At 39.4% G+C, this 71154-nt stretch overlaps 5 protein-coding genes across 5 annotated transcripts; 3 read left to right on the forward strand and 2 right to left on the reverse strand.

Annotated features, from left to right (window-relative positions):
* The first annotated feature begins 3160 nt into the window (after positions 1-3160).
* Positions 3161-33225, forward strand: doc2g (double C2-like domains, gamma). The gene is made up of 11 exons (XM_068702204.1): positions 3161-3343; positions 5452-5857; positions 6368-6447; positions 7025-7099; positions 10468-10577; positions 16536-16662; positions 16877-16933; positions 17636-17760; positions 26145-26226; positions 26506-26602; positions 29444-33225. The coding sequence occupies exons 2-11, from the start codon at positions 5470-5472 to the stop codon at positions 29581-29583; spliced, it is 1281 nt and encodes a 426-aa protein (XP_068558305.1). The 5' UTR covers positions 3161-3343; positions 5452-5469; the 3' UTR covers positions 29584-33225.
* A 76-nt stretch (positions 33226-33301) lies between these two features.
* Positions 33302-38064, reverse strand: serping1 (serpin peptidase inhibitor, clade G (C1 inhibitor), member 1). The gene is made up of 11 exons (XM_068702203.1): positions 37948-38064; positions 37559-37606; positions 37286-37394; positions 37024-37191; positions 36576-36878; positions 36241-36456; positions 35374-35517; positions 35043-35246; positions 34828-34967; positions 33987-34209; positions 33302-33722 (listed from the first exon to the last, which is right to left on the reverse strand). The coding sequence occupies exons 2-11, from the start codon at positions 37604-37606 to the stop codon at positions 33475-33477; spliced, it is 1803 nt and encodes a 600-aa protein (XP_068558304.1). The 5' UTR covers positions 37948-38064; the 3' UTR covers positions 33302-33474.
* Positions 38065-41949: 3885 nt separating this feature from the next.
* tmem134 (transmembrane protein 134) lies at positions 41950-45044 on the forward strand. Its single transcript, XM_068702261.1, has 8 exons — positions 41950-42135; positions 42529-42794; positions 42892-42959; positions 43080-43166; positions 43257-43333; positions 43838-43882; positions 44501-44554; positions 44674-45044. Exons 2-8 carry the CDS (start codon positions 42573-42575, stop codon positions 44754-44756), a joined length of 636 nt encoding a protein of 211 aa, XP_068558362.1. The 5' UTR covers positions 41950-42135; positions 42529-42572; the 3' UTR covers positions 44757-45044.
* Positions 45045-45987: 943 nt separating this feature from the next.
* On the forward strand, positions 45988-49985 carry aip (aryl hydrocarbon receptor interacting protein). Its single transcript, XM_068702258.1, has 7 exons — positions 45988-46124; positions 46704-46886; positions 46966-47154; positions 47695-47871; positions 47986-48127; positions 48715-48944; positions 49074-49985. Exons 1-7 carry the CDS (start codon positions 46026-46028, stop codon positions 49077-49079), a joined length of 1026 nt encoding a protein of 341 aa, XP_068558359.1. The 5' UTR covers positions 45988-46025; the 3' UTR covers positions 49080-49985.
* A 976-nt stretch (positions 49986-50961) lies between these two features.
* Positions 50962-55487, reverse strand: cdk2ap2 (cyclin dependent kinase 2 associated protein 2). The gene is made up of 5 exons (XM_068702259.1): positions 55416-55487; positions 54039-54194; positions 53830-53921; positions 52644-52764; positions 50962-51640 (listed from the first exon to the last, which is right to left on the reverse strand). Exons 2-5 carry the CDS (start codon positions 54091-54093, stop codon positions 51573-51575), a joined length of 336 nt encoding a protein of 111 aa, XP_068558360.1. The 5' UTR covers positions 54094-54194; positions 55416-55487; the 3' UTR covers positions 50962-51572.
* Between the last annotated feature and the right edge of the window lie 15667 nt (positions 55488-71154).

A 71154-nucleotide genomic window follows, 5' to 3' on the forward strand; every position in this document is an offset into this window, starting at 1 on the left:
GCGGTTGTACACTTAATGGAAAACCTGCACTGCTTTGTGCTGTAGTAATAGGAGGAGATTATCTCGCCATGCAGAAGGACTGTATGAATGCTCCTCCAAAAAATCGGCCGTACCCTCTCCCTCCTTCCCACAAATCTCCCTCATTCTGGATATTTATTATTTATATTATAGTCATGAGCGATGTGAATGCTTTAATCATACTGAGGCGGAGGCTGAAGGATGTATGGCAGCTGGATGTATTTTCAGTTTGATCATGCGTTTTCTTTTAGACTCCGTTATTTGTCACTTAGGTAGGTTTTGTTATTTTGTTTTGCAAACATTGCAGTATTATTATTAATACTTTTCGAATTCACTTGCTTCCATCTGTACTTCTTCATCATCAGATTCCACTCTTCTATGAATCTCACATCTTTTTCTTTCTTTGGATGCTGCGGACTATTATTTACTTTTGTCAGCTCATGGGCAATGCCACTGTGTTAAATATCCATCTGACAGGCTGCCTAATGTTTACCCCTGAGAAAGATCAATACTGCAGCGCCATTGTCCAGACTTCATCCTTCAAGCACAATTGATTGTTTTTCATCCTCAGAACCATCCTGGACACGTTAAACCAGACAAATCCATGTGGTTTGGTGTCGCTGTGATCAGAAAGCAGTGTCAATTAAAGTCTTGTGCCTTGAATATACTTATTACCTGAGTCACCACATTATCAATCTGTGGTTATAATGTTGTCACCTTTCCATTCAGACAAAAAAAATCATGTGCAAAAGGATAATCAATACTTTCATATTGGGTTCTTCCTTTCCTATGTGCTCTGCTTAATTTTCTGTTATATTTTACTTTACCTACAGTCCCTGCTCCGTAACTAATTAAAGGGGTCAGTCAACCCAAATTATCAAGAAAATGTACAGATAAAGGCTCCTGTATATATTTCAAATGGAATTATTTCATAAGTAGTGGACTGTGTGTTATTGTGTCTCTTACTGAGTAGACTCATTGCTTTAGCAAGACAAATTAAAACCAACAAAAACACATTCTGCATGGCTACTGATACAGGGCCGTAGCCAGGAGTTTAGAAATTAATTAAAAAATATGTTGAGGTAGCTGTTCAGTTCTGTTTGTTTAAGTTTTATTTAAATGGTTCTTTGAAGAAAACTAGAAATGAAACACCACTGACAACATCAAGTAACTAAACTATAATTAAAATATCTCTTTCTCTCTATTGTACCAAATTGCAACAAAAAGGCCCTCACCACACTGCCTGATTTATTTTGATTTGCATCAGCCTCAAAAATACTCCCCAAGGTTGCCAAACCCTATATGAGTTCCCAGACAGACATGACCTCAATGTTGGCTATGACCCTGGCAAGATACCTCTGAGGGGAGATTTTTTTTAATTTATTAAACCAACCCTGCACAAGTACATCAGAAAACTGTATTTGTGTATAAATCACTCGTGACGTAAACAGGCAGAGAGTGCAGTAAGAGCCCTCTCGGTGTAGAGCACAGTGTGTCTCTTGGGTGCCCAGGCACATGGAGAGCGTCTGAGAGTTTTGGTGGTCAGCAGGTCGGCTGTGAGTGGTCTGCAGCTGTCTGATAACTGCTGCTGTGGGTGGAGTAAGACCTCACCTATGCACAGTTGCACATGTGTGCTTTTTCCTTTTCACCTAAAGGGACAAGCTGCTCCGTAGAAACCAACACCATGAAGACAACGAGAGGACTTTTGTCATCGTCTGACGAGAGCACTTCTGCATTCATTTCAAAACAATTTAAGCGTGTAACCCATGTCTAAAGCGCCTATTTATAGGTAGATAGATGGTTTAGCATTGGTAGACTGAGCTTCCATTTATCTCATTTCAGCTCATTTCGTCCTCATGTTCTTTCTGCAAATGAATGCAGTGTAATGGTCTCTTAACACCATATTGATGAGGCGATAGTAATGAGATGCCCAGTAAATCAAAGTGTTTACAAATGGACGAGCACATGCATTCACATGTATTCTCCCCACTTCTTCCTCCAGCTGACCATTAATTTGATTGACCAGACTTGATGTTGTTCATCTGTAACTTATCAGCCATGGAAAATCACATAGCTATCAATTAGTGTGCTGATGGTCTCCCAAACAGAAATATGTAAATGAAATTATAAATCGTCACATTTTTATATTCTCTGGCATTCACTGTAAACAAAGTAGGGAATGGGGTTTTAGATCACACCTCACTTTCATTTGTATGTTTATGTCTAATCCTTTGAACATTTCTTTCAACTTTTATCTGTACCTCTAGTACTTTATACTGAATGATTTGGAAATTTCTCCCCTTAATGCTTGTTTTATTTTAGCTTTATTTCCTCATTGTTTTAGATCCCACACACCCCATTTTCCATTCTTTTCTTCTGACGTAATTAAACCCCAATTTGTAGAAAAGTATTTAAGTGGTAACCTTTCCCTTTGTCACTAACATATAGTATATAAGCTATTATGAACATTTATCCTTTGTTTGTCAAAAAGTCATTCACAACTAAAGAAATCTACAGTATGTATATCCTTCATAGTGGCTTTAATGTTTGGGATCAGGTTAATTAAACTCCTTGATATAAACAAACTATTATTAATGTTAGAAAACGCACATAACAGATATCCAAATGGACTTATTCATCCATTGCATCCAGATGCTTGTGTCCCTTGCACAAGTCCACTGTTATTGATGTATTGTTGCCTTTTGATTAATGTTATTACTGTGGCAGGTGTCGACCTCGAAGGCTGCTCCAGTTGGACGCATACAGACAAAGCGCACAGACACACACATATGCCTGTCTGATTTTGGCAGTAGTCATAGCCAACACAAAGTAATCTGGCAGTGCGATTGTGTGGCTGGAGTCAGCGCCGCCAACGCGTTGAATTTAATTTCCTTTCTTTGTTCTTCAGCTGGTGGATCCTTTTGTGCGCATTCAATGTTTTCACACCCATACATACATACATACATACATACATATAAATTATAAATGGGTGGCAACACACACTCATGCCGCTGTTTCCTGGGTTTCCTTAAATCCCCCCGCTGCTGAGAAAGTGAGTGACAGCACTATATGCACAGTCTGCAAAGGACTGACAAGGATTTTAACCAGATACGTCACAACTACTGGAGAAGAGAAAGAGGGAGGGACAGAGTAGAGGAGAGGAGGAGAGCAAACGAACAGAGACGGGGAGAGAATGAGAGAGAGAGAGAGGGTACAGAGGGATATATTGACTCAAAGCTGGTCTGCATGCTCCTCAGTGTATGAGAGACAGAGGACGTGAGAGCAGGCAAGATGGAGTGCTGGCACAGATGAAGACTGTCCCTGGGTACGTATTTATGCATGTGTGAATGTGAGTGTGTGTGTGAGCGCACATGTGCTTGCATGTGCGTGGCTCTGTATGTAAGACGAGTGAGAGCGATTGAGTTTGTAGCAACATGCTGCAAGTGATCGTTTGAACGTGGGTACCCAACCAGTGAATTTTAGTGTTGTTACATAAGAGCAAGTATGAGGGGCTGAACGAGTGTAGGTACTGAAGATGAGAACAGGCAGTTTGGGGTCTTTATGTGTGCATGTTTGGTCTTAACACACGTACATTTCAGGGAGAGTCGACTTAAGTACTGTGACTTACCATACTGAGGATGGAGGGATGTGCTCTTGGAATTGCAAGTTAACAACTGAGTCAAGTCTTCTGTTCCTGTTTGAAGCTTTTGTCAATTGAGCCACCATCCATGTCCAGTGTGTTAAGTTTATAGCAATGTACGTCAGCGGCTGTCAGAAGGAGAGACTCAATGCGTTTTATGATGTACTAGAGGTGTGTCATAGCAATTCTGATGTTAAACAAAAATCTCAGTATTTTCAGCCACACTGAAGAGGAATGTCCTCAGTATCCGTTTCGTTCATGCTTTTTGCATGGCTTCTACCTACCTATGACTGAGACAATTTCAATGTATAGGCATATTCTAATCTATTAGCAGCATGCATACTGTATATGACAACATACAGGAGGATATACATGATCATTTAAACATAATGAAAAAGGGAAATCCCACTGGTTCAACAGCATTTGTCAGCTACGACAGAGAGGGCTGGACGTTAACTACAGCTAAAACAATGAATTCATTAGCTGAACGGCAGAAAGTTATTCTTTAATTTTTGATGAACGATAAATACTTAGTAATTTTTTTAGCAAAATGACTATCATTCTAAGCATTTTTGTGTTCTGACATTTGATAATAGAATAGTAATCTGTAGTTGTAGCCCTCGAGTCAACTCCGAGTTTTCAAGGCAACACAAGATTAATTAATTTCCATTCACACAACAGATGCATCAGTCAAAAACTAAAAGAGCAACATTATTTCCTTTACGGGGAATAATTGACCTGAAAATTACAACAATGTGCTAAACACAGACCTAAGGGGACAGAGGACGCAAGTTGACACTACAACAGCAGCAAAATTATGGACATGCAATGTATAGATGGGGTTACAAGTGACATGCATCCTAAAATTATCTGACAGCGGTCGTGTCATGTAGTGAAGGTGTATTTTAGGTAAAGACCATATACATTTTTGTTAACTAATGTTTTTTTGTCTTCACCAGTGTACTGTGGGACAGCACAGGTAAACAAAGGGGACAGGTTGAGGTTCCACTCTGTGATTGCTGAAACAATAAAGATATGGTGGCACTGTGGGAGTGCAGAAGAGAAAACATGTCTTCAGTCTCTCTAAATCACTGTGAGGAGAGTTCTGGCAACAGTTTTTTCACTTCATTTGGTAACAAATATGTTAAGCACTGAGAAAGTCTTCAAATAGTATTATGTAAATATTGCTCAGGGGACTTGCAGATGAGAGAGAGAGAGAGAGAGAGAGAGAGAGAGAGAGAGAGAGAGAGAGAGAGAGAGAGAGAGAGAGAGAGAGAGAGAGGAGTGAAAGAGAGAGATAAGGGAAGGATTAGAGTGAAGTGCAGATATACAAGTGACATCACTTGTTCATACTTTACAGCACTACATTTGAATAATAATTCAGAGCACAGACTTGGTGTGCTGACACAATGTGTGAGTCACACTTGAAGTGCCAAAGGTTCTGGCAGATTCTATTTTGGCTGTTGAGAAATCAGATTTTGCATCAATGGATGGAAATAGAAACATCAGTTCTTCCTCAGGTGTTTTAGATGTACTGGGGTTTTTTTTGTGTGTGAACATATTGTCAATGTTGACTTGCTTTAGATATAAATGACCCCTGGTGCTGCTGTTCAGACTCACAGAAAGTGGAGAGTTGGACACTCAGAGGAGGTGGATGATATGACAGTTATTTAGCTTTTCTCTTTTAGTTCTGAGCCTCTGGTCCCTTCCCTCTGCTATCATCCCAGCTGTTATTCTTTTTGTCTTCTTCACCTTTATTCGTTTCTTTCTCCTTTTTCGTTGTCATCCCACAGTCCTGTTCGACAGTCCACATGAGCCTCTCCAAACCCCCACCGCCCCCCTCCGCCTCCCACCTGGCCATCCCCCCATCCTCCACCACCACCCCTTCCTCATCAGCCACCTCCCCCTCGGCGACGCCCCACTCCACCGGTCCGCCCCCTCCCTCACCGGTCAAGATCTCTATGCAGGAGCACTTTGCCATCAACGTGTGCCCAGGCCCCATCCTCCCCATCCCACAGATCTCAGACTTCTTCCCGCGTTTCCACGACTACCCCTGCACGCCACCGCCTCCGAGGGAGAAGAAGATCCTAAAAGAGGAGACTTTCAATGGGGAGACGGGTGGAGGATACAAGGATGGGGAGAGAAGGGGGGACAACGATGGAGACAGGGAGGAGGCGATCGACTCTGATGATGAAGACAGTGAGTTCTGATGAGGGTGAACAAAGCTTAGTGGTGTGAAAGTTGTCTTCAATATTGTGTGTGTATGTTTATTCATGTGAAACTTGCAAGACACTGCAGAAGAAAAACAAACGCCTCCAATTCTTCAACTTTAGAGAGGAGAGTCATTTTTTTTACTCAAACTGAGTTCATGTATTTTGCTCTGAAGCACAACATATGCTTTCAGAGTAATTGTGGAGTCAAGCATTTTTCCAAGAGTGTTTGTCACTCTCACTTTATGTGACACAGCTTCTCCAATGATTTATTAGAAATTGTAGCAATAGTTAGACTCAGCCTGCAAAGTTTCTGCTCATTCCCAAACAGTAATCAAACAAGACAGATCAATTCATATTAGGCAGCATCATGTTTTTTAGAGGCCATCTGCTACAAATATGACTCAGAGCTTTTCAGTATGTGTGTGTGTTTGTGTGTGAGACTGAGCGTTTCTGTCCGTTTACTGGCAGTAATTGCCGTGGTTTGTGTTGTTTTCAGCCTACCTGGGAACGTTGGAGTTCACCCTGCTCTTTGATCAGGAGAACAACTGTCTCCATTGTACTGTTCACAAGGCAAAGGTACACACAATTTTAATATCTTCTCCATATAAACAGACTTCTGTGTGGTTGCATAATCCTTCTTGAAGTCCCAATGAAAACAATTCTCCTGTAAGGCATTTACACAAGACGTCAGACTGCTTTCTCTCAACCTTTTTAAAGTAGCCTGTTTGCCACACACCCTCTGCAGCTTGTCAATTCAAGACTAAATCATCTCATGGCTCTGTGAAATGTTGGATAATGTTGCTCTGTTGCTGTAGCAGACACATTTTGGTTTGGCCATCGTGCAAGGACACACACCTTGTATTACATACTGTGTACTGACACATGACGTTAATTATGTAAATCTCACTGAACGGTTCCCTTGAGGACAACCTAAAGGAGTCAAGGATGGTAGAAAATAGTGGCATGGAAAGACACGCCCAGGAGCGCTATTGAGATGTAACTACAGTAGAAGACGTCTGTCATATCCTCCATCTTTTTCTGACCCTGTCAGTTTTGCGAAGTGTTTGAGGGCATGATGACGTTTACCTTTGACAGTACATAATGTGCGTGTGTGCGTGTGTGTGTGTCTGTGTGTGTCTGCTTGTGTCCACAGGGACTGAAAGCCATGGACTCCAATGGACTGGCTGATCCATACGTCAAGCTTCATCTTCTCCCTGGGGCTAGCAAGGTCACTGCTCCAACCTTACCTCAGTGGCAATTAACGTAACATGCTACCGCACTGGGCTGACCCAGACACTGACACTGAGGAAAGTCTCACATCACACAGAAGCTGCTGACAAAAAAAAAAAAAATTATTGAAAAGGCTAAAAATAGGAAACATTTCATGCATTATTCATCTGAAGAAAACAAAAAACAATTATTTACTTTTTAAAAAATTGCCCTTGTTGATTCAGACGCCATGAAAAGGTCAAAATGCTCTTGCAGAAAACATAATATGGCAGTGGGCTAATTTAATGTGTCGTTTCAAGCCATTGAGCGGGGAGCATTTCGGTCGGTTGCCGCTTAATGTGGCTCGTCCAATGCTCAGCTTTATCGAGCACAAACACGTTCTGGTCTGCTGCACCGCTCTTGTCTTGTTTTCAGCTCAAGAAGCAGGGAAGATAAGGCTTGCCACAACAGGAACCCCCAGCTACGGCAGAATGCAACCTGTTGTCGGCCATTTTGGCTCAAGGTTGACACGAAATGAGGTAATGATAAGTGCGGGGAGGACGCTGAGCCAAGATAGGTTGAATAAGGCAACTGTCTGAGGTCTAAGGTGCTAACAATAACAACGTCTGGGGGATTTTTGTCCTCCAGCCTTCCTCTGTCTGTTTTCTCTCCCATTGTTATCGCTCTCTTTTCCCCACTTTCCACCCCTATCTCTGTCTCTATCTCACTATCTGACCTTGAAATACCAACAGTGTGTGGAGAGATGGGAGACAACTGAGAGTGAGAAAAGGGGGAGAGAGAGAGAGGGAGGGAGAGAGAGGGAGGGAGTGGATGGAGAGAGGGAGGGAGGGAGAGACAGATGAGGGGAGGACAGCAGCAGGTGGTTGTCATGGAAACAGGGAGGATTGTTACACGGCTCACGTCAACAGGCAAGTGTTGATGGGGGGGGGGTGATAGAGGTGTGTGTGTGTGTGTGGGGGGGGGGGGGGGGGGCGCAGAGAGAGCGTCAATGAGTAGGTAAGTACCAATGAACAGCCGTTTGTTAAATACCCACCAGGCGGGGGCCACACCACTTGAGAAGTGGAAGCGTGCACACGTAGCGTAAGTGAGTATAGCAGACGCGCACCAACACACTTCATGTCCACATTCAGAATCGGCAAGCAAATGTTGCAGTGAGTAACCCGGAACACAAAAGGTTTCGGTTTCTGCGAAAGAACTGAGTTGTCAAAACACAGAGAGCAGAGGCACACGTTTCCTCTGCCCCACTCATTTTGCTTCTCTCTCAGTCTCTCGTCCTCCAGCACATGATCTTTAACCGGTATAGAGTCCTGCATGCTGTCTTTGTGATGTGGAACATGCACTGCAACACATGCGGCGCATGACCTTGCGTATATGCAGACACTGGCTAAGGCTTTAGCCACAGTCACACAGAGACTCTGCCTTCATCTGCTTTCCTTCTATGCCACTCCATGCCTCATTGTCACTCACAAACATGTATGGACACAGTAATTGCCGGAGCCTCTGTGTTGGTCCTTGGTATTTTCATTGTCCCATTCCTAGTTGTGGTGCATGGAAGATTCCCTCAAAAGCCAGACCCTTACATCCACAGCTCTGGGAAGTAGGGATCGAGAGAGAGAGACGGAATGTGAAATAAATAAAAAGATCCACAGACAGATGGAGAGAAAGCAGGAAGATGATGGACAGATGGAGAGCTAGAGATAAAACATTTAGAAACAGATGCAAAAGCACCAGTGTAGAGGGAAAATGGAGGCAGGGAGTGAGAGAGGGCAGGGAGAGGGAACTGATGTTTTAAGGGTTTAACTGTGTAGATGAAGCATGTAAAAAGATGTGTTCAGAAAACCAGTGCAATTCAGTCAAACAGGAGTGGTGATTATTTGTGAAATAGGATATTTGTTTTGTTGAGCTGTGCTGGCCCACATACAGCTGTGCAACACCGCTGTTAGTCATGACTCTGCCTGTGAACGTCTCCTCCTGCACATTAATGAATCAAACAAATGACATGAATCGAAAACACTTGTTCCCTTCATGCAGCGAGCTCTGGGGGGCTGACTCTTTTAGATAAGCCAAAAGTTTCCAGCAGAAAATTGAGAAGAAAAAAGGGACAGTGAAGAGAGTCTGATTGTGACTGGCAGAAAGGAAAAGAGAGCGAGTGAGATGAGGTGTTTCTCTGAGAGGCTTCAGACATAAGCTGGACATTCAGTAAGTACATATATACTGAAGCTATGCATAAACACCAGTAGTGGACGATCCTTTACTTGAATAAAAATAGCAATACCATAATGTAAAATCACAAGGAAAGATCCTGCCTACTTTAGTAAAAGTATTAAAGTATTATTAACCAAAACAATCCAATGTTAAGTTACTTGTAACTGATGCATTACAATGTACTGTTTGCAGCATTTCAGTGTAACCGGTGCAGATATTTGTTACCACTTTATATACTATTTTAAAAGATAAGGCTGTCGATGCTCCATTTGTTTCTTGTTATCAAATTACATGAAAAGACCAAAATCAACAATGGGGAAGTCCTTGTCTCGATACTTTCAGACTCCTCCAACCCCGAGCAAAATTGATCCTACTGAAGATGCAAATCTTTTTTTTTTCTTTTTTTTTTTAAATGGGTCACGAATACATACTTTCAAAGGAATAACTCCCCAAAAGCTAGGCACTTTAATTTTGATCGAGCGTTAACTCAAGCAGGAAAATAGTAAATAGTGCATTTGTTGGGGACTATTTTCAGTGGCAGATTAATACACATTGTGACAAGACATTGTGGCTTATTGGTATGTTTAAAAGGGACACTCCACAGATTTTACAAATGAAGGTTGGTTTAGTCATCACAGCAGTCGTGTAATTTCTTCTATGGCTCCAAAGGGAGCTCTCTAAAATCTTCAAAATAACCCCAATGATTAGCGGCTAGTGGGCATTTCCTCTCTTGGAAAGCTCAAATATGTCATGCTGAATGTGTTGCGCAATTGAATTGGCTGCTGTGTTGCATTTGAGACACAGTGCTTGTTTCGGAGGTTTGGCTGTCCTATCATGTTGGGGAGGAGACAGACAGACAGACAGGTGAGGCGAGGGAAGCCTTACGTCCTCTTACTCTCTACAAAGTAGGCAGCAGATGTCTGCGATTTCCTGAGGGACGGAAATGAATGATGGTTCCCCACTCTTTCTCTGTCTCCTTTCTTGATCTTTTAGTGTCACTCGTTCCCCTTCCTTTTTCATGATCTTTTATTCTCTTTCTTTCATTCTGATCCGACGAGTTTGCTTCTTCACCCTTGAAACTTTCTTCATTCCTCTTTTCTTCTTTTGAGCTTTCCCCTTCCATGAGTTTCTTTTCATATTTCTTCTTCTTTGTCTCCTCAGGCAAACAAGCTACGCACAAAAACCCTGAAGAATACGCTTAACCCAGTGTGGAACGAAACGCTGGTGTACCATGGCATCACAGCAGCCGACATGACCACCAAAACGCTCAGGTAGGTGCTCCTCTCCAAATTTTACTTTGGCCAGTAATTAGCATTATTCCGCAGACCAGTTTGAATGACCAGTTTATTATGCGGAGGAGGAAGATCCATGCTTCCAATCCTCCAGTGAACTGCCAGCAGCCGTCTTTGTTTCCCAGTGGGCTTTTCCAGGTAATTCATTATTTCAGCCAGGCGACGCCAGCCAACTGTTCCACTTGCTGTTGCTGCGGTAACTGCTCAGGTGTTGGCTGTGCGGTGAGTCTCCGCCCCCTCCTTCCTACAGTGATCTCACTATGGAGTGATTGAGGTCAAGGGTAGCCATCTTGGCCCAAAAAGTCTGACGCACTCCTGTCATCCTGCATGTGTAAGTTAATTCAGAGACGGAGTTCTGCTTGTGTTTTGTTTGTGAATGTGTGTGCTGCGTCCAATCAGTGTCAGTTTGCTCAGCAGATTCATAATAGGGTTGGATTGTATTGTTTATCCTGAGGAAACAGAAGCATGGATGCACACACACACACTTGTACATGAATCCCGTCTGCAGCGCACACACAAATGCAGGCAGTCAGGTGTGTGTTTGTCCTCGTGTGTATGTCATGGGCAATCACTGGCAGAAAAGAACATGCATGGCCCCTCCTTTGTATAAAGAGAAAACACACATACGCAAACAAAACGCGTCCTTGAGCTTTTACAAACACACACACACACATTCAGAAATAACATTTACTCTCCCTCCACAGAGACACACACACACACACACATATGCATACACACAAACGGAGGTTACACCCGTCAAACTAGAGGAAACCCACCTGACCGCTGCTCAAGGACATCACACACAGACACAAACCAGCATGGGGGCTCTGGGAAGCCAAAACAAGGAAGAAGGGGAGGTGTGTGACCATTGTCAAGCAAGAGATGGAGAGAAAGAGAGAGAGCGAGAGAGAGAGAGAGAGAGAGAGAAAGAGAGAGAGAGAGAGAGAGAGAGAGAGCGAGAGAGACTGCCAAGATCAACAAAGGGAGCAGGGGGAAAAGTATGAATGATGTCAAGTGACAGATAAACCGGTGTGGAAGAGGAAACTAGGGAAGCCAAGATTGAGGAAGATGACAGAATAGAGGGATGAAGAGAATCCATGGGTTAACTGACAGAGAGACACAGAGACTGACTAACAGACCGTGTAGTGAGATGGATAAAGAGATGAATGAGGAAATGAATTTAGCTAAAAAAAAGGGCGAGTGATGGGGAGGAGTTTACTCAAAGGGGAGCCAAAAAAAACGAAGGAATGAGGACAGTGAGAAATACACGAGAAAGCAAACGAGCAGGAGTGAATGAAACGCTGTCTGACAGCGAGGAACGGGGGGAAAGCAAGCAGACAGAGAGAGAGAGAGAGAGAGAGAGAGAGAGAGAGAGAGAGAGAATCTGCTCAAACTCTCTGTGGATGTGTTCAGGTGCCAGCACGATTCCTCAGCCAATAGACAGACTTTATTCTCATTACTCCACAGAAAGCAGGGAACAGTTAGAGAACGGAGAAACGGAGAGGGATCCCCGGAGAGATGTTTACTCATAGGACTGCCTCTGCTCTGCCGGTCCAAGCAGGGCGCAGAGGAGGGGAAGATGTACTCTTTGATACACATGGTCTGTGAACTGCTGAGTGGGCGGACTCTGACCAGTCTCAGGCAGGCTCTCTATAGACCTGCCTGAGTCTAAAGTTTATAGTTACACTGGGCCATACTGTAGTCAGAGCAAACCCATTTGATTCCAGACGACTGCGTTTTCAAGAGAGAACAATGATTATTTCCAAGCAGCACTTTTATTCAAGTATTGTAAATTTAAATTTTATGGATTTCACTCCTAGTTGATTTGGTGAAATCCTCATTTTTCAGCAGCAAATCACTTTCTATGTGAAGTAGTGGCAGTAGGAAAATGAACAGTAAACAGCGAGGCTGTTATTGATTAGATGAAATTGTGCTGGATTATATTCATGTATCGTTTCCTGAGAATCCCTCGTGTTTAGGTAGGCGGTTTAAATCTAGTGCGAGAATGGCGGACTCCGCCACTAATAAACTTTACTACTAAACTATTATATAGAGCAGTAATGACTGTGTGTGTAAATACATTTATTGTCTATTGCAGAAAACTGCCGACCATATATAGACAGTGATAAAGCTTCATGAAAAGTAAGAATGCACTGATACCTTTATCGGATGCAGCCGATATTAACTCAAATATCTGGATCGGGTAATGTCCGACACTGGGGCCAATCTATTCAATTCTATGTTTATACACTATTACAAACTGGAATATCAATTCCTGTTTAAGTGTTGATCAATTTGTTGCTGCATTAAAAAGGTTTACACTTTTACACAATTTTGAACTTTTTTTTTACACATTTCACTATCATTATCATATCATTACAGATTTACATATTTGCATCATTGCTAGTATATGATTTATTATTTTAATAGTTCATAAAAATTCAGGAGAGCAATGTTTAAGTCAAGCCTGATGTTGCCTTACACATGATCCCAGTCTCTTCGACACAGTGAGGCATACAGATTATTAATTAAGCACTGGTATCGGATTGGTACTCAGCATCGGCAGATACCAAAAGCCAGAAAAACAGATCCATGCATTCTTGATGAAAAGTTTCTTTGGTGTCCATTCTGCTGCACTGCTCTTCCACTGGAGTATAAATAAATGTGAAAACATGAATGCCTTCTGTAAAGTGGAAGGAGAGGACTGTTTCATGCATTTATTTTTTTTATTTTGTCATTCATTCACTCATTTGCAGCCACAATGATTATATAAAACCATTATGCGGAAGCAAAATGCACTTAAATAGAAAGGGATGACTGGTTATGAAATGGCTTGGAGAGAAAAACAATCTCTCAAAGTTGCATTCTTTTTTTATATTCTGAATTCAAATATTCCTCAGTGGGCAGACTTAATCTCTAAGGGCCACTGGAGGTCCAGTCTGTTATTAAGAATGAATCAGCTGAGTAAACTAATAACTAATGTCCTCAATCCAGACTTCACGGTTGGCCTCATACCAGCTAATCCTTCAAATGGTGCAGCATGGCTGCCTGAGGTGCTTAAGTGTTGAGTGAAAAATCAACCAAACTGGAGTTATTTAGTCTGTTACTGAGTCATAAAAATTGTAATTGTCTTATTTGAAAGAAAAGTTTTACTGATCTCCAGTAGAAAAATCTGTTTTTTTCAGTGCTGATTTCTAGAAAAAAGCAGAAACATTAGAAACTGCACTGAGAACAAGTAGATTTATCAGTTTCCTTGTGAAGTCTGAACAGCTTCAGTTGCTCTGGAGATTGTTTTACTGCAGTGAGGCCGACATGATTTTGAGATTAGGTCCACACTTCTCTATCTACTGGCCGCAATATGCCTCTGCCTTTAGGCAAATTTCAAGTCATTTAGGACGCAGTGACAGTGGTAATGTGGTGCCTCAATCCCTCCCCCCATTGAAATGGCTCAACGCTTTTCGGTGCCTTTTTAAAAGATGCACAGAAAAATGTAGGTGAATTGTACATTTATGACTTTGGGGAGAATCTCGTCTTTAAGACTCCTTGTGGCTTTTATCACTAAAATGATTTTCAGGCTGTTAACCGAGGAGAGATGGAGCATGTAGAGGTGTTGTGACGAGGTGTGTGTGTGTGTGTGTGTGTGTGTGTGTGTGTGTGTGTGTGTGTGTGTGTGCGTGCGCGCGCGCGCGCGTGGGCGTGTGGGCGTGCGTGTGCGCATGTCTGTGTGTGTGTGTGTTAAAGGACTACCAACATGATGTCAGTGCCAGGTCTAGTCTCTCTCTCAATTTCTTCCCTCTATCTCTCTGTCCCTCTGTCAGGCTTCTTAATAGACTTTCACTGTCCTCGGCTGTGGGGAGATAGGGACAAATATAGGTCTTGATTTGGTATTGGATGGGGGGGGTCGAGGCTGAGATTGTCTGCTGGATGCCTCAGGTGAGATATATGTATGTCTGGTACTATGGAGGGGGAAAAAAACTTTGATTAGGTGTTAGATGTCAGTACGAGTAATATTTTTGGTTGGTGTTTCTATTTGAATTGCTAGTGGCAATGTTGGTCTGTCGGTCATTTCTCCAAATTTCCGAACTGAAATATCTAAACAGCTATTGGATGAATTGCAGTGATATTTTACACAGACATGTATCTTCCCCAGATGATGAATCCTACCGACTTTGGTGATCCTCTCACTTTTTCTCTAGCGCCACCACTAGGTCCACATTTTTGGTTTTGAGTAAAATGTTTCAACAGCTATTTGTTGCATTAATGCATGCCATGATATTTTGTACAGGTATTCAATAATAATCATCTAGTACATGTTGTCGTTGCATTTAGCCCAAAGTACTGGTGTGCCTTCGTGCAGCCTCACCAAACTGGTAGCACAATGGTAGGAGAAGGATCCTTTGATTCTTTAAAAACATTGTCTGATATTGAAGTTAGATTTACTTCTCTTAGAATATAACAAGCATTGCTGAGATTTTCCACAAAAATCATTTGGCATATAAAATACTGTATCATTCAAATTTGCTTAATATGTATATGTTTATATGCCTAATTAAATAAGTAGTTAAATACCAATTAGCTCCATATTTTGTGGCAATGATCCTTTTTATAAAAAATTAAAAATACCACAGCAAAGGTTGTCCTTGTTGTCATCAAAGTCAGTTTTTTGTTGACACTTCCTGCTTGTTTGAGACCATTAAAGAGACACTTTCACAAGTACAGAAACCAAGCAGGAGTGCCAAAACACCCTGATTATCTAACGTAACTCATGAGGCGGATTTTGTCAGAGACTCCACACTAAATTTGGCACCACAGGTTGAACAGACTCCACGAGCATCTGTTTGGTTTTTAGAGGAATTCTATAGATGGAAAACAGTGGGAGAGGGTGTTAGGAAACGGGTGGAGCATTTGAACGTAAGAAGCCAAAGGTTTGGGTGGTACTGGTGTCATATTTCCCCACAACCTTCATCTCATCACAGACACCCTGCATGTATGACAGAGCAAAGGCACATAAATCATCTGACAGCCGTGGTCATGAGTCAGAGTTACTCTGAAGCTTCTGCTAGAGATACTCATTCGTTATGACTAAAAGGCTGGAACCAGCATGTCAAACGTCCAAATGTCAAAGAGACAGGAAGAGAACAGGAAGAGGGGGAAGGTGTGTGCGGGGATCCAGAGAGAAAGGTTGAGAATAGAGAGTAGAAATCAAAAGCAGTGACAGTCCATCTGGGAATATTCGAGCACAGAGGGAATATTGTAGCAGGTGATGGGCGGTGAAGACTGTACTGTAGCTGATGGAATATTCACCCTCCATCAAACATCACCATGAGTTTAAATAAGTGTGCTCTGCAGAGGAAATCATTTTACAGAACTGTAGCAATACAGACAAACGGATTCAGTTGTCTCTTTTTCAATCTAGAAAGCAACCGTAGAGAGGGCTGTTGACTCTTACTCTTGTTTTGTTTTTTTAGTTTCACAATACATTTTCCAACTCAGTTAAAAAGAAGAGTAACCTTGAATAATAAATGTAAAACATAATGTATGCAGATCAATTCATAGAAGTCCTTTTAATTAGTTTTACAGAATCAATGTATTTTTAACTGATTACCTGCTTGAAACAAGCTTTCATCTTACACGTTTCAATTACAACAAATTAGTGTGTGATGAAGTAACAGCCAAGAAGCAAATTATTAAAAAACTTTTGAAACCCTCTTTTATCTTCAGCAATTTCTCATAATTCACAAGCTGCTCACGTGAAGCCACCGGGAACCCTGTTTGCTGCAGATGTAGGATTGTTTAGATGCACTTTGGATAAATTTGGCGCAGTCTACGAGTAATGAGCAGAACAAAACAGCGGCGCGGTTCATCTGTAACTTTTCACTGACTCACGTGATTCTCTTCTCTGTATCTCTGCATCTGTATGCGTGTCTATGTGCGAAGGCTGTGTGTGTGTGACATGGATAGACTCGGACGAAATGAATTCATTGGAGAGGTGAGAGTGGCTCTAAAGAAACTGAAAGAGGGCGAGAACAAGCGCTACAATATGGGCCTGGAGAGAATTGCACAGGTAGGTTCATTATGTGTGCATGTGTGTGTGACCAAGCACATAAACCAAATGGATTTCTGTGGACATATATATCAAAATGTGTCTTATCTCAATTGTTCATGTTTGCCTGGGGACTATCAGTCGTCAATTTCAAATACAGCATTATAATGTGTAATAGATATCCACCTGGAGGCTATGTGGGCTATAACCATTATGTATCTTTTTCTCATTTTAGAATAAAGAAGCTAACAATCAAACGGTGGAGCAGGGAGCGGTCGTGGCAGAGGAGGAGGTAAAACTATCATCATGATCTTATTATAACCACTATCAACCAAAACATGGCTCACTATAAGTTCCTATCACTCTCCTAAATCTGATACATTTGATCTTTTCAGCAATTGTAATGTATTCTCTTTTCACCATCTCTAAAGGAAAAGAATTTTAGAAAAAAAGTTTAATTAGGCGTTTTTTAATTGGTATATATTTCTGAGGCATGAACTCTAATAGACTATTGTGAAGGGAAACTACTCACAGGACTCCATATAGGAACATGTTGTAAATTACACCAAGGCTGCCTGTCCGGCATATTCCTCCTCTGGTAGTTGTTATCTAATTTCTCTTCAGGATTCTAGAGACAGAGGCTAATAGCTTTTGGTCTCTGATTAGACTCAGATTAAAAGGAGAAAAGAGCAGTGTCATTTTGCTGAGCTCAGATGAAGCCTTTAATTACATGCTTTAATTTAAATACACCAGTTGCCCGTAAATGAAAAAACACACTATATCCTAGGTAGTAAAAAATATTGCAGCAAATCACAATTATTTAGATTCTGTTTTCATTGTATTTATGTTTTATTTGTGTTGCTTTGAGTGAAAAGTGTTTTGAGAAGCTTTACTGACCCTGCTGCAGGATTCCCCACTGTGTATTCACTGAAGAGGGAAACGTCAGGTTGAAAACAGGTGCTATGTCTGACACTGTTGTTTGCTGTGTCCCCAGCGTGGACGCATCCTGGTGTCACTGTGCTATAACACAGAGAAGGGCTGCCTGCTGGTTGGGATCATACGCTGTGCCCATCTGGCCGCCATGGACTCCAATGGCTACTCTGACCCCTTTGTCAAAATGTAAGTCATGTCTGATATTCATGACCAAACCTGGTATCCTACAAATTATGCTCTCATGCAGCTATTCTGCATTAGCAATTCACAGTGGCTGGATTTAGTTATTGTACAATGAAAAGTCAGGCTGTGTAGGTTCATTTTAACATTTTCATCCTTAGTTGTAGAAATTTGGGGAAAAGGTATAATTTATAAATAAATCATTTCAAACGCTTCCACCGCCTGGAATAGCCATGTTTTCTTACTGCATAGGGATCAAAAGTGTTTTGCTTGAGCCCTTGTTTTCATGACTCTCTAAGGGAGGTTACAAGTGCAACTGTAGCACGATCAATAGTCACAACGGCTACATTTATGTCCTAAATATGTCCTTGTATGAGAGCAGTCTCATAGACAGGACAAATTTTATTTTAATTATTATCCGTTTTGTAGACCCCTTTACAGTTTATAAACAACAATGATATACATAAATATGCGTACGCAGTTTGGAAATGGAAGTACAGCTGAGTAAAATCATGTCAAGTTATGCAAGGGCAATAACCACCAAAGATTGCAAATGCAACCTAAAAAATTTCATTTACAGATCTGTGTGCTATTAGTGAGTGTGTAGGATAAATTAGCAAGTTGGCCAATATTTAGTGGCCAGATATATACATTTATTTGGTGAAGAAAACCCAGTGTGTAATGTTACACCAGAGTTAAATTATGAGCATACATGTCGCTAGATTCTTATCTGTGGTCATGTACAGAACGTCAAATACCGTGACTCAGAGCGTTGTGTTTATTGAGTTTTAAAATGGGTGCTACAGACACAAGCACCAAAATAAAATATGCTAGGCTCGCTTAAGTCTGTGGATTTTCCCATGAGGCTTGGCAGGGGAAGCCTCAAAGCTACCACACTGTACCGATTCTATTTTACAGACCCAAAACATAGAAAACATCAAGTCCCACCTTGCAAATACGAGCTGCTCACAGCTGGAAAAACTCTGTCACAAAGCGAGCAACGTGTTTCTCCAAAGATATAATACTTTTTATGGTTAGTTTTCTGAGGAGTTTCTGGAGGTGTTTTATTACCAACCACCACTTTTTTCGAACTGTGAGCAGCTCCTCCATTTCTTGCCAGACATTCACTTGTTCCAGCTTCTTCAAAGTGAGAATTTGCTTTTTTACTTTTTTTCATATCATTGTAAATCCAATAACTTTGGATTTTTGGATTGATTGTCAGATAAATCAATTCACCTTGGGCTCGGGGAATTTGAGATTTCCCAACATTTTATAGGTTAAACAATTAAGTTTAACCAATTTCTCCAAAAAAAATCTATAGATTCATCAGTGATTAAAACAAGTAATTGTGGCCCAGGATTTGTTTTACCAATCATAGTGTTCTGCTGTTTTGTCAGACAGAGTGCTTTTCTCAGCCAATGCAACGATTTTCAAAGTGTCTTTCAGCCGAGGAATGACAAAGTGTCCGACACAACGCACACCTGAGCCAACCTGCCTGTAAGGCATAGGTGGTGACAAACAAAACCCACACAACTCAATCTCTGATCTGCCTGGTGCATTTAAATACCAACAGTGCAGGGAGTGGGAGAGCTCCCACACAGGACAACCAATCCTGTAGCCAACGGCACCTCCAGTAGTGGGAGGCTTCGAGGCACCGAGCTCCAGGTTGCTGAAATTGCTTCTAAAGGAAGTTTTAACTGCTCTTAAGTAGCTTTTAGTTTTGTTGTGGGGTTTTTTCCCCGTTGATGAGCCGCTTCTTTGACTTTACCTAACGGCTGGCTCAGTAACTGTTATCTATCTGACTCGTGGTGAGACACCACAGGATCTCACTATTAGGAATTCAGTAACGAACACCCACAGAACAGAAGAGAGATTAGATTTTCTTCAGTTCACGCAGATTTATTTGTATACAAGTAAACCGAGCTGTCCAACTAACTTGAGTCAACTAACTTCACAATAGCATTGCACATTATTTATACCTCCATTCTACAATTGCACAATTAAACTGAGGATGTGATCTGAAAGGGTTAAAAAGGCATTTTTCATTTAATCTCGACCATCTTTAACCATAGTGGTGCTGGATCAGAAAACGCTACTGTGTCATTCTAGAGGGCATGGATGAAGAACTATTTTGTGGCTTAATTAAGAGGACGTGTTATAGATGGAAGATGGGAAGCAGAGGAGGGGAAATTTGGTCTGAATGAGACAGCTACAATTACTGTATTGAAAAACATTTTCATCTGTCAGTCTGTTGCGGAAAATATTGAGCAAAACTTTTTCGACACTCACCCACAGTATTGGGATTTTGAAAGCCGTCTGAAGTTTCTGTAGAGAGATGAGAGAAATTAAATAAAAAGTAAGCTCACGTCTTGTAAAAAAGAAATCTTTTGACACAGACACACGTGAATATTTTTTTTCTTTCTCTCCGAGGTACCGATTTGTTCCTCTACTTGAAAAGTGATGCCTTGTGCTTTGTTGGATTTCTTTGATGCACAATGTTTTTGAGTACATCAGAAAATCACATATGCACCCAGAGTATCCATCTCTTTCTATTCTTTCTGTCACTTCTTTCTCCTCACACACTATATTGCATTTTATTCTTGTTGTTGTCTCCCTCCTCTTATTGGGCATCCTTCCCCGGATGTTTCTTTTTGTACAGACTGTTTTAGTTTCCATGACTTTGTTGAACCACTGCTCTGATCTGATTCACTCAAGTTGTTTGGATTCTCCACTTGCCTGTCTGCCAAAGTTTCCTTTGTTCTCTTTTGTAATAGGGTCTCTGTATCCATCACAAAGAGCTTAGTTTACCCCAGTTGTGTGGTTGGTCTGTAGAGTATATGTTGCTCTTTTTAATGCATCCTTTTGTGATTTCCACAATAGACCCAACATAATTAGTGCCCTGAAGTTTTAGTGAAGTTAACTTTAAACGCACACAAAAAAAATTGGGGTTGAATGCATTGCTGGCATAGGTGAATTACGTCTCTAGAGTATACTGAGCAATTAGGTCGACATAGGAGTAATGAATGAATTTGCTTAGCTAGCTTTCTGGCGTACTACACTGTCAGAACGATGTCCTGCAGCTGTAACACCATCAATTCTCTTGAGGAATCTGTAAACTGATCTTGATGCTAGTCTTTCTTTATCCATGTTACGTGTGTGTGTGTGTGTGTGTGTGTGTGTGTGTGTGTGTGTGTGTGTGTGTGTGTGTGTGTGTGTGTGTGTGTGTCTGTGCATTTGTCCAAATTTTCAAATTTGTCTTTTCTCTCAATCAGCCTTTAGAAGCCACTCAAGTGACACAAGGTCAGAATTATCGCAGAACTAATTTGTCGTTCCTTCAAAAGGACAAATTAGCATTTGAAGACTAAATTAGTTTACATCCTTCAGATCGACCCACATTCCTCTTCCCTGCTCTTCACACATTACCTTAAACATTTAAAGTATAAATTATTCTGTCAGAAAAAAAGACGTGAAGGCAGAAAAAAGTGCAAAACATGTCACATATTTCCTGCTGACCAAGCACACTGCCAAGCTTCACAGTTTTGTTCTCTCTCTCTTTTTCCTTCTGAACATTTGTGTGAACTCCTCTCTGCAGCAGGCATATATTTAGCTCCTCTTTCCAATTGTCCAATTGTCATTCAACTATCACATTTTTTTTTGTTTTTACCTCTGTGTCATAACTTCAGTTCCGGTTTAACACCCGCTCCCTCAATTTCTATATTTTTGTTATTTCTATCTCTCATCCACAGGGATGCTCGTGCCTTGATTAAACTTGCTATCAGATTGGTTTTAGGTACCAAATGCTTGTGACCCCGGCATTTGGCAAATTGTCATGTGATTAAGTTATGAGGGTCCAATGACATAAAGGGCAAAGAGATGAGAGGTGAAAAAATGCAATAAAGAGTACAGGTACAATTGTTGTAATGGTATTGACCAAACATAACATTTTAGCTTGCATTTTAACCTGTCCTGTTACATGACCTGATTTCATTTAATTAAATTTGCACATGGAAAACAGCATAAAAGCAAATGTGGAAAATATAGTAAAATACTTGTTTTGTTTTTTAAGGACAGAAGAGGTCAAGAAGCCAAAGCCATTTTTTGGACTTTTTTTTTGTTCAGCCAAATACCAAACAAAGAAGCTCCTCTTCCTAATATCTTGACAAAATCCATAATGCTCGTTCTCTGCAAAGAGGCTTTCTGAAGCTGACACAAAGCTGCTGAAGCCTCATAGCATTTTTGCATAGAACAAAGACTGTGGATTTTGTCCCCCAATATTTTTAGGTTTATTCATACTTCAATACAGATGCTGCAGACTTACACACTTACTGTGACTACTAACTTCAAGTTGATAACATGAAGACAGCATAGTTAGAGGAGTTGACAACAAAATCATTACCAACAGCAATATATTTCTAACACATTTAGTATGCGCCGCAAAAAAATACTACGTTTTATGAATCTGCTAGCTTGAGGTTTTGTAGAGTCTGTGGCAGATGTTTTGAAGCTGTTGTGCGGCATTAGATTTGATTATGTTCTTTCTGTGTGTACCTGTTTTTATTTTGTTCCTCCCTTGTATGTCATTCTTAAAGAGGTGTCCTCACTTGTCCGGACTGCACTGTATGAGAAAAACAAAATAGTTTTATGGAACAGATAGTGTATAGCACAGAAAACTGTTAGTTTACTGTATTTAGCTGTGAATGACCTACTTTTTAAGGAAACAGCCAACAATAACTGAAAAGATAATCCCCACTATCTCTATGGGCCAGCCTTCCATGTTATGAATTATTTTTCACATTGAATTTGCTACAGTAATTTGGGTATAGTTTGGTTGCTGCTGTACAGAAAATAAATATTTGTGCTATCATTATTATGGATGTTGCTGTCAAATGATGTTTTGTTATTCTGGAAATTGAAATCCCCCGTCTGAACGGCCTCGGAGCCGCATGTAAAATGTGATTTGCCACAGCTCAGACTGAGATGTCCCTCGGGCTCTCACCTCACCCTCTCACATGCTGCCAGTCAAATAGATGCTTTGTTTAGCCGCCTCTCTCAATGGATTTCTTTCTTTCTTCTTGTTTTTTTTCTCACGAAGGCAGTCAGACCATTGTACAAGCACTAAGTATTTTAATGCTGATTAGCTTGTGGAGAAAATGACCTTTTTAATATACAATAAACACCTAACAGAACCTATGACTTGTGACAAGAAGCTGTTTGGTCACGTCATCAACTGAACAACACTATAATCGTGAGTGTAACAGGTAGTAGGTTTATTAGTAGTGTGTGTGAAATAACTGAAGCTCTATACACCAGTGACGTGCGGTGAGGTTTGTGGCTATTGAGGCACTGACTCGAGTCAGATTTACAAATATATGAACCCAATAGAGTCGCTTAAATCACCATTCAATTGGCAGCTTGCACATTGACTACTGGTTGTTTTTTATATTTCATATCAGCATTCGTTACAGACACATAGGTAAGGTATTTGATTCCACCGGGAGCATGTGCGCCGCAATCTGCCCACCGACCTGCCCCACCGGGAGCGTTTCAGAAGCGGAGCGCTCGCGGGCGCCACCCACAAAAATCGTGAGATTCCGCGATAATCTGCGTAACAACCACGGATGTATAAAGAGAACAACAAACACATAAAAGGTTACTTTACCTGTCCGACATTTAATTGCTATTGATTTGGTCATATTTCCTATTTTTTTGAGACATTTTTAAGCTTAGATATTGAAATCTTACATTTTTGCGGTCAAAGCAAAATATAAGAAGAAGAAGAGAAGTGTAGAAGAAGAGCAACGACAGAACAGGCATGAACCCGACACGGGGGCTCTCGCACGCCCTCTTCATTGAGGCACAGCTCGTCGCTGCCTCACCTTGTGTGTCTCCTCTCTGTTTGAACAGGACATGAGCAAATTCAGCGATTTTGATTATAAAAATGATTGGAATCATACAGAAATTAGATTTATAGCACAGCTCAGTAGATAAATATTCATTTTTATTTTATTTTATCATTATTTGTTTTTTACTTTTCTTTAGAAAACGCACTTCCCTGTTGTGTACATAACACTCCTGTCTGTTCTTTACCTTTATCCGTCCAGCTCAGTCAGATTCCTTGTATGTGCAAATGGGCTGAATACAACTAATTCCTATTCTGAATAATTTTAAATGCAAGGACAGAAAAAAAGGCTTTTAATTTAATGTCAAAGAAAAAAACAAAATGCCTTACTTGATGTTGACTGATGTTTTTTTTTATCTAGCTGTGTGTGTATTTTCCTTGTTATCGGTCTCCAAACATCATGGCTCTCTCCAGAAACTGCATATAGCTCAACTCAGTCCCACATTATGTGTATTCTTCAGATGTACAAGACCGTTCTGCCATCTGGGCCCTACAGTCATTTTAACTCTCTCTTTCATTTCAATATGCTTCATTGGAATGAATGCAACAAGGAAAACACGATTGCCAAAACGTCACTCTCTGACAATGCGGTGTATGTGGATACCTGTGACTGATGAAATAAGATATGCATTGATTTACATATTCGACTTGTGTATTTGTGATTGTGTTTTCGTGTAAGTGTTTTATTTTATGTTTGGCGCTGTGGAGATTCCTCGTGATGAATACGTTTGGAACAGACGTAATACATCTGTCCGTCATCCAATTGCATCGCTCTAAAAGTAAAAAACTAAAAAACAGTAGTAACTGTCTCCTCTCTGTTTGAACAGGACATGCACAAATTCAGCAATTTTGATAATAAAAATGATTGGAATCATACAGAAATTAGATTTATAGCACAGATCAGTAGATAAATATTATTTTTTATTTTATTTTATCATTATTTATTTTTTACTTTTCACTATGACAGGTGAGGCTCTGCCCCTGGTATACAGTATGTCCTATCAGAGGGCATTTCGTTCTTGAGAACACAGCGACATGCCGACAGAAAAGCTTCATAAAAGTTTTCATGTAATTCGCACAAATTTGGCCACTGGACAGTTCGTGTTTATTCCCCCAAAATAGCCATTGTCTTTATTTTTCACAATGTTGAACTTAAGACTATTATACTGTGTTTACTGCACCATCTGACAAGACTGGACACCTCCCACCTATATGCAGATTCGTCAGCTCCTGTTTCTAACCCACCCACCGCAGGATCATCATATTTAAATGTTTTAACAAATTTATGATTAATAATACAGCGGTGTCTACTTGCAATCTCACTCCACAGGTTATTTAGTTAGTTATGTAGGCATGAGTGGTGAGCAGTTTAACCAAATAATGACTTCTCCATCTCAGATTGTTTCAGAAAAAGTACACTAAATTTGGTTGATTTGTGATCCGTCGGATTTATCTTCCAAACCCTGGGCCGGTTAAGCCCCCTAAAGCTGGTGTAGAACCTGAGGGGTTATTGTAAACATCTGGACAAATCCTTTGGTCAATCCTGGTTAAGACAGATGCAAGAATATGTTCATAAGTTAAACTGAACAGTGAACTGTTTGTGCATCTTTTAGTTGTTAACAAGTGGGAAGACTAACTTCACAATTGTCACAGATTGTCACTACTGTAACTTTAGCCCAATCATTTAATTTCATGAAAAATTACATTTTCAAGTCTTTGTGCCACCATTTATCAATTCCTCCTCCTCCTGTTCCTTCCCCACCTCCATCCCTCCATCCTTCACTCGTCCTGATTCCGACTCTGCAGCGACAACCCCAAGCCCATCTCATGCATCAGCTGTCAGGCCAGGATTCGTCACTGGCTGTGGCTGTGGGTGGGGGTGAGGTCGGGCTGGAAGAGTGAGATATCTCACCGCTTGAACATCTTGACTCGGAATTTATGCTGATGATGATTCCCATTGCCCTTTAGCGATCCTTCTGTTGCCTCTTTACAGGAGGCATGATTACGATCTTGCTGTGGTCTACTGTCTCTCTCTCTCTGTCTCTCTGTTACTCTCTCACTGTCCCCATCTTTGTTCAAAAGACTTCTTGGTCACTATTATCTCTGAAAGAGATTTTGCAAATCTCCGTCTCCCTTTGTTTCTACCATTCAGCAAAGTTCACTGTCAAAACGATTGAAAAAAAGTAACCGATTAATTCCTTTGAACTCAGCAATAATGATTGTTCTGGCCTTGTTTGAATGGTAAAATGCATTTTAGGATCTCTATTGTACAAACCTTGCCAAACTACACATTTAAATCTCTGTCTATATTTTCCCTGTCTCATCTAACTCACCAGAAAGCAAATCAGCAAATTTCACAAAATGTCAAACTATTTCTTTAAGTTCAAGCTATGTCTCATCATGAGGTTGGACACGACCTAAAGAGTGTACGAGGTCCCGATGAATTCATGTCCTCTTTAGCTTTTGCTCTCTTTTTCACTCTCTTTCTCAGAATGTTGCAGCCAGATATGGGGAAAAAGTCAAAGAACAAGACTTCAGTGAAGAAAAAGACTCTCAACCCTGAATTCAATGAGGTACAATTTTACTCCTGTTATACAAATAACCACAATACACCTATCAACTTCTTTTGATTTTCTTTACTGAGCTCAAGAGTATGTTCTGTAGTGTATCTAATGAGCATAGCAATTAAGAATACATTTTAAAACTTCAGACATTCCTTCATTGAATGTGTTCTCAGCATCAATCTGCATGTTTCTTCTGAAAATCCACTAAACTACGAATTCAGTTTCTTTCAACTCGTATGTTAATGAATCATTGATATAAATATGCTCTTGTGTGCACCACCTGCATAGGAGTTTTCATATGAAGTTACCTTGGACCAGCTGGCAAAGAAAACCCTGGAGATCTCTGTGTGGGACTACGACTTGGGAATGAGCAACGACTTCATAGGTAGGCTTAGAAAAAAATTGAGGAGTGGAGGGAAGCTGCAGCAGCAACTGTGCAAGAGTGCTGGAATGAAAGCGGCACAATTGCGGAAAACATTATAAACCAGGCCGAGCGTGGGCGAAGGGAGGAGTAAAGAAAAGAAATGCAGGGAGATGAGGGGTAATTATGAGGCTTGAGGAGAACGATTTGAAAAAGCAAAGGAGAGTTTGAGTGGAGAAGGAAATAGAGATGCTTTAGAAATCAAAAAAGGATCCCCATCCTTCATGGACTTGGCACATCAGATCGCTGCTGCTCCTTCGTCAGACTGCTTAACAGCTTTGGCATGGCCTAATGTATATATCATGGTAATGGAGCACATGGGAGCTTAGGGAGTGATGGGGAACTAGTGGGGAGGCACAGTGAGAATGGATTACCACCCTGTGAGCTTGAAGGCCTTCAGATCAAAGCGTTTTACTCTGTCCAATATGTGTGTGTGTGCACATCAGTGTGAGGCTGTGGGTGGGTGGGTTGTGTGGAAGACACCTAGTGTTTAGATAAGCCCAGTGAGCCACTTGCCCTGCTGGGAGAAAAGGCTATCAGTCTAACGTACGGCCCAGATAACGGACATTACCCTGACCATTATCATTACAGGTTTAGCTACATCACCCTGCCAGTTATGTTGATTGGGGGTGGGAGAAAAATGACACTGAGACAAAAAAAAATAATGGAGAAAACAAGTTGATAAAGAGGCAGAGCAAACATAATCCCAGTGCAATCCCACTTGTAATAGAGTGAGAGCAATAACAAGCGGGCTAAAAGGCTTAGCTGAAGATATAGAGGATGGCATGGTAAAAGGTGAGATTTCAGAGATACAAGGAGGTTAAAACCGAACAGTGAGAATAAATGTGAAGGCAAAAGTACACAAGAAAACACAATAAATCAAGTGGATGACTTGTGGGAAAGATCGATGCACAAGGAGAGATAGGAAATTTCATCTTGACCATGAATAAGCCCAAAACTCAGATTTTGAGTGAGCCGTGTTGTCGTCTTATCCCCCAAGTGGGAATGCTTGTTGGACTGTTGGTTTTTGGAAAGTTACTCAAATTGATCGATGAGCCGACAAGCACTTTGTTTGAAACATATGCTTTCAGGTCTACAGTTCTGTTAGATATTTAGTTCATCACATGTTATTGTGTAACTTCTGTTTGGGTTGATTGAGGCAGCTGTGGAGCAGAGAGAACTATTGTGAGGGGTAAAAATAAGCACACAGAGAACAGGGTCGAACCTGTGCGAGTGTCGCTGCACACCTGCTCGCCACCCGAAGTGTCAGCCTCGTCCTCGTCTGTATCACCTCCTTCGGCTCTGGTTCCTCATTCCTCATTCCTCTTCTGTCCCCAAACGCGTGTCAGGATGGCTGACCATTTTTCACTAGCAACCTGCAGGCTCAGAGAATACTACATCGATCTCTGTTCGGAGGTGGTGGGAGTGTTGTGGGGGCGGATTTGACCAAGTGTTGTGCATGATTCTCCTATTGAAAATCTCTGTCAACAGGTTTTGACCTGCTCTCAGAGTCGTATGTGTCTGTGTGTGAAAGGAAAGGGAAGGAGGATGCAGGATAGGAGACACAGGCCTGGTCCTCTCTTCACAGAAGCAGCATCTCAGGCAGCGTTCAATGCTGAGGTCAGATGAGTCGCTGATCAACAAATGAGCCCTGCTGTCATTTTCCAACGCGCTGTTAGAATAGAAGGCAGCATTGCCAAAATACCTTGTTTAAAACTTCATGCTCCATTAACTGTGCAATCACAGCCACGGGAATGGATTCACAATAACCTCTGTGTGACAACTGCCTGCGTCTCTCTGTTTTACAGTCCGCCTCTCCACCAACGCCACCGTCACCTCCTCTCACGTTCACCTGAGTCATTTCCTGCTTTCCATATTCCCCACATCCTTTTTCAATAAATCTGTTGTTATCTAAATCTCTCTGTCTTGTAATTCTCCATCTTTTTCTCTTTTTCTCTGCCTGGAGGAATGTGTCTCGATTGTCTGTTTACTTCCTTCTTTGCTCCCATGTCTGTCTGCCAGTCAAATGATAATAATATTTTTGGCATGAATGTTGATGTACATTATTTCCGAAGGTCAATTACATTATTGAATAGATTTTAAAAAGAAAAAGAAATGTCTGTCAGTCTGGCCCCTTTTCTGATGCCATTAGTGATACAAAGTAACATGAATGCCTAGTCAAGGACCACACTTCAGTTTTGAGGTACTTTATACTTTATTTTACAATTTACATTTCATGCAAGTTTGTATTTCTACTCAACCACACCTTTCAGGGTGACATTTTACTTGAAATCGAATGATAACCTTGCATTGTTAAAAATTAAAGGAAGTGATTCGACGTTTGTGGCATGTGAAATCTTACAAACAAGTAGTGTCTAGTTGGGTCCCCTTGTCATGTCTTTGATGTCTATGAGTTGTTTGAAGCTCCACCAAAGACTGATTTCTTATGAAACTTCTCATATGGTGTCTTTAAAGCATCTCTGATAACAATGTATCAAATGACGATGTGAGACAGAGGTCTCCGGTGAACCCACAGAGAATTATCGCCTGAATCTGCAGCTCCCCTTGGCTTTGCAGATCTTTTGAGTTTAGCTCATTGTTTAGCTGTCTGGCTGCAACAGTAAAATGCTACATGTGCATTGATGCATTAGTATTGACAGTTAGATAATGTAATATACTACACTAGCCTTCTTTCTTTCATTCCTATCCTTTTTTCCTTCTGATTCCATCTTCCTTTCATTACCCTCCAATAATTCCCCATCACCTCCTAATTCTTCTTCTCTGTTTCTGCCCATCTGTTTGTAGGTGGAGTGGAGCTAGGCATCAATGCAAGCGGACAGAGACTCAGACACTGGTTCGATTGTCTCAAAAACAAAGGGAAGAAAGTGGAGTACTGGCATACGCTCACACAGCAAGGAGCCCCGAGCAGTGACAAACCTGACTAGATTACACAAGACATTCATGCACACAAACACACACACACACACACACACACACACACACACACACACACACACACACATTTGTCTCACTGGAAGATGGCTGATAACAGAGACCAAGTAAAGCAGTAATAAGAGCAAAGGATAAAACATGCAATAATAATAATGTTGAAAATGATCATAAAACGCCAATAATTACTGCACCAAATATTAGTATAATATGATATTCATACTAATATTATTGATGGTAATAAGGTTGAAAAAGTTGAAAACATTTTTTTTTAAAGGTGAACCAAATTGTGACGATGTCCTCATTAAAGTGTTAACGTAACAAAACAATACTCACAAAAATTGTGCTTTAAACCTTACTGTATTGTGAAAGTCACTCATATTCTGTCATTCAAATTTACACCTAATGAAGAGATTTGAGATTAATGTACTCAAAATTCATTCAGTGAAAGGCGCCAAAAGTATGTGCAACCTAGAGACTTATAATGTGGTATATAGTTATAGGAGAGGGAATGTTATGAAAGGGTGATTCTGTACTGAGAAGTTTCTACTTTAGTGGTTGTTGATCTGATGCAAAACAACACACCGAATTATAAAGCACAAAATGATCCATTTGGTGGATTTGTACCTTTACCGTTTGTTTCAGTGTTCTTGTTCTTATGTCTTTCATTGTCTTTAAGTGACAGTGGCTTTCTATACACCCTCATTTCAGACATTAATGTGTCAGTATATGTGTGTGAATGTGTGAGCGTGTGTGCATGAGGGCTTTGAGAATATGAGTGCATACATTTTCTGTCTGTACAGTGTGTGTGTGTATATGTATTCACATCATGCCCCATTCATAATGTCTCAATGCAACTTCAGAGCCACAGAGATGTGTAGAAATAGTAATAGCAGTGGTGGACTCGGGCTGTTTGAGGGGCAGGGTCTAAAAAATATATAAAAGGCAGCAGCATGCAGAAAGTTTTCAAGCATCTAGGGCGACCTATATGGCACTGCAACATGTCTTCTAAATTCTAAGGCAACCTTAAAGGGCGAGTCAACAAGTTTTCTCCACTGGAAGGGCACCATAAAGGGCACTTTATCATATTGTATCTACCCTAGGGGAATCCAAGGGGGTACTTCTGCAGTGTGGTTTTTTGTTTTGTTTTTCGGACAGAGAAAGTGAATAAAGGACATTAAAGACACATTCAAGAGAGAATTTGTCTGGCACCCCCACGACATCCCTCAGTGGTGTGAGCCTTCCTGGCTGAGGGACACTGAAGTTGTCAATGGTGTGTGCCATCTCTCTTTTCCATTGCCAGACAGTCATAGAGCAACTTTAAGAGTGGGATATATCTTGATGTGTTACCTCTGGCCGCTCTTTTTGACTTTCCTGAGGAAAAGCTGAACGGATATTGCTTTTTGGAGGTGCCATTTGTACCTTCGCTTCACTGCATCTTTATGCTCAAAGTGGGCTGGTACTCACCAGTATGCAGCACCAGCTCTTCTACATTTTAAACTTTGGTGTATCATGACAAACAACAAAATATGTAAACATGTGGACTGCACTTAAACCCGGCCTTTGTCATTTTCAGATGGTAATTGGCCTACGTGGACGTGTCATTTTTTCAAGTTGTTTTCTTCATCTACTACCTCCAGCGCCCTTACTTAAACATTAACATCAGCAATATCTTGTCATAGCTTATATGTTATTCACTGTAGAAATTCAGAATGTAATGCTGATTTTCTGATACAGGCTGATACACAAGCCAACATGAGACTAAGGGGAGTACTGGCACTTTTTTCACTTTTAGTAGTAGTATTAATGATTTATTTCATTCCTCATTAGTAATTTTCTAATCCTAATACACGTAATAAAGAAATAGCAATAAGACCTGAATTAAAATGGAAAAACAAAACAAAAATGCTGACCGAAAAGGTGGCTGACACTTATTTTACCTACCCTTTTTTTACTCTTATTTCTAATAAGCAACTCTTTCACTTCTAGGTTTTACTTCAAGCACTGGCTCCTCCAGAGTCAGGGATGATGCAACATTTTCTCCTTGCAAGGCAATATTGCAGCACTAATGTATAAATTTGAAAATTGTTCAAATCCTGTTATCTGATTTATGAGAATAGGGCTGCCCCGAAAACTTAAAAATGTCCCATAACATACCTTGTACACCCTCAGAAACTGTTCTTGAGATGATCTCAGAAGTTGTGTGGCTGAAGTCTACATCAACCATTAGAGGGAGTCATTGCTGTGTTCAATGTTGCATTCATCCCATTACTTCTGACCTATTAGATATCGGGTCTATAGTGGCATGTATTTCATCCCATGGACAAGAGACACTGGGACTACCGTGTCTATGTCTGTGACATAGGATTATCTGCTGAGATAAAACTTTGCTGTTAGTAGAAATGTCCCCCCTCCTACATTTTAACCTCAGGAGGTAAAATGGGATTTCACCCTGCATGCATGGCAGCACGGAACAGTGGATGATCACAGGCCAGGATCCAAGATATTAAAAAACCCTTCCACCTTGCGGATTTAACCCTCATGCCTGTTATGCATCTAGAAACACATTTTTGAACATCGATGGTACATGGGGGCTAGACTATCACTGAATTATCTAAATGCCTGACAGGATATCAAATGTACTCCCCCGGTTCATCTATCTCTACAGCTCTGGCTATACACTGGTTCACATTAGCACACCCACAGTCAGTCAGAGGCCTCGGGGAGATTTTCAAACCGTTTAATCGATCCGGCTGCTCATATTCTTGGTGTCCTTCAACAACCTTGTGAATGTTTCATCGTTGATTGCAAAAAAAATGGATCCTTCAGTGGTGAATTTGGTTTAGAATAAAAAAAGGGCTTGGGCATTATCGAAGCTTGGAACTAAACCATGTGGTGTAACAGTAGGCTTAACCATATTTAGTCCATAAATGACTTTAATGAGAGGGTTGGGCAAGGTTTATTCAGTACTTTCTCTATGCACATCAAAACTCCCAGCACGTTGGCAGTGAGATAATCAAACCAAAACAACATTATTATGTTATCCAGGCATCAAAGATGCATTTCTGGGACTACTCAGTACTTTGATTGAGGCTAGGCTGGGTGACAGTGATCTAATAGAGTTCACATTTCAGGCTGGATGGTTGCTTATTCCGGTCTCTGGATGTGCTGGTTTTGTTTACAGTCACCGAATTTTCGGACTCTTGTCTATTGACCCCGCTTTGCTTATGTAATAATTTTATCTGCAATACAGCTGCATGTTTAGCAATCACTATCAGCTTGTATAATAGAGTGCAACCATGGCTGATCATTCTGAATGCTGATGTGTTTACAGTCTATGCCATCAGTGTGTTTTTGTTTGTTTGTGAATATGATGATTCAGGGTATTTTTTGCTCAGTTGCTGTGCTTTACCAAGCAAGCTCTTGCTTTAAGAAACAAAACCTTTACTGTCACAGATTTTGACACTTCGTCTTCCTTAAATTGATTACAGTTGTACTGATGCAGGAGGGCAGGGGCAATTGAGATGGGGAATTCACTACTGTAGTCCCTGTGTATTCACTGTCAATGTCAATCACACAGTATGGCTGCCATCCTGTGGTGAGTTTGTGTAACTTCTTCGCAAAATAAATTGAAGTTGTTTCAGAGGTCGTCTGTCTTCCTTTGATGTGATCCTCAATTGTACTTCATTCTTCAAAAACATAAGACAGGCAGCATTTGTGTTGTGTTAATATGTGTTTATTCATCATCATCTTTGAAATCAACCCACATGCAGGCTTGGATATATGTTTTTGTGAGGGTCACTGCTCGCTTTAGTACAGTAACTACTTGAAGCAATGCTGTTAATGAATTTATATTGTGCCAATATAACATATAATCTCTCTCTCTCTCACGGGTCGGTCACTCTGCCAATAAAGAGTGGCACATTGGCCTGGTCACTCCACAGCAGCATGATGAAAGGCCGCATGGCAGTGAAGGAAGGGAAGGAGCGAGAGAACGACACAGCGGTGACGGCCCCGGCCTCAACTCCTTGTTCGGTCAGTGCGAGGAAGGCTCTGTGTCTGGCATCGTCCAGAATAACCCTCTCTCCTGAGTAGAGACCACACATGTTGGCACCCTCGAAGAGTGACGACAGCCCTGGTTGGGGGAACAGGGAGAAAAAAAGTGTGAAAAGGTGATAGTAGGGGAAAAAAAGAAGGGACGGAAGCAAAGTAATTGAATCAGATAGAGGGAGATCAAAGAGCAGACGCTATGGTTATTTCACAAATGAGACTTGATGTATGTCTACTGGCTGGAAGCTAAAGCAATATACAAGCTGAAAGCATGGGTGATTTTCAATTTGTGGTATTAATGAGCTGAATGAGTCTGACGGACAGAAAAGATCATGAAAGATGAACAAACCTAATTTCTTGATAAGTATGTTCATGTCTGGCTGGAAATCCAATTTGATTTGGGGCAGAGTGACCTCGATATGCTGAGAAGGTGTTGTTTTAAATTGTTCTATCATTTGACGCACAGCCATGTCCGTCATCCTCTCCTCCACCTGCTGCAGGTCAGTCACTTTGTTGGAGCGAGGTAGCAGGATGTAAAGACTGCTGTCACCCGTGAGGTCAAACCTTGCCACCTGTTGAAAAATAGAAGAATCCAGGTGTTCCTATTTTGGCAGGGGTATTCAAAATCCCACACTGTTGGCCCCTTCACACAAAACTCACGTATTTTTATTATTTTGTCTTTTCTTTGACTTTAAGTATAATCATACTCCAAGTTTTGGAATAACAGTTCACATAATGCTTTTGGACGCGTTCACAGGAAGAATAATGTTGCCATGGAGTCTGTTCACTAGTTAACACCAGCTATAGACTTTAACTACATTTTGGCAAATTAGCAACAAATTAGCAACATTGCAAAATTAACTATTAGCAGTTCATGTTTGCAATGTACACACAACTTCCTCTGGATTACTATGATAGTGGAGAAAACTTAAAACGTAATGATTCTCAAGCAAGTTCTGAAGTTATAAAGAGCTTTCTTCTTTTTGTTTTAAAATTATATATACAAACTGTAAGCCTCATCAACTATAAACACGTGTGTCTGTGAAGTCAGATTTGATTGAGTAATGTCTCTGTGAAAGAGTACACATTTTGACACCTTTTTTACACAGTATCTTTGGCTCTCCTTACTGTTTGAAAACCTCTACTGTGTACAGTATGTGAATGGGTGGGTTAAGGTGTCTGTTGCTTACCTGTGCCTTTAGCTCAACTACATATGTCATAGCCGCCATGTATTTGTGGTGATAGAGGACAGACACCTTCACCAGATCACCATCCAGTTTTGTGAAAAGTCCTTTCCTGGGTTTCATATCATACTTGACCTTCCACTGACCTGACACACACAAACACATTCTTTATTAGTTTCCACCATTTCTTCATGCTCATACACACAACATAGGATACTGACCACTAAAGGTGACAGCGTTGAGCAGCATCAGCTGTGTACTGGCTGGTACGGAGTCAACCAAGTGTTGGATTTTATTGTTGGTCTTATTTGCCACCCAGCTGTTGATCATCTGTGTGTTTTCCTTGCTGGTTTCCAGCAGCCTGGTGGGCTCCGCTTCATAGAACTGGATGGACTGGTTAGTAAAGGACTCGCTAAGGTTCATTTCTGAGGAGGAGAACAGAGAAATCATGATGAGTTACGGAGATAGAGATCCTTTTGTAAGCACTCAGAATCTCTGCATATATCTCTTTGACTGCAGAAGAGCTATTTTTTTAGCTTGTGATAGTAATACGTGGGTTATAGTAGATCTGAGAAGCCATCTGCAAGGAGCCGGCCAACTTCTCTCTCAGCTTCTTCATCTGGAGGTGAACACAGTGGAAGTCATGAGGCACACAGACAGCCCTCTCAATGGCTTTACGGGTGTCACCCCTTGCACCTGAACATGATGAAGAAAAGTCAATACAGGAATGATAAATACTGCACTTTGGAGTGATGTTGAAGGCTGCAAAGTAGAGAAAAACTCCAGTGACATTTCAAAGTGAGAAACATTTTTATGTAACTTCCAAGACAATGATTAATTTTGCTAAGATTCATCCTTGTTAGACTAAAGAATCTTAAAGGATATTGGTGGTGTTCTATGTTTTTCATATTCTCAACAAATCCCACGAAAACACCAAAATCATCAATGCATTAGTCAATACTTCCTTTGTCTGTCTGTGGCTTTCAGTCTTAAGCCCCCTTGTTCCTACTGAAGGTATAAATATTTGACAAAACATAAAAAAGTAGTTTGTAGTTTTGAACATTTGGAGGAAATTGTGTAGGATTTGGTGTAATTTCTGGAAGCAGGATGGTGTACGGGATCAACTGAATGTAATCTACAGTGTTCACATTTGTCGTGATGAAGCAACACATCACACTTTGCAACAGTGTGGCACATTAATGTGTCGCTAAAAGTGGAGGTCTGTGGAACAGAGGAATAAGCTATATCAGAATTTTGACACCAAGGCAATACTTCAACTCTTTGTTGGTTTTAGTATTTGCATGGGAATTGTTGAAAAAAAACAAAAAACTTTTAGATTATACAAGAATAATGGATAATCATTATGTATCATTATGTTGTTTAAAAATAAAAAATGAGGACCTGCTTCCTTTGTCTTACCTAACAACAAATGGGACAGCACCCCACTGATACTGATAGGAGAGAAGAGCAAGTTGCTGGAGGGTTGTGATTCTCTGAGGTAAGAATAGAGCTTCATGGAAAACTCTGTGATGGATTCCTGCAACATGGGTTCCCCTGTGCGATCGTTCTCGTCCTGGCAGGGCTCCCACGCTGTGGTGAAGCCGCTGCAGGAGGGAGGAACAGCAGTAGGAGCAACTGAAAGAAAGTTAAGCAGATGGTTAAATGTACATAAATGTACCTAGTTTTTTATTAATAAGAAAAAATGACCTTATTTAATTTAATTTTAGGTATATAGAACAGGTTGCCAAACCTACCTTCCACAATGATATATACAGAGCTCAGCTTCTCTCCCTCAGCAGATTGACATATGTAATTTCCTGCATCCTCCATGACAATGTCTCTGATTATGATAGTCTGATCATGGTCGAGTGGATAAAGCTGCTCCACTCTATTATGTTCAGCTGTTGGATCATCTTCAAGGTGCAGCTGTGTCCTCTTGACAAGACCTGTCTCTTTGAACCAAAGTGCATTGGTCTTGACTTGGTTGGAAGGTGGGAAATGGCACGAGAGGTGAGCAGTAAAGCCCTCAAATACCTTGATGGTATAGCTAACGTATGCTGAAAAGAAATTGCACAAACACTTCAAACTCTTCTAGAGTCGAGCATATTGCTGAATGTTAGATATGTAAATTTGATATATATATAAACTCTTGTCAAAATGTTCCATAAAGGTAAAAGAGTAGGGTGTATCTATGATCTTCACCATCAACTGTAACGTGGTATGTCCTTATCATCTCCATGTTGTTCTTTTCTATCAAACACAAGTAGTCGCCCTCGTTGGCAGCAGTAACGGGGGATATAGAGAGATACAAGCCATCTTGTTTAACTCGAGGCGAGCCAGGCGACTGAGCACTGACACGTACATCTTCCCCTGCATAAGAAAAGATCAAACTGAATACATGTATAACTGTGTACTTTTGCAAAACAGTGACAATAGTGGTGGTAGTTACAAAATATAATAAGACCATTGAATTTCCAGGTGATGTTTGCTCCAGTGAAGTCAGTTTGAAAAAGAAAACAGGGCAGCTCCAGAGAAGAACCAGGTACCACCTGGAGATTTGTGCATGAAGAAAGCTAAGTAGAAAAACAAAACATATGAGGGAAAGTTGATAAATTCAAGAGTCAAGAAGGATGAGGTTCAAGCACTTTGGTCAATATTTTATATAGAAGATAATGGTAAACATTCAACCAGAGCGACTGTATAAGGAGCTCATTCTACATTTTTCTGGTAAGTTTACCTCATAATCGAGCAGCAGCAAGAGGCAAAGTACAGCCTGTAGTTTCATCTAAAGTGGAAAACAGAGCAAAGGGAATAAATTGAAATTGGCAAGTTGCTGAAGTTGTTTTGCAAGTGAGGATTACAAACTGAATATGGCACCAAGCCGGACAGAAGATCAATAATGTGGTGCAATCTGTGAAACATGTTGAAACACTATTGAAACTTTTAAAACTGTAATCATTTAGCTGCAGCTTCCATTTGCAATAAATACACCCTTGCCAGAGATTAATCCCAAGAAAACTTCAGAGGAAAAATAACAAAAGTAATGTATAGTATACTGTACGAAATATTGCTTCTGTTCATTGCATAATCAGCAAAAAAAGTCAGAGAAACATTAAAAACTCATACCTTGAATTTCCAAATGTATCCAATTTCAGTGACCAGTTGTTTTTTTACCCGCAATGTTTCTGCCACACCTGCCACTGTTCACTCCATACCACCTCTAACGGTCTGCTCCTCAAAGCTGCAACCATCAATGACTAATCTGTGCTTATTGGTTTAGAGATGTTTGTTTGCATAATGCAGGTCTTCTGACTTACTGGAAATCCCATGATTTCACATGTTGGCAACAGATATCAAGGGGGACAATTTATGCTCCTGTTTGGCATTCATTGCATTGGTTTTTGCATTGTAAATATATAGTATTTTATTACTTATAATATCAGTACTTAAGTCCAGTTTTTTTTTTTCATCAATCATAACTGCTCATCTTGACAAGTGAAACATATTTATTAGTAGTTGGCGATAAGTTTCACTTTGGCTCATTTCCAATTTGCATATCAGAATGTTTTTGCCTGAAGTGTTTCACATAATTTGATTTTGCTAAAGGTTGGCATTGGGTACTATACACGGACAAAAGCATAGTGGGAGGCAAACACAAGCTGAGTGTGTGCTAATGGGCAGAAAACAATGTTACCACATTTGTGGACAACACTCATAACAACATGCCAAATTGATGGAGGCAGAGTGACAATAAGTGTCTTAATGGAATCATTAAATGAATTAGTCCATTTAAAAAAAAAAAATCCATTTATTTGTTGGTGGGTATTGGTACTGTTAAGAGGACAGCTGGAGGGACTTGAGTCATTTTGTTTTACCACTAAGTATAGCAGCCGTCAGTTACTTCAGCAATTTCCTTTTGTTTATACATTTAAGAGACTTACCAAATGACATAATAACCATCCCTGAAGTCTTGCCCATTTAAGAACTAAATTAAGAGACGACTTGTCATTGGACCAATTCTATGGTAGTTTTATCCCTAAAGACGCCTTAAACCAAGCATATACAGTTGTGGTCAAAAGTTTACATACACTTGTAAAGAACATAATGTCATGGCTCTCTTGAGTTTCCCCGTTATTTCTACAACTCTGATTTTTCTCTGATAGAGTGATTGGAACAGATACTTCTTTGTCACAAAAAAAATTCATGAAGTTTGGTTCTTTCATGACTTTATTATGGGTTAACAGAAAAAGTGATCAAATCTGCTGGGTCAAAAATATACATACAGCAGTGCTAATATTTGGTTACATGTCCCTTGGCCATTTTCACTTCAATTAGGCGCTTTTGGTAGCCATCCACAAGCTTCTGGCAAGCTTCTCGTTGAATCTTTGACCACTCCTCTTGACAGAATTGGTGCAGTTCAGTTAAATTTGATGGCTTTCTGACATGGACTTGTTTCTTCAGCATTGTCCACATGTTCTCAATGGGATTTTAAGTCAGGACTTTGGGAAGGCCATTCTAAAACCCTAATTCTAGCCTGATTTAGCCATTCCATTACCACTTTTGATGTGTGTTTGGGGTCATTGTCCTGTTGGAACACCCAACTGCACCCAAGACCCAACCTTCGGGCTGATGATTTTAGGTTATCTTGAAGAATTTGAAGGTAATCCTCCTTCTTCATTATCCCATTTACTCTCTGTAAAGCACCAGTTCCATTGGCAGCAAAACAGCCCCACAGCATAATACTACCACCACCGTGCTTGACGGTAGGCATGGTGTTCTTGGGGTGAAAGGCCTCACCTTTTCTCCTCCAAACATATTGCTGGGCATTGTGGCCAAACAGCTCGATTTTTGTTTCGTCTGACCACAGAACTTTCCTCCAGAAAACTTATCTTTGTCCATGTGATCAGCAGCAAACTTCAGTCGAGCCTTAAGGTGCCGCTTTTGGAGCAAGGGCTTCCTTCTTGCACGGCAGCCTCTCAGTCCATGGAGATGCAAAACACGCTTGACTGTGGACACTGACACCTGTGTTCCAGCAGCTTCTAATTCTTGGCAGATCTGCTTTTTGGTGGTTCTCAGTTGACTCTTCACCCTCCTGACCAATTTTCTCTCAGCAGCAGGTGATAGCTTGCGTTTTCTTCCTGATCGTGGCAGTGACAAAACAGTGCCATGCACTTTATACTTACAAACAATTGTTTGCACTGTTGCTCTTGGGACCCACAGCTGCTTTGAAATGGCTCCAAGTGACTTTCCTGACTTGTTCAAGTCAATGATTTGCTTTTTCAGATCCATGCTGAGCTCCTTTGACTTTCCCATTGTAGCGTTTGTGGGCGTTTGTATCCAATGAGCCCTATTTAAATGGCCTCAGAGAAGTCACCAGTTGTAGTCACTCATAATCACTCACAAGAAGTTAAGAGGCCATGCTATAAAGCTCATTTCATTGACACAACTTTCTAAGTCACCAAAATTGCTAATTCATGTTGCTGTATGTATATTTTTGACCCAGCAGATTTTGTCACTTTTTCTGTTAACCCATAATAAAGTCATGAAAGAACCAAACTTCATGAATGTTTTTTGTGACAAAGAAGTATCTGTTCCAATCACTCTATCAGAGAAAAATCAGAGTTGTAGAAATAACTGGAAACTCAAGAGAGCCATGACATTATGTTCTTTACAAGTGTATGTAAACTTTTGACCACAACTGTATATATATATATATATATGCTTGGTTTATATATATATATATATATATATACTGTATATATATATAAATATATATATATATATATACTGTATATATATAAATATATATATACTGTATATATATATATATATAAATATATATATACAGTATATATATATATATTTATATATATATATATATACAGTATATATATATATATATATATATATATATATATATATAGTAAGAACACTTTTGTGGTGTTATATCATTCCAACTTACTTACTTGAAGGGTATGACAAGTCTTCTCATACATTGGTGAAATGTAACTAAGTGCACTTACTCAAAATACTGTACTAAAAGGAGCAATGTGTAGGATTTAAGAGGATTTATTGGCATAAATTAAATATAATATTCAGAACAATGTTTTCATTTGTGTATAATGACCTAAAACTAAGAATCGTGTTTTCGTAAGCTTAGAATGGCTCGCTTATATATACATAACAGAGAGGGTCCGACATGTTTCAATGCCATGTTTCCACAGTAGCCCAGAGTGGACAAACCAAACAATTATGAGTCTAGACAAGGCCTTTCACATTGTTCGGATATCTTAAGGTCACCCTTGACACGCTTGCAACACTTGGAAAGGGAGGACTAGGGAGGACTAGGGAGGGGTATTCAGTTGAATACAATATGCAACCTCATCACTAGATGCCCCTAAATCCTATACACTACCTTTAAATGTAAATTTTAGGTACTTTAATTGAATATTTTCTTTTCCTGCCACGTCATATACGACACTTTGACTTGAGAGGGAAATACTATACTTTTTATTCCGCTAAATTTATTTGATAGATTTAGTAACTAGTTCCTACAGATTCATATTTTTGTATGAAAAACATACAAAGATCTTATAAAATATGTTTTGTTATCGACTAAACTAATCTACCAAACAATATATATAGAAGTAGCTGAAACAATCAGTTGATTAATCGGCAAGTCAATTGGTAAAAACTATTTTGATCATTGTTTTTCATGTAAAGATGCATTTCATGGGTTCAGATTCTCAAATGTGAGGATTTGCTGCTTTTCCTTTTAATAGTTTAATAATTAATTTTCAATAGTTTTGAATTTGGATTATTGATCCTCAAAATATCCTCAAAAAGCATTTTGAGGATAAGTCATTATTTTCTGAAAACAGTGAAATGATGCTTACACATTAATACATGAGTAATGGTTCTCTAATTATACAACAGTAGCCTAACATAAGCCATTTTTCTACATTAAGTACTTTGAGTATTTTTTGTGTGTGGTATTAGTACTTCTATACTTATACCACAGATACTTCTACTCTACCAGTGAGTGTCGATCGACAAACCGACACTCGACTAAGTAGACTGACTCCTCGAAGAGATCGTTGGGCGTAATCAGACATGAGCAATCGACAGCCGGGTTTTTAAAAATAGAACGAGACACTCAAAAACTTTTGCAAAATCTTGTATCGCTCTCCTCTCGAGATCAAAAGTGCCAGGAAGACTTGGAAGATAATTTCTAGAGTGTACAAGTATGTGACCTGTGTCTTCACGACGTGGAGTCGGGTTCAGCCTTGCTGGAGAAAACGTTTACTTAAGACAGTAAGTCTTCCTCCTGGTCATCTGATCGACTAGCGGAAAGAGCACAAACAATGGCCAGTAAGCTGATGGTTTATTTTAGTTAACTGCCTGCCAATCTGCGCAAATATGTAGGCCGAGTCGAGACAGTTGTATCTTTTTTTATGGCTACATTCGCCCTTTTAGCTTAGTAAACATTAGTTAACGCTAAGTTGTATTGCATAGAGGTGATATGGAGCGCCAGACTATTTAATTGTGCGTAACACTTAACGTTATAGCCCAGGCATATGTGTGCGCGTTTATAAGAAATGTCCAGGTCTCTCCTAACTTAAAAACAACTTAACTACCATACAATGTTTCTCCAAGCTGTGATCACACGCACTGTGAGTAACACTGATCTTTACTCTGAATCGACAGTGAGCACTAAGCCACAGGTCCTCAGCGTGTAAAAGGCTATCATCATGGCCACGCAGTTTAGTATCGATGATGCCTTCGTGTTGGAGGGAGATGAGGAGGGAGCTGTGTCTGATGGAGAGGCAGAGGGATGGAAGGGCAGAGACAACGACAGAGAAGGAGGAGAGATGACATTTGGTCCTCTAACTTTCTCCAAACCTCAGACTCATCCCTCTCCTGCTGCTGCTGCTGCTGCCAGCTCTCCTGAACACAGTAACCTAAAATATCAGGTACACTTTCAACTACTATGAAAAAAAAAATCATAATAAATAAATAAATATTTTACTTTAAACTGCTTCTCCCTTATTATCTGTGCTGCGTCTTTAGAATCTGGAAAATGAAGACGCCTTGGGCAGCAATGGCAATTCCTCCTTCAATAATTTCTTTAAGATCAGGTGGGTCCTACAGGTAGAACGTTTGATCGTAGACCTATAGGTAGAACGTTTGATCATAGACCACTATGTGCTTTGAAAAGTGGGATAAAGTCTGTTCCTGCTCGCTCTCTCTCCCCACAGCGACCCGGCCACTCTGTCTTACTGCAGCTCCCAGTGGTCCTTCAGCACCTTGAGTTCAGTCACACAGCTGTCTGCACACTGCTGCGGGTGAGAGAACACACACACACACACACACACACACACACACGAACACATGAACACATGAACACATTTACTTGTAAAGAATATTTTGCTCAGGTGGGTGTCCCATCCGCTGGTGAAGAAAAACAGAAGAGTTGTTCTCGCTTCATTCCTTCTCCTCATCACTGGAGTTGGTGAGTTGTTTACGTATAAAATATCCAACCAGAATGATTTTGCTGTGATAAATGCTTAATTCAAAGAGGAATACTTTAATTTTAATTCGGTCTTATGCTCCTGTTTTGCTCACATTTTCACAGGATTCTCCTCATGAATATTCTAATGTCACATGAATAATGTATGACCATAATGGCTCTGACCCTTTTAAGAGTAGTTACTTATGTACAGTATGGTTCAGGAAATAAAATGTGTTATCTATTTCTTCTTCGTCTTGGACGAAGTAGATCAAATTTAAATGACTAAAATGTAAACTACATATTTAAAATGGCACAGAAACTTTAGTTTAGAGCAGGTAGTTTGTTCAGTGTTGTGTCAGTCAGGGACATGTTTGGCACACAGAACTTTGTACCCTTGTTGATTCTCTCTCTGTCACAGTTTTCTTTCTAACTAGTTATCTAATGAAGAAGAAGTATGTCATATATATATGATCACTGATGTACTTTTGGTTTGTTTCATTTTAGCTCTTATTTTCACGGGTGTTGTCATACAGCTGAATCCAAATGCAGGTAAGGAAAAAAGAAAAATAAACCATTTTAGTGTCCAGAAATGACACAATGAATCTTATAGTCCAGATGCAAGATTATCAACAATAATTTACTTTTAGTTTTCCCTAAAACATCAGAAAGCTGTAGATTGTTGTATGAGTAGATTGCTGAAAAGATGTGAATGAAACAAATAACCAACAAAATACTAACTCACAAACACAAAACAAGTGAATAAATAAGACAGTTGTGCCTCATCACTTTTTTATTTAATGTCATCCTGAATGAATGGAGGAAATAGATACTGTGAATAACTCTTAGTGACCAGTATAGTACATTGTTTGATTCTCTTTTGAAGGAATGTTTTGACATTTGGGGAATTTTACCCTTCAGTTTTTGTATGGATTAAACAAACAGGTAATTATTGAGCTTCAGACTGATTCTATTACCTTTGGAACAGTCTTATGGCTGTAACTTCATAGCGTACAGACATGAGAGTGGTATCGATCCTCTCATCCAGCTCCTGGCAACAAAGCAAATAAGCATATTTCCCAAAACTATTCTTTTAATGTGTGGTTTCATTTGATTAGTGTTGGTGACTGTCTTTTTAGTGGGTTGTAACTAATAAAACTGTCCTTACAGGTGTTTCAAGTGCTATTTTCTTTGTACCTGGATTTCTTCTATTCATCCCTGGAGGTAACTTGATCCATCGTTTCCTAGAGTTTTTGTTTTGCTTGTCCTTAAGCTGTACCAGTAAATGCATGCCTTGTTTTGTTGGTATTGACAATGTCTTAATTAACCTGTATTTCCTACAGTGTACCATGTGATATACATCAGCTGTGCTGTCCGGGGAAGGAGAGGCTTCAAATTGTTCTACCTACCCTATTTTGAAAAATGACATTTCACGAGACACTACATTTTCACTACATTTATTTGTTTGCTATCTTAAAATGAAATTGTATTTTGTCATTTGTAACAAAACATGTGTTGTCACATGGTTGTTTTTTTCTTGTCATTGTAATGACCACTACTAATTCAACCACTCAGTGCCTCGACTATGTTTCCGCTACATGAACTGATATTGCTGTATGTTTACACAAAAAAAAAGGAGATTGGTCCTGCCTGTGTTTTCTATGTTGTGTGAATAATGACTGTGAAATTACAATACAACTTTTGTATATTTTAATTTGTGCCAGTTGAGATTTTTTACAAACAAGTATGCCTTTAAAACAAACTATACTATCATTTTTCTGACACTATGACTTTAAAGGCCATACTATAGTATGACATTTTTCATGACATATTATACCATGATTTAGTAACATGCATTCATGGGTCATGAAGACGTACAGATGGAGAGGGAGAGGAGGATAGAGTGTATCCTAGGAAGTCCCTCATGCGTCTAGGCGTACAGCAGCATAACTAGAGACTGATCCAAGGCAAGCTTGAGCTGGCGAAAAGCGTTATAAAAGACGAAAGTCTTCAGCTTATTCTTAATTTTGGAGAAGGTGTCTGCCTCCCGTACTTAAACTGGGAGCTGGTTTGATGGGAGAGAAGCTTGATAGCTGAAGGCTCATAAGTGACAAAGCATCAACATTGTGTAAGATGCAGTCACAACACTTTACAGATGTGAAGTTGAGATCAAAATGAAGGGTGAGTTTGAAGATGTGTGTGGTCGGAGCAAGGGAGCCAATCAACTTATTTTAGATATCTAGCTGTGGTTCTGGCCTATTTAACTTGCAGGAGTCAAACAAGCACTAATTTTCGCAGTGGCAAGGTGTGGAAAAAGTGAGGAATCCAAGAGATGCAGGAACTCTAATATATTAGGAATAAATTAGATATTTAGCCTGCAAAATATCTCTTAGCCTATTCTACAATAGCCAAAATCAATCTATTCAGATTTGAAGTAAACTAGACGGTAAATTTAGATTTACATAAAATAAGAGACAATGCATCATTTGGTGTACTAGTGCTTGATTCGTTATGTATATTTTCATGACACTTTTGTGTCTGTTATTATTGTAGTGAGGCCTTTAATGACACTCGCGCAGACTACGTCTAGAGGGCGCTGTGAGGCACAGAGGGACGTCCCACGAAACGACTCGGTTCGGTTGGTGGCTTCTTCGGCAAATATCGTCATCAGTCGGTAATTGAGACTCGGTCAAGGATGGAGGAAGAAGCACGCAAGCTTCTCGAGGAAGGAATAATAAAGAAACTGATCAGTCCTGGTAAAGGAGAGCTATCGACCTTTCCCAATGGAACAAAGGTAAAACTACAACGTGTCGAAGGTCGGAACTGCCGAGTCCAGTCCGCTGAATTAGTTTAAGAAATGCGATGAAGCACTTTAGCTAATGCTACCACTAGCTAGCTAACACAGTAGACTGTCAGATAGATGTTTATGTGAACGTTACAGCAAACCTAATTCGCTTGTACACAGATAACGCTGACAAGCTTGTGAGCTTTGCTTCCTTTGTGGTTGTACAACGTTTGATTTGTTTGCGGCTGCCATTTTTTTCGCCGGTTTACATTTTTTTTCCCTTATTTTTTTCATCAGATGGAAAGACAGGGGGTGGGACAGGATGGATGTGTTTATGAATGCTGATTGGTCGGCAGACCACGCCAATCATTTTTACATTGTTATGATTGGTCAGAATATGACGACTCTCTCCAGGTCTGTCTGATCCGTACAGATTGCTCTTTTGTTTCTAGTAAACAAGCTGAATCGAATGCATCTCGTGTCCTTTAAAAGTGTGGCGTCACAACCGTTATTTTAACCGCATAGTTCTGTTGAGCAGTGTGATATGTGTTTAATGTTCTCAGTGTTCGTCCCATTTTTGTTTACCAGGTGGTCTTCCACTACCGCACCAGCCTGTGTGATGGCAAAGTGCTGGATGACTCCAGAACCATGGGGGGCCGCAGCAAACCCATGGAGCTCATCTTGGGCAAGAAGTTCAAACTAGCTGTGTGGGAGAGAGTGGTCATCACCATGAAACAAGGCGAAGTTGCAGAATTCACCTGTGACAATAAGGTTAGTAAGCTGGACATTTGGGATGAAGTGGCAATCTTGTTCTTTCTTTGTGTATTTACTGTTTCTGTTCACCCGTCAGCACACAGCACTTTATCCGCTCGTGTCCCAGTCCTTGAGAAACATCAGTGCTGGTAAGGACCCCTTGGAAGGCCAGAGGCACTGCTGCGGCATTGCCCAGATCCACTCCCACCACTCTCTGGGGCACAAGGACCTGGATCAGCTTCAGGCCAATCAGCAGCCTCTCGTCTTCAGCATCGAGCTGCTGGAGGTGAGCAGGCGGAGGAGAGTTTAATATTAATGGTGCTCTTTTTATTGGGTTGCATTCAGGTTTGCAAACTCAAAACAGTGTTGTTTGATTTTTTTCCCTATTGTATCACCAACAAAATACCTAAGTTTTGGTACCAAATCCAGGACCCTTTTTTTAAATATTTTACTTTGACATATATCATTTTTTTGAACCATTTTTTGTGGGAAAAAAGAAGCAGAAGTTCTCACAACTCAAAGGTGTTATGTATTAACATGCATGGGGGTGACAACATATTGAAAACACCTATCGATATAAACTAACAAAGTAACACAATTTAAGCAAAAGCTGACTTAAAAAAAAAAAGAAGTTCACTAAGACAGAATTCCATAGGCATGGATAGTGTAATAATTTGTATTCGACTGTAGATGTGCATCTATTAAACTTCTAAAGTAATTTATATGTACAATAAAGAGTTGTTATTTGCTTAGCACATCTACAGTTATATTCCACTACAGTGTGAGCTTCGGCTGCTACTGATCTTCTCTCTTGTTCTCTGCTCAGGTTCTGCCTCCAGGATCGTTCCAGCTTGACGTGTGGGCTATGACAGACGAAGAGAAGCTCGAGCTTGTGCCTCAGATCCATGAAGAGGGAAACATGCTTTTCAAAAAGGGCCAAATTAAGGAAGCCACAGAGAAGTACTACAATGGCATCGCCTGCCTCAAAAATCTACAGATGAAGGTTAGAGCACAGTTGAATACGAGCTAATAAAGATCAGATCCAGGTTTATAATTTCCAATTTCTTTATTATAAACACTGAAATATCCTCTCTGTGACTTTGGTCTTGCCTTTAAGGAGCACCCAGGGGACGAAGTATGGGTGAAGTTGGACCACATGATAACACCACTGCTCCTCAACTACTGCCAGTGCAAGCTACTCCAGGGCCAGTACTACGAAGTCATCGAACACTGCACATCCATAGTCTTCAAATATGAGGGTAAGGCTTTGTTGCTGGTGCTGTACATGGTAGATTGATTCAATTTAATTTAATAAAGCTTAAACATGTTTTTTCAGGGTTTATGAGTCTGCCACACAAGTGTACTGTACAGTAATGGCTAAATCATGTGGCCAAAAGACTCCTCCTTTTAAATTGCATGATTTTATTAAATTACCATTATTCAACCGTTCAAAACAAGTTGGGAAGAATGTAATATAAAGTCATCGAACCTGCTTTTGCTACCATGCTACGTGACTTGGGGGTGTGTTCATAGCATTTCCATAACATAACCCGAGAGCACCTTGTTCAAAGTACTCTTGTCTATAAACTACCATTTGAAAGTTATTATGATCCTGAACACAACATCACAACATGTCTGTTTTAGGGAGCTCTGACAGATAGCCTATAGTTTATTTTAAGCTAAGGGAAAGTAGGAGAATGTTGAAATCATTTTACAGGACAACACAAGAATTTCCAGGACATTTTACTTTTTTCTGTAATTTTTCATGCTGTTTTCCAGGATGCGTAGGAGCTCTGATTTATGTGCAAATTAAGAATTAGTATTTTTTTTGTCCCTTCCCTAACAGACAACGTGAAGGCCTTCTACAAGCGAGCTAAGGCCCACGCTGCAGTGTGGAATGAGACGGAGGCACGAGCAGACTTTGATAAGGTGTTGGAGCTGGACCCCTCTCTGGGACCGTCTATCGCCAAGGAGCTGAAGGTCATGGAGGAGAAGATCCGCACCAAAGAGAAAGAGGAAAAGGGTCGCTACAAAGACCTATTCAACTACAACCCAACACCAGCCACTGCCACTACAGTCAGTCTACCTTGAGTTTTATTTCTGTAAACTGCGTCTCCTATCTGTCCCCTGGATATTCATATGAAGCTCATTTGTTATAACATAATATAGAAATTCAAAGAAGTGTCTGCTCTTCCTTCCTCACAGGGTTGAATCTCACAGTGGGTTGGAACAAGAGGATGCCTGTGAATTTCAAAAGAGGAGGAGGAACTGCGCTGACTGGTGTTTTAAGTTTTTATCCATGCATCCGAGCCAAAAAACTGTTGCCACTCCGCCCTCCATGGAACATGCAAAAATATTCTCACAGGAGTCCGGTCATACATGCAAAGTCACGCATATATAAGGTGCAATTTGCATTCCTGCCGTACTCCCTCCATCAAAATAATATTCAGTCCTTGATTAAGGCAGGCTGACATTATCAGCTTGACTTTAATGAAAGTCCATAGAAACCATAGGTATGTACTGGCCAACAGCATCATTATTTTAGAGCGTCATAGTTTTCTAAATCTATAGTAAACTCTTCTTTTCTTTACTTAGCCTGTTATCGCTCCAGAAATGTCAACACTCTTGGTTAAATACCTTGCTCACAGTAATGGGCTACTACCTACAGCATGTTATCATTAGCAACATTTTTCACAGGATTTGCTGCAAATATTTTTTTTAATTTTTTTAATTTTTAGAAACAAGTAGTTTAAGCATTTTATGTTGTCTTGCTTTCTCTGAAATATGTGCAGCGCTGTTAGATAATCCTAAAATTACTCATAATTTTAGCAGAGATTACAATGGATTCCCGATAGAAAACCAAGAAGTACTTTTTTTTTTGTGCACAAGGAACATCATGTATTCACATGCACACCTCTGCCTTCCACACCAGACCCCCTCTTCCATCTTGGTAACAGCAGAAGCACTGGAGTAAGCAGGAGACCGTTCTCCTGGTAGATGCGACTGGGAAACCAAGCTGTCTCGTGACAATCATTATACAACACACATGGACTTGTCTTATCTTTGCTTTCGCCTTTGCTTTTCTCTTTTCCTTAAAAATATATATATATAAATATATATATATATATATATAAATATATATATATATATATATATATATATATATATATATATATATATATATATATATATATATATATATATATATATATAACACCATATTGTTTTTGTCAAGATGTACTCAACAAAGCCCTCACTATCTCCTTCACTTGCTCATAAAGAGCTACTCATCCCTCTTCTTGTGAAGCAGCTGGTTGTTAGGCCGTGAGACATTATTGAGGTTGTTATAATGTAAATGACAATAAATTTGTGTTTATCCCTCGGTTTTGCATTTTACTTAAAATATAATTGTGACATGCACACACGTGGTTTGTAATGTATAGTTTGCATCGCATCCTAGAGCGAAAGATGTTCTAAATATTTAAAAAGAGGCCCTTTTTACAGCATCCATTTCTACATGTCATAGCAAGGTTAACACAGGTGTAATTGATTAAAATGAATTACGGTCCCATTCAAATTATTGTGTCACAGCCCTTCCAGTATGCCGGCGTGCACAATTCCATCCTGAAAAAGCCTAAATGGAACAGGGCTGTAATTAATATTACTTACACCTGTGTTCACCCTGCAAAGACAAAAAATAGATGCTGTAAAAAGGCCTTTTATTCAGAGCAAATCCATAATTAATGGGTTGTCTTCTCACAGCTCTCAATGTGGCGAGATGCTTGGATAACACAGAGGGAGTGTGACTTCATTCTCTGATCAGGTAGACATGACTATATCCTCACGTAGCAAATAGTTGTTTGCTGCTATATTGATGCTCTGAGAGAACCTTTAGAGAAATCATGGCACAAGGTGCACTTGTGGCCCTCAACAGTTGAGTCTATTCATTTAGCTCAGTGCCATGAAGAGTCTCTCTTTAATTCAATTAAAAACATTTAATATGAAAGTATCTCATCACTGAAGTATAACTGGAAAATACCAGTTCCCTGGCAACCTATTAAACATGCTTCACAAATAAAACAGACACTGAAAGTTGTTTTTTTCTGTTATTTAATTAAGATATACATACATAACTGCAAAAATCCGGTTTACAAAATTTCCATTACTAACAAATTGACTTGAGATGTACAGTGTTTTTGGGATTGAGAAACATGTAATGTGTGTTTACATTACAAAATATGAAAACAAAGCAAGGATGGATAGAAATGGGATATATTCAAAATGTCCATATTAACAAAAAATATTCAGTAGTTGCAGAGCGATGATCAAAAAACCAAACTAATGATGGTGCAGTTGGAACATTGATTTCATCATTGAAAAACACCAACTTTCTTGGTCAAAATAATATTTTCCCATCCATTTAGTAAGGTTTTCACCCACAGCTTAACTTTAAAATGCGTAGAAATTCACCACACTAATTTCAAAATGGATAAAAAACTGCATTTTGCATACACAGAACGTTTGTGATGAGCAAAATGGTGTGGTGGAATGCAGGGAACAGTGGAGACGAGAAGGACATAATGCACCTATAAAAAGCTGTCGAGGAAAGCGCAAAAAGTGAAAAGCTATGGCTGTAAAACAGACGATGGGGATCTTGATGAGGACAGTTTTCTATAGAGTGAGTGAAGGGAGCTTTTGAAAAGGTTATGTGCGGGCGCTTCTCTCCGTCTCTGCAAGACACTCCCTGACCAGTGCACGGGCATGGATTATACCTGAAGACAGACACAAGGTGCAAGGAGGCATTAAATCAACAGTTTGACATTCATGATATTCATTGCTAGAATAATTGGTAGCAATTTATGTCAATACAACAATAGCACTGCAGGTCAAGTTAAAGGCAAAATTGGATTTAGCCGTCTGTCCGCCTGTTAAATGACTGAAGCTTCTAATGCATGTGATTCTACTTCAATCACTATATATATATATATATATATATATATATATATATATATATATCTTCATAACTATCTGAATTTAAAAACGGAGCATAAAATGGGAGTAGCATAATGATCATTTCCTTCTCATGTTTTGTTGACAATGGCCTTACTTCCTCTTTGTTCGGTGTCCACACATCGAAATCAACCAAGCTTTGTTTTTTTTCTTCTTGTTTGTTTGTTTTTGCTTCTGACTTTATTTAAATCCAAAGCAAATTACAATCAATGGTACATGTTTCTTTTCAGTTACCATAAACATCTACAAAAGGAGGTTGTATTAAAAAATATATTCAGTTTAACTTGCATATCTCACACATCCGACAACCAGCAACAGAGTTTTGATCTACAGGTTTTTTGATCTACAGGTATTAGAAAAACGTATTTCCCACTCCGAAATCACACACAATTTCACCGAAATCCCAGATGTTCTAGTTTTCCACTAGCACTTAAACCTAGCATTTGTATACACAGGAAGCTTTTTAAGGGGAACATTACCAGACCTGTGAAGATGAAGTAAAAATCTGTGTGTAAAGTATTAATATTTACTGATAAAACTGTCTTACACTTGCTTGGTATTTGTGTGTAGATTGAAGTATACATTTGTGAATATTACAAATTATTGTCCACATATGCAATCCTACTCTTTTTATTTTTTTTTTAAATCAATTTCACACAATGCCCCCCCCCCACCCGTACTTTCAGTGTGATCCACAGCGCACACACAAATCCTGACTTGCACTGAGATCAGGTACTGTGTGTCTTTTTGACAAGTTAAGTATACCTCTCTTTAGCCTCTCCATAGCACTCTTGCTCCCAGCGTATGTAGGCCTGATCTCACGGCTCATCTCCTCAATGACAGACAGAAGCTCACTGTAGGTGGATCCTTGAGACACTTTGACAGGCTGTTTGTGTCGTTTCACAAACATGTCATGTTTGGGGCAGAAAAAAATAAGAGTATCAAGACTTGTCACTGCTAGAAAATGATGCTTTTTTTGTAGACGCATGCACTCAAATCAGCCACCCCCTTGGCTATCACAACACGACCATATAAGTCACATGCATGCAGCTGCCTCACAGTAACAGCCTTCCAGATCTATCAGTATTTACTATATTTAATTTAAATCATTAATAAATTAATTTACTTTGCAGGTATTCAACTGCTACAGCCCTAGTGAGGGAATTTATGCAAAGTAGCTGACGAAGGCATAACAAGTACAAGCTCTACATTTTGACCTGCACAGGCCCACATAAACATAATTAAGAGTGGCTTTGATTTGATTATTGGTTAACTTGTAATATGTATGCTTACATGGATGTATGCGTACATGTATGTGTGTATGTATTTAGGGGTGGGGAATATATTGAATATACTTAATGTATTGTGGTTTGTTCTAAGTGGGATGTAGTAAATTACTATATTGAGGGAGAAAGTGAAGCGCCGAAGTGAGTTTATATGTTGAGGTCACAAAGTGAAGGAAGATGCCAGCCTCCACATCAAAAAAGACGGTCAAACTAGCCCCAACGTTGTTTTGCGGTAGATGAATAAACTAGGTATTGTGGTAAGGGCGTGTCAGAACTTACTACAAAATAAAAGGGATCTTTTGGTAAACATGATAGGCAAGTTCCCTTTCATTTAATAAGTCGAAAAAATAGGGAGAAAAAAAAAAATTCAATTGTGTTAATTATTCCAAATTAATGATAAAGAATACATTTCCAAAGACCAGTTTCACTTCAAAATAAAAGCACAACACCTCTGTGTGTCACTCATAAGGTCACTCAGATTGGTGTGAAATTTCAAAATTAAAGCCCTTAAATCTTGAATACAATCTGTGTTCCTTCTAAATTCAGATCATGATCATGCTGGTATGACCATACATATAAAAGGGTTACATCAAAAAGTTATGTTATTTGAGAGAAAATATAAGGAAGACAACACAACAGCATGAATAACTGTACTTCAGACATACCTGAACAAAGCCCATGGAGGGTGGGCCAAAGTCACTAAAAGCCGGCCTGAAGTTGGATGACGAGGGCAGGGATGGAGAGGGCACAGAGGAACCTAGATAGAAGATGGGAACAAATGTAACACACTATGTTTGAAACTACCAAGAATCATCCATAATACAGATGTCAACTGGCCAATAACTGCATGTCCAAAACTGAGTGGTGGTAGAACCTGGAGGTGTGTGGTTGGAGCCGGAGGGCGCGGGAGCAATGGGTTTGTAACTCATTGCGATTTCAGCAGGCAGCTCCCCGTACGATGCGCCACTTCCTTCGGCCCCGTCAACCCGGTGCTTATACAGCTTTACTGGTGGTGTTGAGCTCCTGAGAGCTGATTTTAAAAGACAACAAACACACACAGAAACACAAGAAAGATGATAATGTCAAATGTATATTCATCCTCAGAATAAAGGGAGCTAAGGTGTGCAGTTATAAGAGCAGTGAATATAATTTTGTTGGTGTTTTTAGTGCCTTTTATAAACCGACTGCAGAGAGATGAGAGAAAACCGATGCTGTGGTTCATGCTATGCATCTTATCCCTTAGCTAAGGAGGTACCCGTAAAGTTCAATTTTAACATTTGAACTTTAGAGTGATGCTTTGAAGTGAATTAAGCTTCACGCTCGTTGTCCTTGAAGTTGCATTTACCTTCAGACCATCAGACATTCATGCAACACCAGCTGCAAGTAGTTAATCATATTTCATGATAACAGTTGTTACAACATCCAAGTATTCAGCTGTAGTAAGCTGTTACAAATAAGTTACATTATCTGTAACGAAGATTCCCTTTTTACAGTTCAAATGTATTAGAAAATAACAAAGAAAATGGTTCCAATAGAGTTAAAATGCTGCTGCTTTTCTCTAAATCTTGGGACCATAATACATCTCTGACTGTTACCGTAAGAACCCTCTTAGGTCATCTGGTAGTGGTCTGCTAACCGTCTCCAGTGTCCAAAGTAATCATTTATTTACCAAGCACCACTGATCATTATCATTATATAGCTTGTAGTTTATTATCTTTGGCTATGTTGTGTTCCTGTTTTTGTCCTACAATTTCCTTTTGAAATGTTTCCATCCTTTTTAAACATGTGCTACATGTTGTATTTCCTGCTGTATTTAATAATTATTTGTACATTTTGAAAGCATTATTTTGAGTTGTGCTACATGAATGAACATTAACCACATTAATGCATTTATTTCGTCTAACTTATGACCTATGAAAATTATATGAATATGACTTGTTCGGTTGTGTGTGTCCGGGTTGAGTATTGTCTGAGTGTGATCGGTCAGTACTAATTAGAGCCAGGTGGTGCCGAGTGAAACGAAAGCTGACGTTAGCTTTAGAGGAAGGTGCCAAGCTAACTACTACTTGGTGATGTTAGCTAGATTAGCTAACAGTCGCCGGTTAGCATAACAACATAAGTAGGACGCAGGGAAACAGTCGTGATGCAACATTGATAATCTATACACAGACAGTGAAGGATAGGAACGCTATTCACACGTGTGTCCATTGAGAAGACCAGAAATTATTCAAAAGAGTGTTATTTTAATTACCTTTATAAGAGACTAGAAATCCTCTGGGGGAAGCGAGACTCTCTTCCCTGAGTGAGTCTGCGCAGTAGAGAGGCGTAGTGTACTACTGTTTGTTTTTTTTACTTTTAGAGCGATGCAATTGGATGACGGACAGACGTATTACGTCTGTTCCAAACGTATTCATCACGAGGAATCTCCACAGCGCAAAACATAAAATAAAACACTTACACGAAAACACAATCACAAATACATAAGTCGAATATGTAAATAGATGCATATCTTATTTCATCAGTCACAGGTATCCACATACACCGCATTGTCAGAGAGTGACGTTTTGGCAATCGTGTTTTCCTTGTTGCATTCATTCCAATGAAGCATATTGAAATGAAAGAGAGAGTTAAAATGACTGTAGGGTCCAGATGGCAGAACGGTCTTGTATATCTGAAGAATACACATAATGTGGGACTGAGTTGAGCTATATGCAGTTTCTGGAGAGAGCCATGATGTTTGGAGACCGATAACAAGGAAAATACACACGCAGCTAGATAAAAAAAAAAAAAACATCAGTCAACATCAAGTAAGGTATTTAGTTTTTTTCTTTGAAAGTAAATCAAAAGCCTTTTTTTCTGTCCTTGCATTTAAAACTATTCAGAATAGGAATTTTTCTTCAGCCCATTTGCACATACAAGGAATCTGACTGAGCTGGACGGATAAAGGTAAAGAATAGACAGGAGTGTAACGCGTATAACATAACAGGTTAACATTACATGTCACTCAGTCCGTTACAATATTTATAGAAAGCAATGACCATCAATTAAATAGAAAATAGAACGCCTATATTTAAGTCAATGTTCTGTAAGTTGTAAACAAAACAAGTAGTGCAAGACCTCAGTTTAAGTTCAAAACCCACTTCTTCTGTAAATAACATGGCATACTGTCAGCCTGCAGCTAAAACCACTTGGAGTAATTTAATGGTGCCAGTATTTCTTTTGGCCACCAGAGGTTGTGAAGAGAGAATCCCAGGTTCCCTTCATCTTGCCTTCATGATACCTGCAGTCCATGACTGTATTGTACTGAGAAGGGAGTTTGAGGATTTTAAAATTCTAAACAAGACCTTGAACATCATTCTGTATTCATGTCCCTGCGAGGTGTTAATAAACCATAAATATAGGCTATCAAAAATAAATGAACATCTCGTTTATCTGCAAAACAGCGAATGGACCACATCATTTTGTGGCTTCTCATTTTACTGGATTTCTCACATCATGCCACTTGATCTTTAAAGCTAACCAAGGAGCAAAACACTTCAATTAATCAGCAAAAACATCACACTTAATTGTGGATTTCCATGTGGAAATCATTTCTTAAGTATTATGCAGCATGGTTTATTCGTCAATGCATGCAATCAGCTATAGTAACAGTTATAGTCATACACTAGAGCAGTCACTCCCAAAGACTGGATCAGGACCCACAGGACGGTCGCAGGAGATGTTATAGGTACAAAATACATTTGCGGAATGTCTTCCATATTGTTTTATCTATAACTTTAATCCACACGAGGGAGCCAAGTGTTTATATTGTTCCCATAATTGTATTCTACTTATAACATTGAATCTAATATAAAAGACTAGAGTACATTCTGTTTGTTTAACCAACGTATCCTCATGGTTCGCATGATATGTTGCGAAAAAGTTACTCCTAATTTTAGTAGTCTTTTGAAAATAAACTTCACAGTAAACAACTTATTGAGCTTAAGGGAACAAAACTATTTTGTTGGGTTTAGGAAAAGATCGTGGATTGGGTTAAAATAATTTAGGAAGGGGTGTTACTTGAGTCCGAAGTTAGCTAACAAATAAACATTTTACAGGGGCACGAACATCAGTCTCCTGGCTCAAAGATCAGTTTTTTTTTGTTTGACTTCCAAACCACCCTGTGTGGGTTTATGCGGTCTTTATACTTCTTTGTTCATGATTCTTTGGATTACATATGAATTGATTTTGTGGGATATCTACAAATTAAATTTACGCTATTAGGTATAGTTACGAACGCTGTAAGTATGAATGCTGTAATAGCCTGGTTTAACTGGCGAGAAAATAAAAACAAATGAGCTAGCATGTTAGCTGGTTGGTTGGTTGGTTTGTTTATTTGGTCTTATTCATAAAGTATTTAACATGTGTTTATGTTTTTAATAACTCACATAATATGAAGTTGTGATATATCAAACAAATATCTCTTTTAAATGGCTGGTTTACCTATTCAAGATTATATTAGGTCACGCAGAAATGGCAGTAAAAATGGTCAGGGACATTGATTTAGGCACAGATTTGCTCTTTTTTTACTATTTAAAAACCTTATTTTGAATTAGGTCATGATGGTTAGTCATTATTTAAAAGTGGGTCCCCAGAGAAAAAGTCTGGGAAACACTGATAGAGGTCGAAAGCGCAGACAATATTCACAACAATTGTGTGTTGTGGGTATAATGCATGAACATTCCTCAGGTGCTTAGGACGGTACTTCACAAAATGTTCAAGAAGGTTGGCAGGTGTGTGATAGAAAGGACTAGTAGTGCTTTTGGCTGCTCCCACCAGGGGCAGATGATTCATAAAGAGATTTTTTGTGATGAGATTTCCTGGGCGGAAGAACATGCAAGTAAAAAGAAAACTTGCCAAATTCCTTGAACCCAAACGGTAACACAAAACTCTGACAAAGAAGCGGCATCCTTACCAGTCATGATGACTTTCATATTTGCCAGTTCTTTGTTTGACTGAAAGGTTTCCGTCTATAGAAAACATCTCATGCTTTTTAAACACGATGTGATTCATCCTTTTAGACCTGGTTCTCAAATATTGGACAACTCTTTGTGTTATGTTATCCACCAATACTTTAACTTAAGGTCAAATTAAATAGTTGTCATCCTTTTCAGTATTACCTTGCAGATATTTTTTGACATAACTGATACATAGTTTTAGATCTGATGGTGTTTAATTGTTTGTTTTTTAAGCTACGGTCCTAGCCAGGGTATAAACAGCCAGTGACAATCAGTAAGGAGGATTACAGAGAAAATTATGCAGGGTCAGCTAGAGTAGTGGCTTTAAAGCTGAAATATATTTAGGCAGGGGTTTGTTCAGAGATGTTTAAGCACACATATGACCAATTATCATATATTATGGACAGGTATTTGGCTGGACTCTTAAATGCAGACAGTTTAAAAGCCTTCAAAAATGTGTCCCCATTAAATCTTGAATGCCATCATGACTCTGAACTGTCTGTGTGCGTATTGAGAAATAATTAGAAAGTAGGCCTTCAAACTCAATAGAATATATTATATATCTAGATACAAAATATTTTCATGACTTAACCCCCCTGTTTCTTGAGATTCTTGAATCTCATACTGCACAAAGAATGCACAAAAAAAATGTATGCATCAAAATCATGTTAAAAAAATCTCCCGCATTTAGTTAACAGAAAAGAACTGTTCCTTTGTTTTTTTTCATAAAGAATAACAGTGGTATTATGTAAACAAACTGGGTTAAACCTTTGCAAATTAATGAATATTTGGTAGTGATGATCAGGAGTGATTTTGGTTAAAAAATGTAACTCAGCGAAAGAGGAAAATGATGATAATATATTTAGTTTTTTTAAAGTGGGGCACAAGGGTTGATAAAGAATAAGACAGAGTCCTGGAGATTTTTCTAGGACCATACTACTACTACTATAACTACAACTACTGTACTCAGTGCCCAGTGCTTCTTTAACAGTAACTCTTTATGATCTATCTGGTGCCTTTTAATATAAGATGCAATCACCTAAGAAGTAACATTTCAGTGAGATATAGGGACTTGACTTTAGACAATGCATCTCACATATGTTAAGTGAAAAATACTGTAGACTTTCGAGCATTGCTGGCTCCTACTACTTGAGAAATATAGTTCAAAATGAGTTTTCCTGGCTAATTCTAAGATCTCCTTTTATGTTAAAAGGCGTAATTATGAAGTCTTGTTTCAAAAAGTCTTACCAAGCAAATTTTCACTTGTTCCTATGACAGATATCTTTTTATATTTATGATAAGCAAAAAACACCTTGTATTCATTAAAAAAACACACCTTTCTAAATCTTTCTGTTGCAAGAAGGTCAGGTCCAGGCTCCATATAGTGATAAATGTGTCATATTGCTGCCCTACTGTGTGTACAGACTCATTTCAAACTACACCAGTAGATGAATAAATCGCTGACATTTGTGCAATGCTGAATAAAAGGTGACACAGCTCAAGCAAGTGAATACCTCTTTCAGTCCAAAGGAAAGAATGAGATCTGTTGACTGAGCCGTTACTGATTTGCTGGTAAATCAGAGTCTGCTTACACTTCAGATATTTCTGATGTGTGAGAACAGTTGACAATATTGTTCTAATGGACAATTTAACAGTGGTGCTGTTATTGTTTGGAGACGTAATTCAGTGTTATTACATATTTTGACTATTAATTTGACTTGGTAAGATTTGGGCAGGCAACTTTGTGTTTGTATCAACGTTTGTTAATGTCATCACCCCATGAATTGCACCTTGAATAGACATGAAACATGATAAACATCAAGTCAGGCAACTGCTCTAAAGTGCACTTTCCTTAAGCCATATGAAATTTATAAAGCCAGTCATTTGATTTCAAATGTTTGGATTCTTGGTTACCCTTTGGTGACACTTTCTCTAATGCAATGCAGTTTAGATATTTGTCCAACTTGCTTCGACAAATGATTCAATTATAAATCTGGTTTGTGTTAAAAGCCCAATATATTTTGACTATACAGTGGCTGTCACAGTTTGAATACAGTTTATCCCAATTATAGAAATGCACATGCTCTTATACACGTGTTTAAGAATATGCAGCTACATGTCATGTGCGTAGGATATTTAATGACCAGAAAACCACTTACTCCCGTATTTGGCCTTCAGAAACAATTTGCTCTAACTGCACACATGCTGAGAACACGGTCAGCAGGTTGTTTGAGAAATGCATGAAAACCTTTCAGCAGGATTTGCCATCAGATCAGAATCCGAACCGTTTATTGCCATGGTATGTTGAACATACAAGGAATTTGACATGAAGGGAGGTGCAAAACATTTAACAGTCAACGACAATCAACACGGTACAAAGTAGAAACATATTAAAATGTACAGAGAAATATAAAATAAAGTGCACAAATGAACAGATAACAGGACTATAAACAAGTGGGATGTAAGTGTAGTGTAAAAGTGTCAAGTATATTTAAATAAGAACCTAGAAATGATATGCAGGGGAGTGACCGGTAGGAAAATTGTCCTGGGGATGACAGAGTCAGCGGGGGACCTGGGCTCTGTTAATGAGCCCGACTGCGGATGGGAAGAAACTGTTCATGTGGCGTGAGGTCTTGGTGCTGATGGACCTCAGCCTCCTGCCAGATGGAAGGGGCATGAACAGTTTCTGTCCAGGGTGAGAGGGGTCGGCTACAATCTGTCTTGCTCGCTTCAGGGTCCTTGAAGCGAACAATGTATTCCAGTCCATAAATTACATTTTTGAAGAAAGTACTTGAGATTGTTTCTTATAAAGTCTTGACTGATAGATTAGGTATCCATACAATGATCTATGCAGAACACTTAATTTTAAGCTTTCGGTCTAAAGGACCTTCATCAGAGCATACATGGTTCAGTTGGAATGCCAGGTGTAGAAACAAACAAATTCCACCCCAATCACTGGATGCAGAACACCTATGCACACCTTTGTGGTAGAGGCTCAGCCATGTGAGCTACAGCTTTAAGGTGCTGAATGTAGTACTGAGAGGTTTACAAGTGGATGCCACACTTGCACAACAACAAATATTTTTTTTAAAGTATTTTTCTCAACAATGACCTGCAGTAAAAGCTGTGGGTCTGTGCCTGCCGATCAAGAGGTTCACTTTGTCATTCCTCAGAGCTGAATTTTGGTGCGTCTTTAAAACAAATCTATTATACGACTCTTATTGTAATGTCAGAATTAACTTGATTTTTGGGTTTGTACGATGTAGAATAGGAATATTTTGTTCCAAACCTTTTGCTCGGTTCCATTCAGATCTGCTAAATCGTGTTTTCTTGCCTTTGAAGATAGAAGACTCCTGTGTGGCCTCAGGCTAGGGAAAGAACAAATTAAGGATGAAGAGAGGTGAAAGATTCAAAGGGAACATCAAAGAAACCGAAATATATATATATCTGTTTTTAGAATAACAAGATAAGGAAAACTGCTTATCAATATCAGATGGAGACAAAAATTGTGTTGCTTTTGAGTTATATAAGTGTGTTTAAATCCATCAGTTTCATCAAGGCAACCACTTTAGTTTCTTATTTTCCTGTTGCAGTACTTCAGCTAAGGATTTGTGAAATGGGTAATTGAAGGGTGATGTATACAGAATATGATGTACATCAATGTTAACAGTAAAAGGGTAACTCAACTTATGTTTAACAAAAAACACACACACACACACACACACACCATGGTTTGAAATGTTCCATCTGTAAACATGGCTGAGCTGTATGAGGTGCATTCCTCTCTATGGCCTGCGCACAAATATGACGTAGGACTGGTGAGGGGTGTGACACCTTTGGTGGTTCACCCAAAATCTGATTTGTGATGATTCTCTGGTGGTGCGCACATCAATCTTTCCGGGGAGGAAAATTCGAGACCTGGGGGAACCGTCTGAGTGACGATTTGTCAAAGATTTACAAGCAGTTAATGCTTGGGTGCACCGCGAGCACCTCAAATTTCCAATCCACACCATTATGTCACTCATCCCTCCAAACAGTTTTTCCGTCTTCGACTTGGCCCATGTTTTTTTTTTATATTTTTATTTCTGTACCTGTGCACAAAGAGTAAATTTTGGGTAGCTTCTAATTTAAAGGGACCCGGTGTCCTCAGGGATATCCAGAATGCCCTGGTGTTAAACAGGGTCTTGAGAGACAATCTGGCTAATTTATAGTTACCAAATGGTTCTGCCTTGTTACAATATGTTGATGACATCATGATTTGCAGCCCCACAGAAGAAGCATGCAGATTAGAGTAATTTACAATTACAGTTATCCTACTTAAATTTTGGCTGCAAATGGTCACAAGGCTATCCGTCCAAATTGAAATTTGCTCTCGATAAAGTTTCATATCTGGGACATGTGATCACAGCAGAGGGCAAAACCCTCTCTCCCAAGAGAATACAGGCAATTCAAAATGTGCCTAAAACACAACTAAGAAACAAATGATGAGCTTTATATGAATGATGTCATATTAGATCAGTGGATCCTAAACTACTCAGAAAGAGAGGCATTCCTCTCTTCCATGATTCATGGTAAACATCTTTCTGCGCAGAACAAACTGACCTGGACTGACTCCTCAACTGCTGCCTTTAATGACATAAAGGACGCTTTACTGTCAGCTCTGACACTTGGACTACCTAAACTTGACACACCGTTCACACAGTACGTGGACGAAAGAGACTGTTACATGACATCAGTTTTGACTCAGGAACATGGGGAGCTCATGGTTCCTTTCTGTTGTTTCACACATTAGATTAGATTAATACACTAGATGTGCCTAACATTACTGTGGAACGATGTATTATCCATTATTTTGTTAATATGTTTAGCTCTATTAATCTTGAATACAGAACTCATGTAACTCTGTAACTCATGTTGCTTTATAAATAAGAGGGAAAAAGTAACTAGAGTAAAGACACAATTTTGAATTCATAGTCACCATAAATAAACAGAGATACTCCACCTCCAGATCCATTCTCTCTTGCATGGTGAACTGAACTGTATTTTGGTATTTTAAAGATGTATCTAGAGTCCTCAGTAAGCCATGTTTCTGATAGGGCAATAAATGCAAATTCATGCTTATGTAAAGACAAATAATGAATTAATTTGTCATAGTTGCTAGGAAAACTTCTTATATTCAGATGACAAGTAAAGAATGTATTCCCTAAAACTGTCTGTGTTATGAAATGTGATGCTCACACTAACGCTTTTGATCCCATTTCAACAGGAAATGCTGCAGCTGATGCTACGACTAAGCAAGCGTTTTTTTTGTTTTTTTTATCAGGTTACTCTTTTTGGTTCACAACACTCATGCTAGGTGAGCCTACAGAAATATCCCTCACTTATGATATTCAATTATTGCAGACAATTGCCACATGCTCTCTTCCAGTAGTACGCTAAATTAGCTCACAGCAGAGATAACATGGTACAGGGGAAATATGTAGTTTTAAGTATATGTGTTATCCACATTCTGTACAGAATTTAATATTTAGCAACGTTGTTTAAAACCACAACCTTTGTCTAAAAGACTACCAAAATCCCAGTCTTCTAACACAGTGATAAGAGATTGAATAAGATTGAATCTTATACTTTTACTTTGTAACTGTCCCATGCAGGTTATAATCCCTTTCAACTGGTCATCAAAATTTTGGTGTATCATCAAAGCAAATAAAAACACCACTTAAATACAATGAGTATAAACGTTTTAGAACATTTTACACCTCTTATACTAAAGCTAAATCTTTGCACTACTGTTTATTTTAGCTTAGTTAATGATACAATTCTATTTCATTGTATACACTACTGTGCATGTTTTTTATATTTTATTATTATATTTTATATTTTTACTCTGCTATTTTTATTGTATATATTGTGCATTTGTATACTTTATACTTTTATTTTTTACTCTGTTACTGTAATTGCTTTAGTATATTTTCTGCTGCTGTAACAAACACATTTCCCCTTGCATGATGAATAAAGTATCTATCTATCTATCTACTATCTAAACTCTCAAGATAACATGATGACATGATGAGCTGAGCCTCTACATTAAATAATATAAATATCACTGTATTCAAATTAGTATGATAACGCACAAAGGAGGTCATAGTTCTCTTGAATTCTGTGAAGTTGCTCTTTGAACTCTCCAGATGAGTCATGGCTTCTTCTTCTTCACGTCTTCTTTCTTTGTAGTAATGTCCTCTTTGTCTCGCGTTTCAGATAATCCAAATTTATATTGTCACGAGTGTTCATTGACGGGCTTGTAGTTGTGAGCGTTGACATGGTGCCTGTAGATTTTGATGAGTCTCGTCCTTCTTCATCCTTGGAGTGTTGAGTGGTGGGTTTGGCTGTAATGTTGTTTGTGCCTGGAGAGCATACAGCAGCGGCGTTGCGGAGACCAGATCAGGATCCACTCGACCATGTAAAACAAATACAAAACAAAAAACAAAAGTTCAGCAGTATATTTTCCTTTTCTAACAGTTGTATGTGTCTTATTCAAATACGTCTGTTTCTTTCTTTACCTCTTGGACATTACTTCATCTGTTTCTGCTTCTCCTTTTCCTCTCTGCTCCAGACACGGTTTGAGTTGATCCAAGTTTTGTCATTGGCTAAAGTTGCCTTTTCCAGGGAACCCCAATTTTATCCATTCTTCCAATTGTTAGGCCGTCTGATTATCTTTGTCCCACATGTATTTTATTATTCGAGGTAAGACCATGGCATCGGGCTGCTCAGGCTAATTCTATGACTTTTTATAATTTCCAAATGTTTCACCTTTATTTATTATTTTAATTTTTTCATATCATTCTCTCTTTTTCTTTTTTTTTCTCTGTGTATAATTTCTGTATCAGATTGAGACTGAATAAACCTCCCGCAGGAAAACCATCTTCATTTACCCATTTGTTTGGATGCTGGCAACTCACCTCCCCATATTTGTTTTTCATGAACATGACATTGGGTCCATCAGGGCGGAGTAACCCTGGCACTCTTCTAGCCCCCATATGCTAACCTTTTTACTTATATGGGTCTAACACGCGTGTACTTCTTAAACACAGTCGTCACCGTGAGTTTCTAGATTCGTTTCTGGCACAATCTGAATCAAAGTTGTTGCTCTAGACCAGGGGTCGGCAACCCGCAGCTCCGGAGCCACATGCAGCTCTTCAGCCCCTCTGTTGCGGCTCCCTGAGGCTACATCCACACTAACGAAAACGATCTCCGTCCACATGGCGTTTCAGCATTGTTTTTTAAATGATCTCCGTCCAGGCTAAAACGTCTGAAAACGACTATCACGTGACTATTCACGTACACTGAGCATGCGGGTGGGTGCCGGTGTAAAAAGGAAGTCCGCTCCGTAGGGCCGGTAACGCCGCTGGACACGCCGCTAAAATAAAAAATGTATTAATAGTCCTCCTCTTCTCTAGACAACATTTACTTACGTCTCACAGGTCAAAGGACTGCAGTGCTTAACGTCTACCTCCTCGAAGGTCTGCAACATGCAACGCTAGACATTCATCCCTGCCTCGTTATCTACGGGTCAAAGGACTTCAGTGTTTAGCTCCAAATGCCAAACACTCACCCTTGTTTTCCAGCTACCCAATCGTCACTGCTCCGAAAAAACGCTAAGATACAAGTTGCACCAACGTCCACAATAAACCCCACAAAACAACATAAAAGAAACCCCAATGTGAACAATAACAGACATATTTGCATTTCAGTCTCACGATATGGTCTTCCAGGATCAATTTAACTCATACGATTAATTTGAAGAATTTCAGCGACTCACCAAATGAGAATTTGTAGTTATTTGGACTCAACGGGTCCTTCAGGATTGGATCCCAGTGAAGACGATCAGGACAGGGATCGGGCTTCTCTCTCTTAATTTTGTCTGGAGGTACGCAGAGGCAGAAGGGCCAGTTCACCGATCCCTGTTGGCTCCTGACGATCTTACAAGGATGCTGTTCGTGACGCCAATTGTGGTGGAAAATATTCCTATATCCGCTTTTCATGCTGAAATACATAATACCAAAAACCAGGTTTTTAAGTATTTATTCTCTGCGCAGAGAAGGTTCAATCATCACAACAGAATGCGTACAGTCTCAGTGAGAAAGAACCAAGAAAAAAAGTGAACAAGCTTTCTTTATACAGAATGAGCAAAGGTGGGAGCCGATGGCCAACGTTACAGACATTTCGGTCTCAGACTTTTGGTCTCAGACTGATCTGAACAACGATCAAAAACAAACGGCCAGCAACCAAAAGAAGCAGCCCAAAGGCCTTGGCATGGAACATTCTCAAACAACACAGTTATCTATGTGAACAGGCAAGGGAGAATCCTTCTTTTGCACAACAGAGACACGGTGAAGTTCAACAAAGTCCAGAGCAAAATTACTTATGCATGAATACAATATACTGAGTAGAAATATATACTACGTAAAAAAATTACCATTACACCTATCACAGAACTCGATTTAGATGGTGGAAGTCCCCATGGAAACCAAAGAGTTCTATTATTATACTGTGGCTTGTCTATTAGGACACAGCAGGTATTATATGTGCAGTACGGAAGACTGAAACGGTCTAAAACTGTTTATGCCGTCATTTTAAGTTGTATAAGTAAAGATTGAGCAGATCCATCATGGGATGAATGTGTTAAATTGGTGGTACAATATAAGCATGTGGAAACGCACAATGCCATGTCACGTTAACGTTGTGAAATGATTGGTTAGGTTTAAGCAACAAAAGGTTGGAAAAAAAGTCCTGGTTTATGTCAGAACTATAACAATCTTATAACAATAACAACCACCCTCAGCAGTCTTTTTTCAGACCTCTGTTCAACTGATGATTTTTTTTATTTTGTCACCCAATAAATAAAAACACAAAAGGCAAAACATAACAGAAACATGGCAACAAAAATAAGGAATAAATTATTCTCTCAAAAGATTAATTTCTTCATCTAAAACTACAGAAATTGTTATGTATCTTTTGTTTCTAACTAATGCATGACATACACACATCTATCTTTTAAATGTCTATAGGCCGCATTTAGCATCTTGTCCAACGACAGCAAACTTTAGAGGCTCTTCAGCGAATGATTATCAGTTATTGTTTCCAAATATGGGCTATACAATATTTTGCCTGTGGGAAGATTTTTACCTCTGTATTTGATGGCTCATCAGGAAAGGAAGAGACCCAAGGTATAAAGATGTGGGCACAGAGAGGTAGAGCAAATAAACCATATTAGATAAGATCTGTAGGTCTATTACTTTTACCCAGAAGTTTTCTCCTGGCACTTCCACGTATGTTAATGGTCTAATGTCCCCTCCTCTGAGTCACATTTTACACAACTGTCTGGATTGTTATTATTAAATTGGTGTAAAAGAGGGGAAGTGATATATATGCCCATAAGACATTCATACTGCAGAAAATCAACCAGGTAGTAACAGTCTGACATTGTGCAACAGGCAATACACGGGAGATATCAATATTTGAATTGCTGCACAAAACAAGTATTATGTTTGCAAATAATTCCTTTAATTATATAAAAAGCTTTTTTTAACAATATACATATGTGCTTTATGGAAATACATTAAATCAAGAAAGTGACAATTTCCTAATCCTTAGCAGAGTTGGAAAGACTGCTGTAATCAGAATAACTTTTCTCACAGGTTGAATGGAAATTAGAGACAGGTTGATTCATATGTTATAACCTGCAGTACAAGTAAATAAGTACAGTAAGTGAAAAAGATCAAGTAAATAAGTTTTAGCAAATAAAAGCGTAGAGGAAATTGCCCACGGGTAATTGCTAACAGCAGCCAGTTTTAGTACATTTTCACATGTATACTGTACTTATGATCTTCTGTCGTGTTTGCTGTCTCTTTGTGCTACAGTATGTTGTGCTATTTTGTTCCGTCACATACAAAATGTAAACTCAAATGCAGTTCCAGGAGGGAAAAACAAAGTAACATGGAGATACAACTCAGAAATGTGGGTTTACCACACTTAAAAACCTGTTAATGTGCAGATGTAAATGGTGTTATGATAGCTCAGTTTTTTCTTCAGAGTTTGCACAACAACGACTAACAACTCAGAGCCAAGCAATGGATTTTATGAATGATATCAAATAGACAAATTGTCATTTTTAGCTAAAAATAGTACATAAGTACAGAAGTATGAGTCTTGCGTGGGTGAAAAAATAATATCAAGGGGTGCCATGACTTAAAACTGTTTGGGAATCTCTGTATAAATATTCCTCCACTGCAGCTCAGCTTGAACACATTAGGTGTGTTTCCATTCTAATTTTTATGCACATTTTGAAGTATCTCATTAGAAAAACTGCATTACAAAATGGCAACATTTAATACAACTTCTGGTTTTGGCCTCAAAAAAGAGATGAATCAACTGGGTTATGGAAAAGCCGAATAAACTCTGACATAACTTACATTTAACACACAAGGGAGAGGTTTGACAGGTCTTTCTGCCAGAGTGGGTTCATGTTAACCAACCAAGTAGGTTTGTTGCCTAAACCTTATGAGATTTCTGGCAGAAAGGGCTTTCTGAAAGAATTAACTCACATGACTGATCAGGCTGACTTGTATTGTTTTCGGTTTGTAACCTCTCGTTGTTCTTGTACTCTTGTTTACTGGCGGATTACAGCCATGTGTAGCCTAAATCACCAACCTCTGACCAAACTACACTGTAGCCGAGTTATTTGCTCTAAACCAGTTGATGGAAAGGCGACCATTACACATTTATTTTTCTCCAAATTTTCAAAAGTTTGCTTTAAATATGGTTGACAATTGAATGGAAACAAGTTTGTTATCAGAGGAAACACTAAGAGGGTGTCACAACTGTCAAGTGGGGGGCAAAAAGGTACCAGGGGATGGACCCAAATGCAGAGAGTCACGGGGAGCAGAAAGATTACTTAATTTTTTTTTTTTTTATAACAAAAAAGTCCAAAACAACAAAACTTAACAGGGAACACAGCAGGGAACATAGAAAAGCAGAACAGGAACATACGAGGAATCATAGCAGACAAACCAACACAGAGACAGGGGAACACAGCCTTTAATTACACTGGAGAGGTGCATTTGCTCAGACACAGGAGGATTCAATCAGGGGCGGGGCAGACAATCACAAAGGCGGGAAAACATACAAAGGCAGGAAGGGAAGTGAACACGGGACACAAGAGGCAGGGAAACTTAAAATAAAACGGGAAACAAACTAAACAAAAACCAAGACCATGACAGAGGGAATGTCTTCACAAGACTTTTTCAGTAATGTACATGTTGAAAGTAACAGTAGCAGTCAAATATAAACTCTTCTATAAACTTGTTTGCAGTTTTTTGTGTAGCTGTTAATTACTGGACTGCCTGCGACAATCATCTACCCTTTGCTACACTCCACTTTGCCTTGAACAGAAGAATAGGCCTTTTGTCATGGAAGAAAAGGGCATATTATTTGGTGATTATTTTAATTGCAGAAGCAATACTTTTCTCTTTCATTTATGAAACCACATAATGTTTCTCTAAATACAAGCGCTACACACAGTCACAACCTTGTAAACTCACTGAATGCTCTGAAGGGACTAAAACATTCTCCTCAGGGACAAAGCAGGACTGAGATTAAAACGCATATACAGCGTCTCTTCGATTTTAATTAAACGCAACATCTAAAGGAAAAAACATCAATTACCTCCTGTTGACTTGTGGGCGCATAAGAGGTAAAGCAAGAAAAATGTAACAACATTTTACCAATGGCTTGGCTTGGCTTGGCTGTAAACAGTTTAAGCCAACCTGTTTGCACTCCCAATGCATCAAATATCGCAGCTTGGTCAATGCTCCTTGGGGTCTGACACCGACGCATGCAGGCACCCTTTAGCTACGCACTGGGCTTGCAACTAACGCCAATGTAAACACACTTGTGTCATTATTACATAGTTAGTGCACCTGATGAAGAGTAAAGTGAAAGAGTTGGATGGGTTGAAACACAGGGCTTACATCCAGGAGACTGGTGTTCAAGACTGGTGTTTTAGGGTTAGGGGTTGAGGTATTTTGAAGTTACTTGTTTTCCATAAATATTGTAGCCACCAGGGACTGGTGAGTAGGGCTGGTGTAACCAATGATTGAATTTAACTCTTCACCCACATAATGGGACATATAAACACAGGCATAGTCACAGGCAGCTCTTGTTGTCTGGGGTCCTATCCTTCCTGGATTGTGGTAAATGCTGCTGTTAAAACCTGTGGCAGGTATGTTAATGTTGGTCTTAAACTTATCCATGCTACATTCGATCACGTTGTTAACATTTTACTTAGTTTGCGTACTTATTTTAAGCCCAACCATGATGTTTCTCCTAAACTTAACTAAGTGTTTTTATTGCCTAAACCCTAATTCAAGTGCAAGCAAAGTGTTTGGGACGAGAACGAGTTGGATTCATTGTCTGATTGCCATGAATGTCCGTACAAAATTTCATGGAAATCTATGTAAAAGTTGTTGACACATTTCAGTGGTGGAGTGACATTACCATAGAGCATTACCATACAGCATGGCCAAAAATCGGACTTTAAGTTGCCTTTCTCATAGTTATCTTTGGATCTGTGTTGGATCTGTTCACCGATGTGTTTAATTGTCGAAAAGTTGTTGGTGAAAAGTTGGTTGGGTTTACTAACTAACTTTGTTGGTCTGTTTTTATGAGATTTGTATTTAATCATGACCAAACATGCTGCTGGGACACTAGAAGATTGCATGCATCATGGAATGGGGCTCCTGGAAAAGATTAGGCCAAGACCCCAAGGGTGGTTTTACTCAGCACAGCCTGTACCCTTCTGCTTTGCACTGCAATCTTTCAAATTTAAGGAGGAATGAAATGTCTTAATGGCATAACATCATTGCTGTTAGTCACCCACAGGAAAAATCAACTATCATTCAGCTACATTCAGCTACTATATATATATATATATAT

The sequence above is a fragment of the Cebidichthys violaceus genome, unplaced genomic scaffold (assembly GCF_023349555.1).
Source record: "Cebidichthys violaceus isolate CVI_PGR_0920_01 unplaced genomic scaffold, fCebVio1.0.p SCAF_82, whole genome shotgun sequence".
NCBI lineage: Eukaryota > Metazoa > Chordata > Actinopteri > Perciformes > Stichaeidae > Cebidichthys > Cebidichthys violaceus.

Excerpts from the sequence above, each read along its gene's own strand:
- serping1 (XM_068702203.1), bottom strand. The coding sequence starts at position 37,606 with ATGAAACTACAGGCTGTACTTTGCCTCTTGCTGCTGCTCGATTATGAG. Across the intron at positions 37,192-37,285 it reads CATCACCTGGAAATTCAATG|GGGAAGATGTACGTGTCAGT; the intron begins GTCTTATTATAT and ends TTTCTTATGCAG. Across the intron at positions 34,210-34,827 it reads TAGTTGAGCTAAAGGCACAG|GTGGCAAGGTTTGACCTCAC; the intron begins GTAAGCAACAGA and ends ATTTTTCAACAG.
- cdk2ap2 (XM_068702259.1), bottom strand. The coding sequence starts at position 54,093 with ATGAGTTACAAACCCATTGCTCCCGCGCCCTCCGGCTCCAACCACACA. Across the intron at positions 53,922-54,038 it reads CTCCAACCACACACCTCCAG|GTTCCTCTGTGCCCTCTCCA; the intron begins GTTCTACCACCA and ends TCTTCTATCTAG. Across the intron at positions 52,765-53,829 it reads CCTCCATGGGCTTTGTTCAG|CCTGTCAAAGTGTCTCAAGG; the intron begins GTATGTCTGAAG and ends CGACACAAACAG.
- tmem134 (XM_068702261.1), top strand. The coding sequence starts at position 42,573 with ATGGCCACGCAGTTTAGTATCGATGATGCCTTCGTGTTGGAGGGAGAT. Across the intron at positions 42,960-43,079 it reads AATAATTTCTTTAAGATCAG|CGACCCGGCCACTCTGTCTT; the intron begins GTGGGTCCTACA and ends CTCTCCCCACAG. Across the intron at positions 43,167-43,256 it reads CTGTCTGCACACTGCTGCGG|GTGGGTGTCCCATCCGCTGG; the intron begins GTGAGAGAACAC and ends TATTTTGCTCAG.
- doc2g (XM_068702204.1), top strand. The coding sequence starts at position 5,470 with ATGAGCCTCTCCAAACCCCCACCGCCCCCCTCCGCCTCCCACCTGGCC. Across the intron at positions 17,761-26,144 it reads TCTGACCCCTTTGTCAAAAT|AATGTTGCAGCCAGATATGG; the intron begins GTAAGTCATGTC and ends TCTCTTTCTCAG. Across the intron at positions 26,227-26,505 it reads TCAACCCTGAATTCAATGAG|GAGTTTTCATATGAAGTTAC; the intron begins GTACAATTTTAC and ends CCACCTGCATAG.
- aip (XM_068702258.1), top strand. The coding sequence starts at position 46,026 with ATGGAGGAAGAAGCACGCAAGCTTCTCGAGGAAGGAATAATAAAGAAA. Across the intron at positions 46,125-46,703 it reads CCTTTCCCAATGGAACAAAG|GTGGTCTTCCACTACCGCAC; the intron begins GTAAAACTACAA and ends TTTGTTTACCAG. Across the intron at positions 47,872-47,985 it reads TCAAAAATCTACAGATGAAG|GAGCACCCAGGGGACGAAGT; the intron begins GTTAGAGCACAG and ends CTTGCCTTTAAG.